The sequence below is a fragment of the Triticum aestivum genome, chromosome 3A (assembly GCF_018294505.1).
Source record: "Triticum aestivum cultivar Chinese Spring chromosome 3A, IWGSC CS RefSeq v2.1, whole genome shotgun sequence".
Lineage (NCBI taxonomy): Eukaryota > Viridiplantae > Streptophyta > Magnoliopsida > Poales > Poaceae > Triticum > Triticum aestivum.
The window spans coordinates 22,505,080-22,577,168 of NC_057800.1; positions in this window are offsets into that span (position 1 = coordinate 22,505,080).

The following is a 72,089-nucleotide window of genomic DNA, read 5'->3' on the forward strand; positions in this document are numbered from 1 at the left end:
CGAGCCAGCAATGAATAGTATCTGTCTACTATCTGGTTCATCTGGGTCTTGTATGTGGTTCATGTTGGGTGGGCAACAAACAATAGATGATCCATTGTCTATCTTTTTAAACTGAAGCTATAATCTACCTGCTATCACTAGTTTTGGATCCACCCACTCGTTTGCTACCATCAGTCTTGATTTTTTCATGCACCCCTTAGGCCTTACAAAATCTAACTATTTTTTTATTATGCATGTCAGATATTGTACACAATCATACTGAACATGTAGAGAAAAAGAGAAGACCGTTGCATGTGAATATAATGTCATGCAGACGCCGCTCCATGGTGGGCGAAGTGGACCGCCCCTCCTGCATTTCGAGATTGTATTCCAGAGGAAGATAACTGTTCAAATGGAGATTCAGAAGGAGCCGACAACGTCTGTTTACCACCTGAGGTGTTTGCTCTAACCTGACATGCTGATGTTGGTCATATCATGCATATGGCGCCTTGCATTGCTTACATTATACATCTTATATGTCATCATCTTAGTTTAGATTTGCTTTGTGTGAATGACACCTATTTGGTTTCTATATCATACTCCCACCATTCCTAAATATTTGTCTTTTTAGAGATTTCAACAAGTGACTACATACGGAACCAAATGAGTGAATCTACACTCTAAAATATGTCTATATACATCCGTATGTGGTAGTCCATTTGAAATCTCTAAAAATACAAATATTTAGGAACAGAGGGAGTATATGGGAATTATGCAATGCCATCTTCTTTAGCCAGGCATCATATATGCGAATCATGCAATGCCATCCTGTTTAGCCAGTCATCGTATATGTGAATTGTATCGTGCCATATTTTTTCCATAATGTATTCCATTTGTCAACAATGTTTATACATTCATCTACTCTTCCTGTGCATCAGCCATTTGAGTCGGTCATGGGAAAATCTGGAGTGAAAACAAGGTCTTCTAAGCAGTCAGTGGTACCTGTCGATGCAGATCTCTTGCTGGTTACATATAGCTCCTCAGAGGAGGATTCAGAGAGAGATGACCAGTCGTATTCCCCCCCCCCCGAGGTGCATGCTCTAACTTGGCTGGGTTGTATTGCTCATATCATGCATATGGTGTTTTGCATTGTAATGCCATCTGCTTAGATTAGACATGCTTTGTGTGAATGCCTCCTGTTTGCTTTCTATATCAGATATGTGAATTATGCAATGCCATGTTTTTCAGCCAGTTATCATATATGTGAATTATGCACCGCCATGGAGCCAGGCATCATATATCTGAATTATCTCATGCCATCTTTTTTTTCATTACGTATTCCATTTGTCGACAATCTGTGTATATTGAACTACTCTTCATGTGTATCAGCCATTTGAGCCGGTTATGGAAAAATCTGGAGTGAAAACAAGGTCTTCAGAGCAGGCAATGGTACCTGTTGAAGCATATATCTCGATGGTTACAGGGAGCTCCTCAGAGGAGGATTCAGAGACAGATGACCAGTCCTATATCCCACCTGAGGTGTATGCCCTAAGTTGCAATGTTTATATTTCTCATATGATGCATATGGTGTCTTGCATTGCTTAGTTTAGACATCATATGCACAATATTGAATTCTATCTGCCTAGTTTAGAGATCATACATGCGAGTGCCAGCTGCTTAGTATATGAATCAATTATGTCAATTATATCATGCCATCATGTATACTTAGACAACATGTATGTGAATTATTTCATCCCAACCTATTTTAGAAAGACATCATATAGTTTTGTCATGTCATCCTGTTTAGGTACTCATCATATGTTGAATTATGCCATTATATCCTGTTAAGTTATCCATCATATATCTGAAACTGTGTCATGCTATCCTGTTTAGTTAGGCATCATATATGTGAAATTGTGTCATGCTATCCTATTTGGTTAGACAACATATATGTGAATTGCCACATCTGTCTATCATACAATGTCTGTATGTTCAATTTCTTTTCTTGTGTATCAGCCATTTGAATTGGAGGGGTTGATGGCAGTATCTAAGGGAGCAAAAACCCGTTCTTCACAAAAGACAGTGCTACCCGTCGATGCAGATAGAACCATGGTTGTACTGGCCCACAAACTAGCCCCACCACACATAATCAAGACTCTTCCAGATTGCACACTTACACCGTTGGGCAGAGAACCAGCTACAACCCATCTAACCACAACCCCAACAGATAGTAACCCACTTATAGTTGACAAAGCACCATGTCCACCACAGAGTACCCCCACACGAGCAGTTTGTAAAGCTACTGCAGTGCCCAAAGCACGAAGACCATCACAGCTAACCCAAACTCCACGTTTAAAGCAGAAGAGCAACTGTTCTTAGGTCAGATTCCGTAGCTATGGTCCATACTCCTTTGTTGTTGCATCACTGTATTTCCTCATACCAACTACTTCCGAATTTGAAGGATCCAATTGAAACTCCAATGGTGCAACAGGTATGTTTTAAACCTATTTCTTTAACTGGATTGCTGTTCTAACTTCCTGCTCTATGTTGATTTCAGTTTAAGTTGTATAAACAGTTATGTTCTCATGCGATGCATATTACAAGTGCTGCCAATGTTGTGTAGTTTCTCTCACTTATATTCTGTCTATGTTGTTGTGTCTTAAAAATATATGAGTTGAACTGTGTCTCTATCTTGATTAGGGAACATAAACTAGAATGATATGGAGAATACAGTGACCATAGTACATAGATATATGTTTGTTTCATGTTGTTATCCTGTCCACCTTACTGTTGGAAATATGCCCTAGAGGCAATAATAAATTGATTATTATTATATTTCCTTGTTCATGATAATGTTTATTATCCATGCTAGAATTGTATTGATAGGAAACTTAGATACATGTGTGGATACATAGACAACACCATGTCCCTAGTAAGCCTCTAGTTGACTAGCTCGTTGATCAATAGATGGTTACAGTTTCCTGACCATGGACATTGGATGTCGTTGATAACGGGATCACATCATTAGGAGAATGATGTGATGGACAAGACCCAATCCTAAGCCTAGCACAAAGATCGTGTAGTTCATATGCTAAAGCTTTTCTAATGTCAAGTATCATTTCCATAGACCATGAGATTGTGAAACTCCCGGATACCGTAGGAATACTTTGGGTGTGCCAAACATCACAACGTAATAGGGTGGCTATAAAGGTACACTACAGGTATCTCCGAAAGTGTCTGTTGGGTTGGCACGAATCGAGACTGGGATTTGTCACTCCGTGTAAACGGAGAGGTATCTCTGGGCCCACTCGGTAGGACATCATCATAATGTGCACAATGTGACCAAGGAGTTGATCACGGGATGATGTGTTACGGAACGAGTAAAGAGACTTGCCGGTAACGAGATTGAACAAGGTATCGGGATACCGACGATCGAATCTCGGGCAAGTATCATACCACTAGACAAAGGGAATTGTATACGGGATTGATTGAATCCTCGACATCGTGGTTCATCCGATGAGATCATCATGGAACATGTGGGAGCCAACATGGGTATCCAGATCCCGCTATTGGTTATTGGCCGGAGAGTTATCTCGGCCATGTCTGCATGACTTCTGAACCCGTAGGGTCTACACACTTAAGGTTCGATGACGCTAGGGTTATAGGGAATATATAGACGTGGTTACCGAATGTTGTTCGGAGTCCCGGATGAGATCCCGGACATCACGAGGAGTTCCGGAATGGTCCGAAGGTAAAGATTAATATATAGGAAGTATGGTTTTGGCCACCGGAAGTGTTCCGGGCATCACCGGCAGTGTACCGGGACCACCGGAGGGGTTCGGGGGTCCACCAGGTGGGGCCACCAGCCCCGGAGGCCTACATGGGCCAATAGTGGGAAGGGACCAGCCCCTAAGTGGGCTGGGGTGCCTCCCCACCAAGGCCCATGCGCCTAAGGGGAAGAGGGGGCAAACCCTAAGGGCAGATGGGCCTTAAGGCCCATGCCTGGTGCGCCTCCCTCTCCCCCTCCACTTGGCCACCACCCTAGATGGGATTGGGGCTGGCCGCCGCCCCTAGGGTGGAACCCTAGGTGGGGCGCACCCCTCCCCCTCCCCTATATATACTTGAGGACTTGGGGCTGCCAAATGATGAGTTCCTCTCCTTCTTGGCGCAGCCCTACCCCTCTCCCTCCTCGTCTCTTGCGGTGCTTGGCGAAGCCCTGCTGGAGTACCACGCTCCTCCACCACCACCACTCCGTCGTGCTGCTGCTGGATGGAGTCTTCCCCAACCTCTCCTTCTCCCCTTGCTGGATCAAGACGTAGGAGACGTTACCGGGCTGTACGTGTGTTGAACACGGAGGTGCCGTCCGTTTGGCACTAGGATCATCGGTGATTTGGATCACAACGAGTACAAATCCATCAACCCCGTTCACTTGAACGCTTCCGCGTAGCGATCTACAAGGGTATGTAGATGCACTCTCCTTCCCTCGTTGGTAGACTTCTCCATAGATTGATCTTGGTGATGCGTAGCAATTATGCAAACAGTAGAAGGCTTATGTCCTTAATGCACCGCTTAGTGTGCCGAACCTCGAACATCGTCTGTGGATGTTGCGAACATCTGACATACACGTTTTGATGACTACATGATAGTTCAGTGCGTAATGCTAAATGGTTTAGAATTGAGGCACCAAAGACGTTTTGAAACATCGCAGAACATATGAGATGTTCCAAGGACTGAAATTGGGATTTCAGGCTCGTGCCCACGTCAAGAGGTATAAGACCTCCGACGATTTTCTTAGCCTGCATAATAAGGGAGAAAAGCTCAATCTTGAGCTTGTGCTCAGATTGTCTGAGTACAACAATCGCTTGAATCGAGTGGGAGTTGATCTTCCAGATGAAATAGTGATGGTTCTCCAAAGTCACTGCCACCAAGCTACTAGAGCTTCGTGATGAACTATAACATATCAGGGATAGATATGATCCTTGAGCTATTCGCGACACCACAAAAGTAGAAATCAAAAGGGAGCATCAATCGTTGATGGTTAGTAAAACCACTAGTTTCAAGAAGGGCAAGGGCAAGAAAGGGATACTTCATGGAACAACAAATCAGTTGCTGTTCTAGTGAAGAAACCCAAAGTTGAACCCAAGCCCGAGACTAAGTGCTTCTGTAATAAGGGGAACAGTCACTGAAGTAGAACCACCCTAGATACTTGGTAGATGAGAAGGCTGGCAAGGTCGACAGAAGTATATTGGATATGCATTATAATGTGTACCTTACTAGTACTCCTAGTAGCACCAGGGTATTAGATACCGGTTCGATTGCTAAGTGTTAGTAACTGGAAACAAAAGGCTACGGAATAAACGAAGACTAGCTAAAAGGTGAGATGACGATATGTGTTGGAAGTATTTCCAAGGTTGATCAAATATCGTACGCTCCCTCTACCATCGAGATTGGTATTAAAACCTAAATAATTGTTATTTGGTGTTTGCGTTGAGCATAGACATGATTGGATTATGTCTATCGCGATACAGTTATTCATTGAAGGAGAATAATGGTTACTCTGTTTATTTGAATAATACCATCCCGATCGTAGTGATACACATTTTCATGCCAAAGGTATAAGATAGTAATGATAGTACCACACAAATGTGGCACTGCAATTTGAGTCATATTGGTATAAAACGCATGAAGAAGCTCCATGTTGATTGATCTTTGGACTCACTCATTTTTGAAAGGATTGGGACATGCGAACCATGTTTGTTGGTAGATATGCATGAAGAAACTCTATACAGATGGATCGTTTGGACTCACTTGATTTTGAATCACTTGAGACATGCAAATCATACCACATGGGCAAGATGACTGAAAAGCCTCGTTTTCAGTAAGATGGAACAAGAAAGCAACTTGTTGGAAGTAATACATGTTGATGTGCGCAGTCCAATGAGTGCTGAGGCATGTAGTGGATATCGTTATGTTCTTACTTCAGAGATGATTTGAGTAGATACTGAGTATATTTGCTTGATGAAACATAAGTCTGAATTATTGAAAGGTTCAAGTAATTTCAGAGTGAAGATGAACATCGTCGTGACAAGAGGATAAAATGTCTATGATATGATCGTAGAGATGAATATCTGAATTACGAGTTTGGCACAGAATTAAGACACTTTGGAAATTGTTTCACAACTAATATAGCCTGGAACACCATAGTGTGATGGTGTGTCCGAACATCATAAACTGCACCCTATTGGATATGATGCATACCATGATGTCTCTTATCGAATTACCACGATAGTTTATGGGTTAGGCATTAGAGACAACCACATTCACTTTAAATAGGGCACCACGTAATTCCGATGAGATGACACCATATGAACTATGGTTTAGAGAAACCTAAGCTGTCATTTCTTAAAAGTTTGGGGCTGCAACGCTTATGTGAAAAAGTTTCACGCTGATAAGCTCGAACCCAAAGCGGATAAATGTATCTTCATAGGACACCCAAAACAGTTGGGTATACCTCCTGTCTCAGATCCGAAAGCAATAGGGATTGTTTCTGAAATCGGGTCCTTTCTCGAGAAAAAGGTTTCTCTCGAAAGAATTGAGTGGGAGGATGGTGGAGACTTGATGAGGTTATTGAACCGTCACTTCAACTAGTGTGTAGCAGGGCACAGGGAGTTGTTCCTATGGCACCTACACCAATTGAAGTGGAAGCTTATGATAGTGATCATGAAACTTCGGATCAAGTCACTACCAAACCTCGTAGGATGACAAGGATGCGTACTACTTCAGAGTGGTACATAGTCCTGTCTTGGAAGTCATGTTGCTAAACAACAATGAACCTATGAGCTATGGAGAAGCGATGGTGGGCCCGGATTCCAAAAAAATGGCTCGAGGCCATAAAATCCGAGAGAGGATCCATGTATGAAAACAAAGTGTAGACTTTGGAAGAACTACTTGATAGTCGTAAGGCTGCTGGGTGCAGATGGATTTTGAAAGGAAGACAGACAATGATGGTAAGTGTCACCATTGAGAAAGCTCGACTTGTTGTTAAGATGTTTCCCGACAAGTTCAAGGAGTTGACTACGATGAGACTTTCTCACACATAGCGATGCTAAAAGTCTGTTGGAATTATGTTAGCAGTTACAGCATTATTTATGAAATCATGCAGATAGGATGTCAAAACATTGTTTCCTCGACGATTTTCTTGAGGAAAGGTTGTATGAGATAAAACTAGAAGGTTTTGTCAATCCTGGAAAAATGCTAACAAGTATGCAAAGCTCCAGCAATCCTTCTAAGGACTGGAGTAAGCATCTCGGAGTTGGAATGTACACTTTGATGAGATGATCAAAGATTTTGGGTTTATACATAGTTTATGAGAAACTTGTATTTCCAAAGAAGTGAGTGGGAGCACTATAAAATTTCGGATGAGTATATGTTGTTGACATATTGTTGATCGGAAATGATGTAGAATTTCTGGAAAGCATATAGGGTTATTTGAAAAGTGTTTTTCAATGGAAAACCTAGATTAAGCCACTTGAACATTGAGCATCAAGATCTATAAGGATAGATCAAAACGCTTAATGGTACTTTCAAATGAGCACATACCTTGACATGATCTTGAAGGTGTTCAAGATGGATCAGTCAAAGAAGGAGTTCTTGCGTGAGTTGTAAGGTATGAAGTTAAGACTTAAAGCTCGACCACGGCAGAATAGAGAGAAAGGACGAAGGTCGTCCCCTATGCTTAGACATAGGTTCCATAGTATGCTATGCTGTGTACCGCACCTGATGTGTGCCTTGCCACATGTCTCGCAAGAGGGTACAAAGGTGATCAAGGAGTGGATCACCAGACAGCGGTCAAAATTGTCCTTGGAGAAAATAAGGACATGTTTCTCGATTATGGAGGTGATAAAGAGTTCGGCGTAAAGGGTTACGTTGATGCAAGCCTTAACACCTATCCGAATTACTCTGAATAGCAAACCGGATATGTATAGTGGAGCAACCATTTGGAATAGCTCCAAGTGGAATGTGTTAGAAGCATCTACGATATGACATAAAGTTTTGCGAAATACATAGGGATCTGAATGTTGCAGAACCGTTGACTACAACAACCTCTCTCACAAGCATAACATGATCAAACCCAGAACTCATTGAATGTTAATCACATAGTGATGTGAACTAGATTATTGACTCTAGTAAACTCTTTGGATGTTAGTCACATGGCGATGTGACCTGTGATCACATGGCAATGTGAACTACATTATTGACTCTAGTCCAAGTGGGAGACTGTTGGAAATATGCCCTAGAGGCAATAATAAATTGATTATTATTATATTTCCTTGTTCATGATAATCGTTTATTATCCATGCTAGAATTGTATTGATAGGAAACTCAGATACATGTGTGGATACATAGACAACACCATGTCCCTAGTAAGCCTCTAGTTGACTAGCTCGTTGATCAATAGATGGTTACGGTTTCCTGACCATGGACATTGGATGTCGTTGATAATGGGATCACATCATTAGGAGAATGATGTGATGGACAAGACCCAATCCTAAGCCTAGCACAAAGATCGTGTAGTTCGTATGCTAAAGCTTTTCTAATGTCAAGTATCATTTCCTTAGACCATGAGATTGTGCAACTCCCGAATACCGTAGGAATACTTTGGGTGTGCCAAACGTCACAACGTAACTGGGTGGCTATAAAGGTACACTACAGGTATCTCCGAAAGTGTCTGTTGGGTTGGCACGAATCGAGACTGGGATTTGTCACTCCGTGTAAACGAAGAGGTATCTCTGGGCCCACTCGGTAGGACATCATCATAATGTGCACAATGTGACCAAGGAGTTGATCACGGGATGACGTGTTACGGAACGAGTAAAGAGACTTGCCGATAACGAGATTGAACAAGGTATCGGGATACCGACGATCGAATCTCGGGCAAGGATCATACCACTAGGCAAAGGGAATTGTATACGGGATTGATTGAATCCTCGACATCGTGGTTCATCCGATGAGATCATCGTGGAACATGTGGGAGACAACATGGGTATCCAGATCCCGCTATTGGTTATTGGCCGGAGAGTTATCTCGGCCATGTCTGCATGACTCCCGAACCCGTAGGGTCTACACACTTAAGGTTCGATGTTGCTAGGGTTATAGGGAATAGATATACGTGGTTACCAAATGTTGTTCGGAGTCTCGGATGAGATCTCGGACATCACGAGGAGTTCCGGAATGGTCCGGAGGTAAAGATTAATATATAGGAAGTATGGTTTTGGCCACCGAAAGTGTTCCGGGCATCACCGGTAGTGTACCGGGACCACCGGAGGGGTCCGGGGGTCCACCAGGTGGGGCCACCAGCCCCGGAGGCCTACATGGGCCAATAGTGGGAAGGGACCAGCCCCTAAGTGGGCTGGGGCGCTCCCCCACCAAGGCCCATGCGCCTAAGGGGAAGAGGGGGCAAACCCTAAGGGCAGATGGGCCTTAAGGCCCATGCCTGGTGCGCCTCCCTCTCCCCCTCCACTTGGCCGCCACCCTAGATGGGATTGGGGCTGGCCGCCACCCCTAGGGTGGAACCCTAGGTGGGGCGCACCCCTCCCTCTCCCCTATATATACTTGAGGACTTGGGGCTGCCAAATGATGAGTTCCTCTCCTTCTTGGCGTAGCCCTACCCCTCTCCCTCCTCGTCTCTTGCGGTGCTTGGCGAAGCCCTGCTGGAGTACCACGCTCCTCCACCACCACCACGCCATTGTGCTGCTGCTAGATGGAGTCTTCCCCAAACTCTCCTTCTCCCCTTGCTGGATCAAGGCGTAGGAGACGTCACCGGGCTATACGTGTGTTGAACACGGAGGTGCCGTCCGTTTGGCACTAGGATCATCGGTGATTTGGATCACGACGAGTATGACTCCATCAACCCCGTTCACTTGAACGCTTTCGCGTAGCGATCTATAAGGGTATGTAGATGCACTCTCGTTCCCTCGTTGGTAGACTTCTCCATAGATTGATCTTGGTGATGCATAGAAAATTTTGAATTTCCGCTACGTTCCCCAACACTTACTACTGAACCGGTTTACCAAAATGAGTTTCGTATACTACAAGCTAAACCTGTGATGTGTCTGCTTGTTTCTCTTGTAGTATGCAAACAGAATATTGGAGAAGAGCAATCAACTATGCAATGGTAGAGAAAGTAATGCAGATAAGGTTCAAGATAGTGAGACAACCCTGTTGGTCTCCAAGAAAGGTGATAAAAACGATCTTGTAGACAGTGAGAAAACCCCACAGTCCTGCATTGATGTAGTGTTCGAGTTACTGGCCAGTACCGCTGGCACAAGCTCTTCGAACTCGCTGCCTGAATCACTTCGGCTTCTTCACTCTCAGCTACAAGTTGAAAGGCATTAATCAGCTGTGCTGCGGCAAGAAGCCGAAGGACTGAGGAAGTCCCTGCAGAATTCAGATGCATACTTTCTTGTGCAATAGCAAGCGCTGGAGGATTTAAGCGCCAAAGAAGAGAAAGTTAATAAGCTTGCTAAGCATCTTGCCAGCATTATGGGTACCCAGGATATTGTTTCTTGAACTCTTCTGAAGTGGTTTCAGTTTTGGACTTGTTTTGCTGCGGCGTTTATATGCTGCTTTGTTCCCTATATTTGCACTGGTGGCGAACTTTGATGCCCAGTGGATGTAATATGTGTAATAGCCGTGATAGCCTAGCATAAGTTGCTTGCTTATTTATTTCCTTGTTGTCTTGTTTATTTGTTTGCTTGTAGTTAGTGCAGTTCTTTTTCCGTGGTTTGCTAGTGGCTGCAATAACCTATTTTTTAAAACTAGGCCACAATAACCATGGGCTAATATTTACTGTAGTGACACTGGGCCTCCTACGGGCCGTAGAAACAGTGGGCCTTCTACTGGCTGTAGAAATAGTAGGCCTTCTACGGGCCGTAGAAACTATGGGCCTTCTACGGGCCGTAGAAACAATGGGCCTTCTATGGGTCGTATCATCAATGGGCCTTATACGGGCCGTATGATTGATTGGCCAAACATGGGCCAATAATAGGCCGCATTATGGCCGTAAACGGGCTATAGTTGGAATCGTCCGTTCATGGACCGACCATAACGGTCCATCATTAATAGGCCGTATTTGATGACGCTATGAAAACGGCCCAACGTATTAACGGACCACAAACAGGCCGACTGTAACCACGGGCTGAATTTGGCCCACAAGCAGAAAATGACAGTAATGGGCCGTAAGTAAATGAATGCTGGAAATGAGCCCAAGAATAAATGGGCTTTGAGAAGGCCGAAAGATAACATGGGCTGGAAACGGCCCAACGGAATAACGGGCCGTTAATGGGTATAAAGTGATACACTGTTCATTACGGGCCAGTTTCACCATGGGCCGTTAATGGGTGTAAAGTGATACACTGTTCATTACTGGCCAGTTTCACCACGGGCCGTTAATAGGCCAAGAGTTACATAGGGCCTCATATGGGCCGAAAGACGTCATGGGCCATACATGGGCCAGAATTGAAAATGAGCTGGAATCATATTGGATGGCCCAGATGGGCCTAATTCGGATAGGGCGTAATAGGCCTTGGGTTAGCGGGCTGTAAATGGGCTATATGCGAACATGCCATTAACAGGATTTCCATGGGCCGGCCCGCCACCTTTTGACCAAGTCAAACTGGCCGGCCTTTTCACAGGAATGGGCCTCTGTTGGACCGTGCCATGTGTCAACGTATCATAGGCGCCTTCTGTCCAATGAGCGGATGACATCTGTCCCAACGATGAGCCGACACGTGTTTCCTCCAGCCAATGATGATTTTACACGTGGAAAATCCCCATTGGTTGGGGCTGTTAACGGGTTATCGGATCCAAAACCCGACCCGATAGCTTAACGGCGTTCCTTTATGGTGGATGCCACGTGTTGGTCACCCTTGACGAAAGCACTTATGTGACGCGCGATTTATCGTCATGGAAGTGCACACTTCCGTGATGATAATTTTGGTAATGTCATGGAACACTTCTACGACAGCACAAGTTTGACTATCTTGATTCTGTCATAAAATCGTCATGGATGTACATGCATGAAAAAAAACGCGACCTACCATGACAAATATGTATCATCACGGAAGTGTATTTTTTGTAGTGATTTCTGTGTGTGCAAAACTGGCTTGCACCCATTGTATGTGAACGTAGAGCTTATCACACCCGATCATCACGTGGTGTCTCGGCACGACGAACTTTGGCAACGGTGCATACTCAGGGAGAACACTTGTACCTTGAAATTTAGTGAGAGATCATCTTATAATGCTACCGTCAATCAAGCAGAATAAGATGCATAAAGGATAAACATCACGTGCAATCAATATAAGTGATATGATATGGCCATCATCATCTTGTGCCCTCGATCTCCATCTCCAAAGCACCGTCATGATCACCATCATCACCGGCTTGACACCTTGATCTCCCTCAAAGCATTGTTGTCGTCACGCCAACTATTGCCTCCACGACCATCGCTATCGCTTAGTGATAAAGTAAAGCAATTACATGGCGATTGAATTTCATACAATAAAGCGACAACCATAGGGCTCCTGCTATTTCCTGATAACTGTGTTACAAAACATGATCATCTCATACAATAAAATTTAGCATCATGTCTTGACCACATCACATCACAACATGCCCTGCAAAAACAAGTTAGACGTCCTCTACTTTGTTGTTGCAAGTTTTACGTGGCTGCTATGGGCTGAGCAAGAACCGTTCTTACATACGCATCAAAGACCACAACACAGTATAGTGATTGCTTTTTGATCTACAGAAAGAACCCTGTTCATTGAATCCAATTCAACTAAAGCTGGAGAAATAGACACCCACTAACCACCTGTGTGCGAAGCACGTCGGTAGAACCAGTCTCGCGTAAGCGTACGCGTAATGTCGGTCTGGGCCGCTTCATCCAACAATGTTGTTGAATCAAAAATCAACTAGTGACGGCAAGCAATATGTATATACCCACGCCCACAACTCCTTTCTGTTCTACTCGTGCATATATATCTAAGCATAAACCTGTCTCGGATGCCACTGTTGGGGAACGTAGTAATTTCAAAAAAATTCCTACGCACACGTAAGATCATGGTGATGCATAGCAACGAGAGGGAAGAGTATCGTCCATGTACCCTCGTAGACCATAAGCGGAAGCATTATGAGAACGCGGTTGATGTAGTCGAACGTCTTCATGATCCGACCGATCCAAGTACCGAACGCACGGCACCTCCGAGTTCAGCACACGTTTAGCTTGATGACGTCCCACCAACTCCGATCCAGTAGAGCTTCACGGGAGAGTTCCGTCAACACGACGGCATGATGACGATAATGATGTTGCTACCGACGCAGGGCTTTGCCTAAGCACAGCAACGATATGATCGAGGTGGATTATGGTGGAGGGGGGCACCGCACACGGCTAACGATCAATAATCAACTTGTGTGTCCTAGGGTGCCCCCTTCCCGTATATAAAGGAGTGGAGGAGGGGAGGGCCGGCCCTCTACTATGGCGCGCCCTGGGGAGTCCTACTCCCACCGGGAGTAGGATTCCCACCTTCCATGTAGTAGGAGTAGGAGAGAAGGAAAGGGAAAAGAGAAGAGAAGGAAGGAGGGGGCGCAGTCCCTCCCCTAGTCCAATTCGGACTAAGCCTTGGGGGGCGCGCAACCTCCCCTCTGTCTTTCCCCTAAAGCCCAATAAGGCCAGCATACTCCCCGGCGAGTTCCCGTAACTCTCCAGTACTCCGAAAAATACCCGAATCACTCGGAACCTTTCCGATGTCCGAATATAGTCGTCCAATATATCGATCTTTACATCTCGACCATTTCGAGACTCCTCATCATGTCCCCGATCTCATTCGGGACTCCGAACTACCTTCGGTACATCAAAACACACAAACTCATATTACCCATCGTCACCGAACGTTAAGCGTGCGGACCCTACGGGTTCGAGAACTATGTAGACATGACCAAGTGACATCTCCGGTCAATAACCAATAGCGGAACCTGGATGCTCATATTGGCTCCTACATATTCTACGAAGATCTTTATCGGTCAAACCGCATAACAACATACGTTGTTCCCTTTGTCATCGGTATGTTACTTGCCCGAGATTGGATCGTCGGTACCTCAATACCTAGCTCAATGTCGTTACCGGCAAGTCTCTTTACTCGTTCCGTAATACATCATCCTGCAACTAACTCATTGCATTGCTTGCAAGGCTTATAGTGATGTGCATTACCGAGAGGGCCCAGAGATACCTCTCCGACAATCGGAGTGACGAATCCTAATCTCGATCTATGCCAACTCAACAAGTACCATCAGAGACACCTGTAGAGCACCTTTATAATCACCCAGTTACGTTGTGACGTTTGGTAGAACACAATGTGTTCCTCCGGTAAGTGGGAGTTGCATAATATCATAGTCATAGGAACATGTATAAGTTATGAAGAAAGCAATAGCAACAAACTAAACGATCATCGTACTAAGCTAATGGATGGGTCAAGTCAATCACATCATTCTCTAATGATGTGATCCCGTTCATAAAATGACAACTCTTGTCCATGGCTAGGAAACTTAACCATCTTTGATTAACGAGCTAGTCAAATAGAGGCATACTAGTGCTCTGTTTGTCTATGTATTCACACATGTACTAAGTTTCGGTTAATACAATTCTAGCATGAATAATAAAAATTTATCATGTTATAAGGAAATAAATAATAACTTTATTATTGCCTCTAGGGCATATTTCCTTCAGTGCCCACCTCTGGTGCCCCCTGGACTGCCTCTTTGCTCTATAAATACCCCAATATTCCAGAAACCCTAGGGGGAGCGACGAGATATTCATCCAACCACCACAGAGTCCAAAGCCACCAGACCCAATCTAGACACCATCTCGGACGGGGTTCACCACCTCCATTGGTCCCTCTTTGATGATGCGTGAGTAGTTCTTTGTAGACATTCGAGCCCGTAGTTAGTAGCTAGATGGCTTCATCTTTCTCTCTTGATTCTCAACACAATGGTCTCATGGAAATTTTTTTGCAGTGTGTTTGTTGGGATCTTATGAACTTTGAGTTTATGATCAGTTATATCTTTTTATATCCATGAAAGTTATTCGAGTTTCTTTGATCTCTTGTATGCATGATTGCTTATAGCCTCGTATTTCTTCTCTGATATTTGGGTTTTGTTTGGCCAACTTGATCTATTTATCTTGCAGTGGGAAGAGGTGCTTTGTAGTGGGTTCAATCTTATGGTGCTTGATCCTAGTGACAGAAAGGGAAACGACACGTATGTATCATTGCTACTAAGGATAAAACGATGGTGTCTATCTCTACATAGATAGATCTTGACTACATCGTGTCATAGTTCTTATTGCATTACTCCATTTCTCCATGAACTTGATGCATGCTGGATAGCGGTCGATGTGTCGAGTAACAATAGTAGATGTAGGCAGGAGTCGGTCTACTAATCTTGGACATGATGCCTATGTAATGATCATTGCCTGGATATCGTCATGATTATTTGAAGTTCTATCAATTGCCCAACAATAATTTGTTTACCCACCGTTTGCTATTTTTCTCGACAGAAGCCACTAGCGAAACCTACAGCCGGCGAGTCTTCTTTCTCATATATTTGCCTTTGCAATCTACTTGTCTCTTGCATTTATTTTCAGATCAACTAAACCAAAAACCCAAGAATTCCTTGCTGCAATTTTTCTTATTTTTTTATTTAGCGTTCGATCTATCAATTTACTACAAATTTATCTCATGTCTGTTTGCCCATCTTGAGGTGCCGTACCCCAGAAGGGATTGGCAACCCCTTTAACACGTCGAGTTGCGAGAAGTTGTTATCTGTGTGCATGTGCTGTTTATGTTGTGTTGCTTGGTTCTCCTACTGGTTCGATAACCTTGGTTTCGTATCTAAGGGAAATACCTACCGCCGTTGTGCTGCATCATCCCTTCCTCTTTGGGGAAATACCGACCTAGCTTCAAGCGACATCAAAAGGAATTTCCGGCGCCGTTGTCGGGGAGGATCTTCAACATATACCGGGTTCCCAATCACAAATATCATCTCTCGTAATTTACATTATTTGCCATTTGCCTCTTGTTTTCCTCTTCCCCACTTCACAAAAAAATTGCTGTTTTATTCGCCTCTCTTATTCGTTCGCTGTTTTCTTGTCGGATCTATTTTTGAGTGCAATCTTGTTGTGCAGTCATCATGACTCAAGAGAACACCAAGTTATGTGATTTCTCAAGTACCAACAACAATGATTTTATTGGCACTCTGATTGCTCCTCCCGTCGCTAGTGCTGAGTCTTGTGATATTAATACTGCTTTGTTGAATCTTGTTATGAAAGATCAATTTTGCGGTACTCCTAATGAGGATGTCGCATCCCATCTTAATACCTTCGTGGAATTATGCGATATTCAAAAGAAAAAATATGTGGACAATGATGTGGTGAAGATGAAATTATTTCCGTTTTCCTTGCGTGATTCTGCAAAAATTTGGTCCTCTTCTTTGCCTCACAATAGTATTGATTCTTGGAATAAGTGCAAAGATGCTTTTATCACTAAGTATTTTCCTCCCGCAAAAATTATTTCCCTTAGAACCCAAATAATGAATTTCAAGCAACTCGAACATCAGCATGTTGCACAATCTTGGGAAAGGATGAAAATGATGCTAAGGAATTGGCCAACTCATGAGTTAAATCTTTGGATGATCATACAATTTTTTTATGCGAGGTTGAATTTTGTTTCTCGTAATCTTTTAGATTCCGTCGTGGGTAGTACTTTTATGGAAATTAGTTTGGGTGAAGCCGCGGATTTGCTTGATAATATTATGGCAAATTATTCACAATGCACTACTGCAGGATGCTGCTAACGCGACACTACGATTAGAGACCCTTCGAGAAACTGTGTGTGATGCCATAATCGCAAACAGTGCTATATGAAAACCATCAAAAAAGGTGAAAACGTTTGCAATGGAGGATGCGTCAAACACGGTTCAGATTTTAGTTGCGTGTGCGATCCAGGGCATACGGTCCAGTCCAAAGAACTGTTTGCGATGAGGCGAAACAAAAGAATCAGGCAGCCTGATGAAAGCGTGTGTGATATAGAGCATATGGTTCACTAGGATGAACTGTTTGTGATTAGGCGACACAAAAGAAACATGCAGCCAGATGAAGGTGTGTGCGATATAAAACATACGGTTCACTCGGATGAACTGTTTGTGATCATGCAACACAAAAGAAACGGTGAGCCAGATCAAGGTGTGTGTGATTGAGGGCATACGCTTCAGAAGGATAACTGTTTGCGATTAGGCAACGGAATAGAAACGGGTAAGCCAGATCAAAGTGTCTGCGATTGATGGCATACACTTCACATGGATGAACTGTTTGCGATTACCCACAACAAACTGAAACAGTTAGATAGATCAACGTGTGTGCGCTAGACGGGCACGCCCATTCTAATTAAAAGATGTGTGCTGACATTGCCTATTGCGGTGCACCCTATGGTGCAAACACCACGTACGCGGCCGAGAAGGCGTACGTGCCCATATTACGCCTTCCGGGAATAGTGCCACACTTATAACCGTCAGTAAATTTTGAGCATGCGTCCCGTCACATTCCAAATTGCAAACCTGTTCACACCGATCAAAACCTAAACGGTTTCCCACTTAGGAGCGTATTACTACGCGGTTATAAATACTACTACTCCAAGATGACTGCAAATTCCTCCTCAACTCCTCATCCACAAAAAGTCAAAAACAAACAAGTCATTCATCATCGTTCCCTTGCGTCCTCCATGGCCAGCGTGAGTTCTGGGTCGAGAGATTGCCACCAGGGAGAGGCGAGCCTGGAAGCGGGAGCACGAGAGATGTCCCGCCTCGCCGCGAAAGTAGCCAACATGTCCCGCCGCACAGCCGTAGCAGCAGAGAGGTCCCACCACGCCGCCGAAGCAGCACAGAGGACCCGCCGCACCATCGATGCAGTAGACTGGTCCGTCCGCGCCGTGGAAGCAGAAGAGATGTCCCGCCGCTCCGCAAATGCAGCAGAGATGTCCTCTCACGCCGCGGCGGCCCGGGAAATTGCCTCGCGGGCAGGCAAGGACTCTTACAGGAGCATGCGTGCCCTCGTCCTCAGGCAGATGGATCAGATCTCTAGGTGGGCCAGGTTGCAGTATGACCTGCAAGCCTCGTTTGAAAAGTCTTCTGACGTCATCCGGCAACTAAATAAAAGCAACGCGAAGCTCCGGGCCGAGCGCGACCTGCTGAGGGTGAAGATCGTTGGAAGTGCGGAGCAGGAAGAGCAGACCACTGCCTTGTTTAAGAGGACCAGCGTCATCGTCGAGAAACTTATGGACGAGAATGCCATGCTACGCATTGAGAACAGAAGGCTGGTGGAGGAATCCGTGGATGCTCTCCACCAGCATCTTGAGGACAAGAAAGAGCTCGTCGCCGCCCGCCGCGGAGATTAGTTCCTGATGTGGCTTCCTTCTTCTTTTGCCCTTGTGTATATCGGGCGTTATCGCATGTCGCTTTTTTAATTATGTTTATAAATATGTAAGACAATTATTATCCAATGTCATCATCCTTATATTTATCATGCTTGCTATAAGTCGCAGTCGATGCTACATAGGTCCGTCGGATCTTACATCAAGATCCGTGCAAAACTTTCTTTTCAGATTTTCATTTTTCTCTCTTAAATCTCAGTCCAGTGAGACATATAGCCACACTGTAGAACAGGTGCTCGGGCACCATTAATGAAGATGTTGGAAGGGAGGTGCGCGGCGGGTAGCGGTCAAAAGGGCTCTCCTCCCAATGAGCACGCGTAGGGGTCTGATCGCACGCCTTCCATACTCAAATAGCTACTCCTAGCCAATAAAAATGGCGACGCATGGACACACGTAATTGGTAGGTCGAACGCCCACAGTTTCAATAATACTTGCGTTTCCGATTTGTAATGTGACAACACTTGTTCCAAAATGACTTTCTTGATTGTTAATGTGTGCGCCTTCGCAAATCAGACAGAAAAATTACCACAACATGTTGGTGCCATGTCATGAGACCATGCCAAGTTTCATGATTTTCAGGCGTGTTTTGGAATTACAGGAATTAAAAAAACCAAGTTTCTCAATCTTCTCGGCCGAGCCACGACGCCCAGATGTTTGAATTTCACATTGCCATCTCTATTCCCTCCTTACGTCAGAATGTTGTGCATGCTTTAGTTCGGCCTTAATACCGGTGTCGGTATTCGGCTCCGCACGTTTTCAAGTCCGAACATCTCTACGGTACTCTTCAGCGTCCCGAATATTGCACTATATGCATCAGCTCTGAATCATGTCTTTGGTCCATAGTTGGGTTGCCCGGCTCCTATGCTTACCACCTTATGCTCCACTCGGTCAGCTAAGGTAGTAAAGGGAGAACTATTGTGATTGTATTTCTGGTTCGTCCGGTCAAATACCTCGGTACAGAAAGCCAAAAACGGATTGTCATGATAAAGCGAGAGTTGGTCGGCGATTCAGTGATTTACTACAAATCGTTAGTGATTTACTTAGTGTTATATGAGGGGATGGTCTTTGTCTAGCCGCGCGGAAAAGGCACCTTAGTTCGGATTGCTGCACACGCACAAGGGGCTAGTACTTAGCCCCACCGTCAAACTCCTATGGCTAAGTGAAAGTAATAAAGCCGCATAGTCTGATTGCCTGGTTCACCAAGCGGACACCCCCTTTACAAGCCAACACATTGGATAAAGTGTGGTCACATGCTACGCCGAACACCCCCGTAGCATCTATGTGGGGGCTGAAGCCGGCGACTGGCAACTTTCAGAATTAAACGGCTGCACAGGAGGAAAATTGCTTAAAGATAAAAGGCATGAATATATTACAAGCAAGGGATCATAACATAGTTTTTACAATACACACATATCTACTCAAATATCACGTCCTTTGAGCACTGACCCTCTACTATTCGGGCTTCTGCTAGGACGTCTTCAAAGTATCTCTCTGGCTTGCGGTTGTCCTTGCCTTCGGGTGGGCCGGCGGTTGCCATGTCGGTAGCCTTCATCTTTGCCCAGTGCATCGTGACGCGAGCAAAGGCCATCCGAGCACCCTCTATATAGGCCGAACACTTTATAGCATCAATCCGGGGTCGCGCATCGACAAGCCGTTTCACCAAACCGAAGTAGCTGTCGGGAATAGGTTCGGCCGGCCAAAGCTGGACTATTCAGTCCTTCATGGCCAAGCCTGCCATCCTATGCAGCTCCATTAGCTGCTTCATCTGGTCGTTTAGAGGCGTCAGGTGCTCCGGTACTAGAAACTGCGACTGGAGTCGAGTTCCCCTCCTGGGCTTGGAAGAACTGTGCTGCATTGGCGACACTACTCGGAAGATCCGCAAACGCGTCTGGAGAACTCCACACTTGAGTGAGCACGACCTTCTTCTTGTATACGTTGTTGATGTCTACTACACAACCTTCTTCTTGTAGACGTTGTTGGGCCTCCAAGTGCAGAGATTTGTAGGACAGTAGCACATTTCCCTCAAGTGGATGACCTAAGGTTTATCAATCCGTGGGAGGCGTAGGATAAAGATGGTCTCTCTCAAGCAACCCTGCAACCAAATAACAAGGAGTCTCTTGTGTCCCCAACACACACAATACAATGGTAAATTGTATAGGTGCACTAGTTAGGCTAAGAGATGGTGATACAAGTGGTATATGGATAGTAGATAATGGTTTTTGTAATCTGAAAATATAAAAACAGCAAGGTAACTAATGATAAAAGTGAGCACAAACGGTATTGCAATGCGAAGAAACAAGGCCTAGGGTTCATACTTTCACAAGTGCAAGTTCTCTCAACAATAATAACATAATTGGATCATATAACTATCCCTCAACATGCAACAAGGAGTCACTCCAAAGTCACTAATAGCGAAGAGCAAACGAAGAGATTATGGTAAGGTACGAAACCACCTCAAAGTTATCCTTTCTGATCTATCTGTTCAAGAGTCCGTAGTAAAATAACACAAAGCTATTCTTTCCGTTCAATCTATCATAGAGTTCGTACTAGAATGACACCTTAAGACACAAATCAACCAAAACCCTAATGTCACCTAGATACTCCAATGTCACCTCAAGTATCCGTGGGTATGATTATACGATATGCATCACACCATCTCAGATTCATCTATTCAAACCAACACAAGGTACTTCAAAGAGTGCCCAAAGTTTCTACCGAAGAGTCAAGACGAAAATGTGTGCCAACCCCTATGCATAGGTTCATGGGCGGAACCCGCAAGTTGATGACCAAAACATACATCAAGTGGATCAATAGAATACCCCATTGTCACCACGGGTATCCCACGCAAGACATACATCAAGTGTTCTCAAATCCTTAAAGACTCAATCCGATAAGATAACTTCAAAGGGAAAACTCAATCCATTACAAGAGAGTAGAGAGGGAAAAACGTCATAAGATCCAACTATAATAGCAAAGCTCGCGATACATCAAGATCGTACCACCTCAAGAACACGAGAGAGAGAGAGAGATCAAACACATAGCTACTGGTACATACCCTCAGCCCCGATGGAGAACTACTCCCTTCTCGTCATGGAGAGCACCGGGATGATGAAGATGGCCACCGGAGAGGGATTTCCCCCTCCGACAGGGTCCCGAAATGGGTCTAGATTGGTTTTCGGTGGCTACGGAAGCTTCTGGCGGCGGAACTCCCGATCTATTGTGCTCTCCGATGGTTTTAGGGTATATTGGTATATATAGGAGGAAGAAGTACGTCGGTGGACCTCTGGGCTGTCCACGAGGCAGGGGGCGCGCCCAGGGGGGGGTGGGTGCGCACCCACCCCCATGGGAAGCCCGGGACTCTCCTGGTCCAACTTCGATACTCCGTGGGCTTCTTCTGGTCCAAAAATAAGTTCCGTGAAGTTTCAGGTCAATTGGACTCCGTTTGATTTTCCTTTTCTGCGATACTCTATAACAAGGAAAAAACAAAAACTGGCACTAGGCTCTATGTTAATAGGTTAGTCCCAAAAATCATATAAAATAGCATATAAATGCATATAAAACATCCAAGGTTGATAATATAATAGCATGGAACAATCAAAAATTATAGATACGTTGGAGACGTATCACATATCTTTGACCTCCAAATATACTCTGCAAAAGAAAGGCCTTACCAGCCGCTATCTCCTTCGCCTGACAAATCTCTCCGCGAGCACTCCGGGACTCGACCCGTGCCTCTTTAGCTTCTTGGAGGGCTTTGGTGAGTTTGGACGATTGGGCCAAAGGCTTATCCTCCAAATCCTTACATTTGAGGATGGCATACTTAAGCTCCTGCTCGACTTCGGCCACCTGAGCTTCGTGTTGGTGGCGGGCGGCCTGCTCGGTTTTCAGTTCTGCAGCCACTTTGTCAGCGGCCGCCTTGATCGCCTTCACGTCTTTCTAGGCTTGGGCAAGGGCGCCGTTGAGGCTTTCGACCTCTGCCGCACCAACTATGCTCATAATCAAAGCATTACATGAGTTAAATCTCTGAATATAACTATCACTTATGACATACAACTAAACTTTTAACACTATACGCATACCTTGCATCTCATCGAACCGCTTGTTAACGCGGTCGATTTCTCCATCGGGCAGCTTAAGCTTCCGATTGAGTTCGGGGACTTCTGTGGCCTGGGCGGTTGCCGCCAATAGGGAAGCGTGTTCCAATAACAAAGAAGTATATTAGCTTTCCCAACTTTTATGTGGATCCTCTGTCCGGTTTCTCTTACACCGGACAGAGCCTTAGGGGCTACTATTTATGTACAGGTATATTCCTCTATATATCGAAAAGCATTGAGATCATTACATCGCATCCCTCGAAGCCTGTCAGTAGGCTGGTAAAAGCTTTGTTCAGTCCACTCTTGGCAGACTGAACCTTCTCTACCACCACACTGATGACCCACAAGTATAGGGGGTCTATCGTAGTCCTTTAGATAAGTAAGAGTGTCGAACTCAACGAGGAGCAGAAGAATGATAAGCAGTTTCTAGCAAGGTATTCTCTGCAAGTACTGAAACAAGTGGTAACGGATAGTTTTGTGATAGGATGATTTGTAACGAGCAACAAGTAACAAAAGTAAATAAAGTGCAGCAAGGTGGCCCAATCCTTTTTGTAGCAAAGGACAAGCCTGGACAAATTCTTATATAGAGAAAAGCACTCCCGAGGACACATGGGAATATCATCAAGCTAGTTTTCATCACGCTCATATGATTCGCGTTCGGTGCTTTGATAATTTGGTATGTGGGTGGACCGGTGCTTGGGTACTGTCCTTACTTGGACAAGCATCCCACTTATGATTAACCTCTATTGCAAGCATCCGCAACTACAACAAAAGTATTAAGGTAAACCTAACCATAGCATGAAACATATGGATCCAAATCACCCCCTTACGAAGCAACGCATAAACTAGGGTTTAAGCTTCTGTCACTCTAGCAACCCATCATCTACATATTACTTCCCAATGCCTTCCTCTAGGCCCAAATAATGGTGAAGTGTCATGTAGTCGACGTTCACATAACACCAATAGAGGAGAGACAACATACATCTCATCAAAATATCGAACGAATACCAAATTCACATGACTACTAATAGCAAGACTTCTCCCATGTCCTCAGGAACAAACATAACTACTCACAAAGCATAAACATGTTCATAATCAGATTGGTATTAATATGCATATAGGATCTGAACATATGATCTTACAGCAAATAAACCAACTAGCATCAACTACAAGGAGTAATTAACACTACTAGCAACCCACAGGTACCAATCCCGGACTTGGAGACAAGAATTGGATACAAGAGATGAACTAGGGTTTTGAGAGGAGATGGTGCCGATGAACATGTTGATGAAGATTGCCCTCTCCCGATGAGAGGAGAGTTGGTGATGACGATGGCGATGATTTCCCCCTCCGGGAGGGAAGTTTCCCTGGCAGAATAGCTCCGCCAGAGCCCTAGATTGGTTCCGCCAAGGTTCTGCCTCGTGGCGGCGGAGTTTCGTCCGAGAAGATGGCTTGTTATTTTTTTCCCATCGAAAGACTTCATATAGCAGAAGATGGCCACCGGAGATCCACCAGGGGGCCCACGAGGCAGGGGGCGCGCCCAGGGGGTAGGGCGCGCCCCCACCCTCGTGGGAAGGGTGTGGCCCCCCTGGTGAATCTCTTCCGCTGAGTATTTTTTATATATTCTGAAAACGTCTTCCGTGAAGTTTCAGGACTTTTGGAGCTATGCAGAATAAGTCCCTAATATTTGCTCCTTTTCCAGCCCAGAATCCCAGCTGTCGGCATTCTCCCTCTTTATGTAAACCTTGTAAAATAAGAGAGAATAGGCATAAGTATTGTGACGTAATGTGTAATAATGATACGTCTCCAACGTATCTATAATTTTTGATTGCTCCATGTTATATTATCTACTGTTTTGGACATTATTGGGCTTTATTATCCACTTATATATTATTTTTGGGACTAACCTATTAACCGGAGGCCCAGCCCAGAATTGCTGTTTTTTTGCATGTTTTAGGGTTTCGAAGAAAAGGAATATCAAACGGAGTCCAAACGGAATGAAACCTTCGGGAACGTGATTTTCTCAACGAACAAGACCTAGGAGACTTGAACCCTACGTCAAGACACAAAAGAGGAGGCCACGAGGTAGGGGGCGCGCCTACCCCCCAGGCGCGCCCTCCACCCTCGTGGGCCCCCTGTTGCTCCACCAACGTACTCCTTCCTCCTATATATACCTACGTACCCCCAAACGATCAGATACGGAGCCAAAACCCTAATTCCACCACCGCAACTTTCTGTATCCACAAGATCCCATCTTGGGGCCTGTTCCGGAGCTCCGCTGGAGGGGGCATCGATCACGGAGGGCTTCTACATCAACACCATAGCCCCTCCGATGAAGTGTGAGTATTTCACCTCAGACCTACGGGTCCATAGTTAGTAGCTAGATGGCTTCTTCTCTCTTTTTGGATCTCAATACAATGTTCTCCCCCTCTCTTGTGGAGAACTATTCGATGTAATCTTCTTTTTGCGGTGTGTTTGTTGAGACCGATGAATTGTGGGTTTATGATCAAGTCTATCTATGAACAATATTTGAATCTTCTCTGAATTCTTTTATGTATGATTGGTTATCTTTTCAAGTCTCTTCGAATTATCAGTTTGGTTTGGTCTACTAGATTGATCTTTCTTGCAATGGGAGAAGTGCTTAGCTTTGGGTTCAATCTTGCGGTGTCCTTTCCCAGTGACAGTAGGGGCAGCAAGGCACGTATTGTATTGTTGCCATCGAGGATAACAAGATGGGGTTTTCATCATATTGCATGAGTTTATCCCTCTACATCATGTCATCTTGCTTAAGGTGTTACTCTGTTTTCATTAACTTAATACTCTAGATGCATGCTGGATAGCGGTCGATGAGTGGAGTAATAGTAGTAGATGCAGGCAGGAGTCGGTCTACTTGTCTCGGACGTGATGCCTATATACATGATCATGCCTAGATATTCTCATAACTATGCTCAATTCTATCAATTGCTCAACAGTAATTTGTTACCCACCGTAGAATACTTATGCTCTCGGGAGAAGCCACTAGTGAAACTTATGGCCCCCGGGTCTATCTTCATCATATTAATCTCCTACTACTTAGTTATTTCCTTTGCTTTTTACTTTGCTTTTATTTTACTTTGCATCTTTATCACAAAAATACCAAAAATATTATCTTATCATATCTATCAGATCTCACTCTCGTAAGTGGCCGTGTAGGGATTGACAACCCCTTATCGCATTGGTTGCGAGGATTTATTTGTTTTGTGCAGGTGCGAGGGACTCGCGCGTAGCCTCCTACTGGATTGATACCTTGGTTCTCGAAAACTGAGGGAAATACTTACGCTACTTTGCTGCATCATCCCTTCCTCTTCGGGGAAAACCAACACAGTGCTCAAGAGGTAGCAAATAACAGCCCATAATGCAATAAATATCGATATAAAAGCATGATGCAAATCGGACGTATCAACTCCCCCAAGCTTAGACCTCGCTTGTCCTCAACCGAAAAGCCGAAATCAAAAAAATATGTCCACATGTTTAGAGATAGAGGTGTCGATAAAATCTTTTCAGCAAGTCCACATACTCAACTATCATATAGGCTTTCACTATTGCTTACACTCACACAATACTTATGGGTATGGAGTTTTAATCGGACACAGAGAAAGATAGGGGCTTATAGTTTTGCCTCCCAACGTTTTACCTTAAGGGGTAATGTCAACAATAATAGTTCATGAAAACTCACATCCAATTAGCCATATATACCAGGATCTTTCCAACATACTGTGCTTGCCAAAGGATAAAATGTAAAAAGGAAGGGTGAAGATCACCATGACTCTTATGCAAGGTTGGAGATAAAAGTAGAAGATATGCCCTTCACAGAGGGAAGCGGAGGTTGTCATGCACTTTAATGGTTGGATGCACAAAATCTTAATGCGAAAGAACGTCACTTTATATTGCCACTTTTGATATGGACCTTTATTATGCAGTCTGTCGCTTTTATTTCTTCCATATCACACGATCATATAAAGCTTATTTTCTCCCACGCTAATAAGTCATACATATTTAGAGAGCAATTTTTATTTCTTGCACCGATGACAACTTACGTAGAGGATCTTACTCAATCCATAGGTAGGTATAGTGGAATCTCATGATAAAACTGGTTTAAGGGTATTTGGAAGCACAAGTAGTATCTCTACTTGGTGTGATGAATTTGTCTAGCACGAGGGGGAAAGGCAAGCTCAACCATGTTGGATGATCCATGATAATATAATTTATCTCAGATGTAAGAAAACATAACCCATTACGTTGTCTTCCTTGTCCAACGTCAACTCCTTAGCATGTCATATTTTAATGAGTGCTCACAATCATAAAAGATGTCCAAGATAGTATATTTATATGTGAAGACCTCTCTTTCTTTATTACTTCCTATTAATTGCAACGATGACCAAAACAATGTTTGTCAACCCTCAACAACTTCTATTCATCATACTTTTTCTATGTGAGCTCATTACTCTCCATAAGACTCACATGATCTCTTTTTTTCTTTTTATTTCTTTCTCTTTTCTTTTATTCCCTTAGGATCATGGCAAAATAATCAAACCCTTGACTCAACACTAATCTTTATTATATATGTAGCTCACGGACTCGATTACATAGAAGAATTATAAAGAAAAAGTCAATATACCAAGTACCCATCACATACCCTTATCTCCCGCATTACATTATTTGCCATTTGCCTCTCGTTTTCCTCTCCCCCACTTCACCCTTGCCGTTTTATTCGCCCTCTCTCTCTATCCTCCCTCTCTTTTTCTATTTGCCTCTTTTTGTCCGCTTGCTTTTTGTTTGCTTGTGTGTTAGTTTGCTTGTTTGTCACGATGGCTCAAGATAACACTAAATCGTGTGACTTCACCAATACCAACAACAATGATTTTATTAGCACTCCGATTGCTCCTCTTACCGATGCTGAATCTTGTGAAATTAATACTGCTTTGCTAAATCTTGTCATGAAAGATCCATTTTCCGGCCTTCCTAGTGAAGATGCCGCTACCCATCTAAATAGCTTCGCTGATTTGTATGATATGCAAAAGAAGAAAGATGTGGATAATGATATTGTTAAATTGAAGCTATTTCCTTTTTCGCTTAGAGATCGTGCTAAAGCTTGGTTTCGTCTTTGCCTAAAAATAGTATTGATTCATGGAACAAGTGCAAAGATGCTTTTATCTCTAAGTATTTTCCTCTCGCTAAGATCATCTCTCTTAGAAACGATATTATGAATTTTAAGCAACTTGATCATGAACATGTTGCACAAGCTTCGGAGAGAATGAAACTAATGATACGTAATTGCCCTACTCATTGTTTAAATTTGTGGATGATTATACAAAAAATTTATGCCAGATTGAATTTTGCTTCTAGAAATCTTTTAGATTTGGCAGCGGGAGGCACTTTTATGGAAATCACTTTAGGAGAAGCTACTAAACTCCTAGATAATATTATGGTTAATTATTCTCAATGGCATACTAAAAGATCTACTAATAAAAAGGTGCATGCGATAGAAGAAATTAATGTTTTGAGTGGAAAGATGGATGAACTTATGAAATTATTTGGTAGTTAGAGTGTTTCTTCTGATCCTAATTATATGCCCTTGTCTACTTTGATTGAGAATAATAATGAATCTATGGATGTGAATTTTGTTGGTAGGAACAATTTTGGTAACAACACATATATAGGAAATTTCAATCCTAGGCCTTATCCTAATAATCCCTCTAATAATTATGGTAATTCCTACAACAATTCTTATGGAAATTATAATAAGATGCCCTCTGATTTTGAATCTAATATTAAAGAATTCATTACTGCACAAAAGAATTTTAATGCTTTGATAGAAGAAAAATTGCTTAAGATTGATGAGTTGGCTAGGAACGTTGATAGAATTTCTCTTGGTGTTGATTATTTGAAACTTATATCTATTCCACCTAAGCATGGTATCAATGAGTCTCTCAAAGCCATGAGAATTTCCATTGATGAGTGCAAAGAAGAACCGCTAGGATGCATGCTAAGAAAGATGCCTTTATAAGAGCGTGTTCTTCTAGTTCCTATGAAAATAAAGATGAAGATCTAAAATTTATTGATGTGTCCCCTATTAAATCTTTGTTTTGCAATATGAATCTTGATAATGATGGGACTGAATATGATCCACCTTTACCTATAAGACGTTCCAAGAATTTGGAATTTTTTGATCTTGATGCTAAAATTGATAAAAGTGGTATTGAAGAAATTAAAACCCTAGATGTTGCTAAACCCACTATTATGGATTTCAAGGAATTTAACTATTAATATTGCTCTTTGATTTATTTTATTTCCTTGTTGCAATCCATGCTAAATTCTCCCCACGCTTATAGTCAAAATAAAGCGTTTACTAAACATACCGTTGATGCCTTGATGCAATCTTATGAAGAAAAACTTGAATTGGAAGTTTCTATCCCTAGAAAACTTTATGATGAGTGGGAACCAACTATTAAAATTAAAATTAAAGATCATGAATGCTATGCTTTATGTGATTTGGGTGCTAGTGTTTCCACGATTCCAAAGACTTTGTGTGATTTCTTAGGTTTCCGTGATTTTGATGATTGCTCTCTAAACTTGCACCTTGCGGATTCCACTATTAAGAAACCTATGGGAAGAATTAATGATGTTCTTATTGTTGCAAATAGTTATTATGTGCCTGTAGATTTTATTGTTCTTGACATATATTGCAATCCTTCATGTCCTATTATTCTTGGTAGACCTTTCCTTAGAACGATTGGTGCAATTATTGATATGAAGGAAGGAAATATTATATTCCAATTTACATTAAGGAAAGGCATGGAACACTTTCCTAGAAATAAAATTAAATTACCTTATGAATCTATTATGAGAGCCACTTATGGATTGACTACCAAACATGGCAATACCTAGATCTATCCTTGCTTCTTATGCCTAGCTAGGGGCGTTAAACAATAGCGCTTGTTGGGAGGCAACCCAATTTTATTTTTATTCCTTGATTTTTGCTCCTGTTTAGTAATAAATAAATTATCTAGCCTCTGTTTTGGTTGTGTTTTTTGTGTTTAATTAGTGTTTGTGCCAAGTAGAACCGTTGGGAAGACTTGGGGAAAGTCTTGTTACACTTGCTATAAAAACAGAAACTTTAGCACTCACGAGAACTGCTGCCATTTTTATTTGGAAAGTGATATTTAGTTAATTATTTTTTCATATGATTAATATATAAATTCCTCAAGTCCAGAAATTTATTTTAGAATTTTTGGGGTTCCAGATCTTGTGCTAACTACAGATTACTACAGACTGTTCTGTTTTTGACAGATTCTGTTTTTCGTGAGTTGTTTGCTTATTTTGATGAATCTATGGCTAGTAAAATAGTTTATAAACCATAGAGAAGTTGGAATACAGTAGGTTTAACACCAATATAAATAAATAATGAGTTCATTACAGTACCTTGAAGTGGTCTTTTGTTTTCTTTCGCTAACGGAGCTCACGAGATTTTCTACTTTGACTTTTGTGTTGTGAAGTTTTCAAGTTTTGGGTAAAGATTTGATGGATTATGGAACAAGGAGTGGCAAGAGCCTAAGTTTGGGGATGCCCATGGCACCCCCAAGATAATCTAAGGACACCGAAAAGCCAAAGCTTGGGGATGCCCTGGAAGGCATCCCCTCTTTCGTCTACTTCTATCGGTAACTTTACTTGGAGCTATATTTTTATTCGCCACATGATATGTGTTTTGCTTGGAGCGTCTTGTATGATTTGAGTATTTACTTTTTAGTTTACCACAATCATCCTTGCTGTACACACCTTTTGAGAGAGCCATACATGATTTGGAATTTGTTAGAATATTCTATGTGCTTCGCTTATATCTTTTGAGTTATATAGTTTTGCTCTAGTACTTCACTTATATCTTTTAGAGCACAGTGGTGGATTTGTTTTATAGAAACTATTGATCTCTCATGCTTCACTTAGATTATTTTGAGACTCTTAAATAGCATGGTAATTTGCTTAAAATCCTAATATGCTAGGTATTCAAGATTAGTAAAATTTTCTTATGAGTGTTTTGAATACTAAGAGAAGTTTGCTGCTTGATCATTGTTTTGAGATATGGAGGTAATAATATCAAAGTCATGCTAGTTGAGTAGTTGTGAAATTGAGAAATGCTTGTGTTGAAGTTTGCAAGTCCCGTAGCATGCACGTATGGTAAACGTTATGTAACAAATTTGAAACATGAGGTGTTATTTGATTGTCCTCCTTATGAGTGGCGGTCGGGGACGAGCGATGGTCTTTTCCTACCAATCTATCCCCCTAGGAGCATGCACGTAGTGCCGAGGATTTTGATGACTTGTAGATTTTTTCGATAAGTATGTGAGTTCTTTATGACTAATGTTGAGTCCATGGATTATACGCACTCTCACCCTTCCATCCTTGCTAGCCTCTTCGGTACCGTGCATTGCCCTTTCTCACATTGAGAGTTGGCGCAAACTTCGCTGGTGCATCCAAAACCCCGTGATATGATACGCTCTTTCACACATAAACCTCCTTATATCTTCCTCAAAAAAGCCACCATACCTACCTATTATGGCATTTCCATAGCCATTCCGAGATATATTACCATGCAACTTTCCACCATTCCGTTTATCATGACATATTCATCATTGTCATATTGCTTAGCATGATCATGTAGATGACATAGTATTTGTGGCAAAGCCACCGTTCATAATTCTTTCATACATGTCACTCTGGGTTCATTGCATATCCTGGTACACCGCCGGAGGCATTCATATAGAGTCATCTTTTGTTCTAGTATCGAGTTGTAATCATTGAGTTGTAAATAAATAGAAGTGTGATGATCATCATTTTCTAGAGCATTGTCCCAAGTGAGGAATTATAAAAAAAGAAAAAAAGAAAGAAAGAGAAAGGCCATAAAAAAGAGAAGGCCCAAAAAATGAGAGAAAAAGAGAGAAGGGACAATGTTACTATCCTTTGCCACACATGTGCTTCAAAGTAGCATCGTAATCTTCTTGATAGAGAGTCTCTTGTTTTGTCACTTTCATATACTAGTGGGAATTTTCATTATAGAACTTGGCTTGTATATTCCAACAATGGGCCTCCTCAAGTGCCCTAGGTCTTCGTGATCAAGCACGTTGGATGCTTACCCACTTAGTTTCTTTTGTTGAGCTTTCATACATTTATAGCTCTAGTGCATCAGTTGCATGGCAATCCCTACTCCTTGCATTAACATCAATCGGTGGGCATCACCATAGCCCATTGATTAGCCTCGTTGATGTGAGCCTTTCTTCTTTTTGTCTTCTCCACATAACCCCCTCATTATATTATATTCCACCCATAGTGCTATGTCCATGGCTCGCGCTCATATATTGCGTGAAAGTTTATAGGTTTGAAATTACTAAACACTACAAAAAATACACTTCCGTGATGATACATGTTTGCCATAGTAGGTCGCTTTTTTGTCATGCATGTACATCCATGACAAATTTATGACGATGGAGAGGGGAGTGCATCTACATACCCTTGTAGATCGCAAGCGGAAGCGTTCAAGAGAACGGGGTTGATGGAGTCGTACTCGTCGTGATCCAAATCACCGATGACCTAGCGCCGAACGGACGGCACCTCCGCGTTCAACACACATATGGTTGGGAAGACGTCTCCTCCTTCTTGATCCAGCAAGGGGAAAGGAGAGGTTGATGGAGATCCAGCAGCACGATGGCGTGGTGGTGGAAGCAACGGTGATCTCGGCAGGGCTTCGCCAAGCTTAGCGAGAGGGAGAGGTGTCACGGGAGGGAGAGGGAGGCGCCAGGGGCTAGGGTGCGGCTGCCCTCCCTCCCCCCCCACTATATATAGGACCCCTAGGGGGGCGCCGGCCCTAGGATATGGGATCTCCAAGGGGGGCGGCGGCCAAGGGGGGTGGCTTGCCCCCCAAGCCAAGTGGGGCGCCCCCCACCCTAGGGTTTCCAACCCTAGGCGCTGGGGGAGGCCCATGGGGGGTGCACCAGCCCACCAGGGGCTGGTTCCCCTCACACTTCAGCCCATGGGGCCCTCCGGGATAGGTGGCCCCACCTGGTGGACCCCCGGGACCCTTCCGGTGGTCCCGATACAATACCGATTACCCCCGAAACTTTCCCGATGGCCGAAACTTGACTTCCTATATATAAATCTTCACCTCCGGACCATTCCGGAACTCCTCTTGATGTCCAGGATCTCATCCGGGACTCTGAACAACTTTCGGGTTACCGTATACTAATATCTCAACAACCCTAGCGTCACCGAACTTAAGTGTGTAGACCCTACGGGTTCGGAAGACACGCAGACATGACCAAGACGACTCTCCGGTCAATAACCAATAGCGGTATCTGGATACCCATGTTGGCTCCCACATGCTCCTTGATGATCTCATCGGATTAACCATGATGTCGAGGATTCAATCAATCCCGTATACAATTCCCTTTGTCAATCGGTATGTTACTTGCCCGAGAGTCGATCATCGGTATCCCAATACCTTGTTCAATCTCGTTACCGGTAAGTCACTTTACTCGTACCGTAATGCATGATCCCGTGATCAACCACTTGGTCACATTGAGCTCATTATGATGATGCATTACCGAGTGGGCCCAGAGATACCTCTCAGTCATACGGAGTGACAAATCCCAGTCTCGATTCATGCCAACCCAACAGACAATTTCGGAGATACCCGTAGTGTACCTTTATAGTCACCCAGTTACGTTGTGACGTTTGGCACACCCAAAGCACTCCTACCGTATCCGGGAGTTGCACAATCTCATGGTCTAAAGAAATGATACTTGACATTCGAAAAAGCTCTAGCAAACGAACTACACGATCTTTGAGCTATGCTTAGGATTGGGTCTTGTCCATCACATCATTCTCCTAATGATGTGATCCCGTTATCAATGACATCTAATGTCCATAGTCAGGAAACCATGACTATCTTTTGATCAACGAGCTAGTCAACTAGAGGCTCACTAGGGACGTGTTGTGGTCTATGTATTCACACATGTATTACGATTTCCGGATAACACAATTATAGCATGAATAATAGACAATTATCATGAACAAGGAAATATAATAATAACCATTTTATTATTACCTCTAGGGCATATTTCCAATAGTCTCCCACTTGCACTAGAGTCAATAATCTAGTTACATTGTGATGAATCAAACACCCATAGAGTTCTGGTGTTGATCATGTTTTGCTCTTGGGAGAGGTTTAGTCAACGGATCTGCCACATTCAGGTCCGTATGTACTTTACAAATATCTATGTCTCCATTTTGAACACTTTCACGAATGGAGTTGAAGCGACGCTTGATATGCCTGGTCTTCCTGTGAAATCTGGGCTCCTTGGCAAGGGCAATAGCTCCAGTATTTGTCATAGAATAGAATCATCGGGCCCGACGCATTGGGAATGACTCCTAGGTCGGTAATGAACTCCTTCACCCAGATTGCTTATTGTGCTGCCTCCGAGGCTGCCATGTAATCCGCTTCACATGTAGATCCCGCCACAACGCTTTGCTTGCAACTGCACCAGCTTACTGCCCCACCATTCAAAATATACACGTATCCGTTTTGTGACTTAGAGTCATCCAGATCTGTGTCGAAGCTAGCATCGATGTAACCCTTTACGACGAGCTCTTCGTCACCTCCATAAATGAGAAACATATCCTTAGTCCTCTTCAGGTACTTCAGGATATTCTTGACCGTTGTCCAGTGTTCCATGCCGGGATTACTTTGGTACCTTCCAACCAAACTTACGGCAAGGTTTACATTAGGTCTGGTACACAGCATAGCATACATGATAGACCCTATGGCCGATGCATAGGGGACGACACTCATCTTTTCTCTATCGTCTGCCGTGGTCGGGCATTGAGCCATGCTCAATCTCGTACCTTGCAACACAAGCAAGAACCCCTTCTTTGACTGATCCATATTGAACTTCTTCAATATCTTGTCAAGGTACGTACTCTGTGAAAGACCAATGAGGCGTCTCGATCTATCTCTATAGATCTTGATGTCTAATATGTAAGCAGCTTCTCCAAGATCCTTCATTAAAAAACACTTGTTCAAGTAGGCCTTTATGCTTTCCAAGAATTCTATATCATTTCCCATCAACAGTATGTCATCCACATACAATATGAGAAATGCTACAGAGCTCCCACTCACTTTCTTGTAAATGCAGGCTTCTCCATAAGTCTGCATAAACCCAAACGCTTTGATCATCTCATCAAAACGAATGTTCCAACTTCGAGATGCTTGCACCAGCCCATAGATCGAGCATTGGAGCTTGCACACTTTGTCAGCATTCTTAGGATCGACAAAACCTTCCGGCTGCATCATATACAATTCTTCCTTAAGGAAACCATTAAGGAATGCCGTTTTGACATCCATTTGCCATATCTCATAATCATAGAATGCGGCAATTGCTAACATGATTCGGACGGACTTCAGCTTCGCTACGGGTGAGAAAGTCTCATCGTAGTCAACCCCTTGAACTTGTCGATAACCCTTAGCGACAAGTCGAGCTTTATAGATGGTTACACTACCATCCGCATCTGTCTTCTTATTAAAGATCCATTTATTTTCTATGGCTCACCGATCATCGGCAAGTCAGTCAAACTCCATACTTCGTTTTCATACATGGATCCTATCTCGGATTTCATGGCTTCCAGCCATTTGTCGGAATCTGGGCCCGCCATCGCTTCTTCATAGTTCGAAGGTTCACCATTGTCTAAAACATGATTTCCAGGACAGGGTTGCTGTACCACTCTGGTGCGGAACGTGTCCTTGTGGACCTACGAAGTTCAGTAGCAACTTGATCTGAAGTTTCATGATCATCATCATTAACTCCTCTCTAGTCGGTGCAGGCACCTCAGGAACATTTTCTTGAGCTGCGCCACTCTCCGGTTCAAGAGGCAATACTTCATCAAGTTCTACTTTCCTCCCACTTACTTCTTTCGAGAGAAACTCTTTCTCTAGAAAGGATCCATTCTTGGCAACAAAGATCTTGCCTTCGGATCTGAGGTAGAAGGTATACCCAATAGTTTCTTTAGGGTATCCTATGAAGACACATTTTTCCGATTTGGGTTCGAGCTTTTCAGGTAGAAGTTTCTTGACATAAGCATCGCATCCCCAAACTTTTAGAAACGACAGCTTAGGTTTCTTCCCAAACCATAATTCATACGGTGTCGTCTCAACGGATTTCGACGGAGCCCTATTTAAAGTGAATGCGGTAGTCTCTAAAGCATAGCCCCAAAATGACATCGGTAGATCGGTAAGAGACATCATAGATCGCACCATATCCAATATAGTGTGATTATGACGTTCGGACACACCATTACGCTGAGGTGTTCCAGGCGGCGTGAGTTGTGAAACTATTCCACATTTCCTTAAGTGCGTGCCAAATTCGTGACTCAAGTATTCTCCCCCACGATCTGATCACAAGCACTTGATTTTTCTGTAACGTTGATTCTCAACCTCACTATGAAATTCCTTGAATTTTTCAAAGGTCTCAGACTTGTGTTTCATTAAGTACACATACCCATATCTACTCAAGTCATCAGTGAGGGTGAGAACATAACGATAGCCATCGCGAGCCTCAACACTCATTGGACCGCGCACATCAGTATGTATGATTTCCAATAAGTTGGTTGCTCGCTCCATTGTTCCCGAGAACGGAGTCTTGGTCATTTTACCCATGAGGCATGGTTCGCACGTGTCAAATGATTCGTAATCAAGAGACTCCAAAAGTCCATCTGCATGGAGCTTCTTCATGCGTTTGACACCTATGTGACCAAGGCGGCAGTGCCACAAGTATGTGGGACTATCATTATCAACCTTACATCTTTTGGTATTAACACTATGAATATGTGTAACATTACGCTCGAGATTCATTAAGAATAAACCATTCACCAGCGGAGCACGACCATAAAACATATCTCTCATATAAATAGAACAACCATTATTCTCGGATTTAAATGAGTAGCCATCTCGAATTAAACGAGATCCTGATACAATGTTCATGCTCCTGGCACTAAATAACAATTATTGAGGTTTAAAACTAATCCCGTAGGTAAATGTAGAGGTAGCGTGCCGACGGCTATCACATCGACCTTGGAACCATTCCCGACGCGCATCGTCACCTCGTCCTTCACCAGTCTCCGCTTATTCCGCGGCTCCTGCTTTGAGTTACAAATGTGAGAAACCGCACCGGTATCAAATACCTAGGAGCTACTACGAGTACTGGTAAGGTACACATCAATTACATGTATATGACATATACCTTTAGTGTTGCCGGCCTTCTTGTCCGCTAAGTATTTGGGGCAGTTCTGCTTCCAGTGACCACTTCCCTTGCAATAAAAACACCCAGTCTCGGGCTTGGGTCCATTCTTCGGCTTCTTCCCGGTAGCTTGCTTACCGGGCACGGCAACCCCCTTGTCGTCCTTCTTGAAGTTCTTCTTACCCTTTCCTTTCTTAAACTTAGTGGTTTTATTCACCATCACTGATTTCAGCATTGAATATACCTCAGGAATGGTCTTTTCCATCCCTTGCATATTGAAGTTCATCACAAAGCTCTTGTAGCTCGATGGAAGCGACTGAAGGATTCTGTCAATGACCGCGTCATCCGGGAGATTAACTCCTAGCTGAGTCAAGTGGTTATGCAACCCAGACATTTTGAGTATGTGCTCACTGACAGAACTATTTTCCTCCATCTTACAACTGAAGAACTTGTCGGGGACTTCATATCTCTCGACCCGGGCATGAGCTTGGAAAACCATTTTCAGCTCTTCGAACATCTTATATGCTCTGTGTTGCTCAAAACGCTTTTGGAGCCCCAGTTCTAAGCTATAAAGCATGCCACACTGAACGAGGGAGTAATCATCAGCACATGACTGCCAAGCGTTCATAACGTCTTGGTTTTCTGGGATGGGTGCGTCACCTACAGTGCTTCTAGGACATAATCTTTCTTGGCAGCTATGAGGATGATCCTCAGGTTCCGGACCCAGTCCGTATAGTTGCTGCCATCATCTTTCAGCTTGGTTTTCTCTAGGAATGCGTTGAAGTTGAGGGCAACATTAGCGTGGTCCATTTGATCTACAAGACATAATGTAAAGATTTTAGACTAAGTTCATGATAATTAAGTTCATCTAACCAAATTATTCAATGAACTCCCACTCAGATAGACATCCCTCTAGTCATCTAAGTGAAATATGATCCGAGTCAACTAGGCCGTGTCCGATCATCACGTGAGACGGACTAGTCAACATCGGTGAACATCTTCATGTTGATCGTATCTTCTATACGACTCATGCTCGACCTTTTGGTCTTCCGTGTTCCGAGGCCATGTTTGTACATGCTAGGTTCGTAAAGTCAACCTAAGTGTATTGCATGTGTAAATCTGGCTTACACCCGTTGTATTCGAACGTTAGAATCTATCACGCCCGATCATCACGTGGTGCTTCGAAACAATGAACCTTCGCAACGGTGCATAGTTAGGGGGAACACTTTCTTGAAATTTTGCGAGGGATCATCTTATTTAAGCTACCGTCGTTCTAAGCAAATAAGATGTAAAACATGATAAACATCACATGCAATCAAATAGTGACATGATATGGCCAATATCATTTGCTCCTTTTGATCTCCATCTTCGGGGCTCCATGATCATCGTTGTCACCGGCATGACACCATGATCTCCATCATCATGATCTCCATCATCGTGTCTTCTTAAAGTTGTCTTGTCATCTATTACTTCTACTACTATGGCCAACGCTTTAGCAATAAAGTAAAGTAATTACATGACGTTTATGTTGACACGCAGGTTATAAATAAATTAAGACAACTCCTATGGCTCCTGCCGGTTGTCATACTCATCGACATGCAAGTCGTGATTCCTATTACAAGAACATGATCAATCTCATACATCACATATATCATTCATCACATCCTTTTTGCCATATCACATCACACGGCACATGCTGCAAAAACAAGTTAGACGTCCTCTAATTGTTGTTGCAAGTTTTTACGTGGCTGCTATAGGTTTCTAGCAAGAACGTTTCTTACCTACGCCAAAACCACAACGTGATATGCCAATTTCTATTTACCCTTCATAAGGACCCTTTTCATCGAATCCGATCCGACTAAAGTGGGAGAGACAGACACCCGCTAGCCACCTTATGCAACTAGTGCATGTCAGTCGGTGGAACCAGTCTCACGTAAGCGTACGTGTAAGGTCGGTCCGGGCCGCTTCGTCCCACGATACCGCCGAATCAAGATAAGACTAGTAACGGCAAGTAAATTGACAATATCGACGCCCACAACTGCTTTGTGTTCTACTCGTGCATAGAAACTACGCATAGACCTAGCTCATGATGCCACTGTTGGGGAACGTACCAGAATTTAAAATTTTCTACGCATAACCAAGATCAATCTATGGAGTCATGTTGCATCTACATACCCTTGTAGATCGCAAGCGGAAGCGTTCAAGAGAACGGGGTTGATGGAGTCGTACTCGTCGTGATCCAAATCACCGATGACCTAGCGCCGAACGGACGGCACCTCCGCGTTCAACACACGTACGGTTGGGAAGACGTCTCCTCCTTCTTGATCCAGCAAGGGGAAAGGAGAGGTTGATGGAGATCCAGCAGCACGATGGCGTGGTGGTAGAAGCAACGGTGAGCTCGGCAGGGCTTCACCAAGCTCAGCGAGAGGGAGAGGTGTCACGGGAGGGAGAGGGAGGCCCAGGGGCTAGGGTGCGGCTGCCCTCCCTCCCCCCACTATATATTGGACCCCTAGGGGGCGCCGGCCCTAGGAGATGGGATCTCCAAGGGGGCGGCGGCCAAGGGGGGTGGCTTGCCCCCCAAGCCAAGTGGGGCGCCCCCATCCTAGGGTTTCCAACCCTAGGCGCAGGGGGGCGGCCCATGGGGGGCGCACCAGCCCACCAGGGGCTGGTTCCCCTCCCACTTCAGCCCATGGGGCCCTCCCGGGTAGGTGGCCCCACCCGGTGGACCCCCGGGAACCTTCCGGTGGTCCCGGTACAATACCGATTACCCCCGAAACTTTCCCGGTGGCGAAACTTGACTTCCTATATATAAATCTTCACCTCCGAACCATTCCGGAACTCCTCGTGATGTCCGGGATCTCCTCCGGGACCCCGAACAACTTTCGGGTTACCATATACTAATATCTCAACAACCCTAGCATCACCGAACCTTAAGTGTGTAGACCCTACGGGTTCGGGAGACACGCAGACATGACCGAGACGACTCTCCGGTCAATAACCAATAGCGGGATCTGGATACCCATGTTGGCTCCCACATGCTCCTCGATGATCTCATCGGATGAACCACGATGTCGAGGATTCAATCAATCCTGTATAAAATTCCCTTTGTCAATCGGTACGTTACTTGCCCGAGACTCGATCGTCGGTATCCCAATACCTCGTTCAATCTCGTTACCGACAAGTCACTTTACTCATATCGTAATGCATGATCCCTTGATCAACCACTTGGTCACATTGAGCTCATTATGATGATGCATTATCGAGTGGGCCCAGAGATACCTCTCCGTCATACGGAGTGACAAATCCCAGTCTCGATTCGTGCCAACCCAACAGACACTTTCGGAGATACCCGTAGTGCACCTTTATAGTCACCCAGTTACGTTGTGACGTTTGGCACACCCAAAGCACTCCTACGGTATCTGGGAGTTGCACAATCTCATGGTCTAAGGAAATGATACTTGACATTCGGAAAAGCTCTAGCAAACGAACTACACGATCTTTGAGCTATGCTTAGGATTGGGTCTTGTCCATCACATCATTCTCCTAGTGATGTGATCCCGTTATCAATGACATCTAATGTCCATAGTCAGGAAACCATGACTATATTTTGATCAATGAGCTAGTCAACTAGAGGCTCACTAGGGACGTGTTGTGGTCTATGTATCCACACATGTATTATGATTTCCGGATAACACAATTATAGCATGAATAATAGACAATTATCATGAACAAGGAAATATAATAATAACCATTTTATTATTGCCTCTAGGGCATATTTCCAACAAGAATCAAGATTGTCATACATGTGCTGTCGTAGAAGTGTTCCATGACATTACCAAAATTATCATCACGGAAGTGTCCACTTCCATGACGATAAATCGTGCATCACAGAAGTGCTTTCGTCAAGGGTGACCGACACGTGGTATCCACCGTAGCGGAACACCGTTAAGCTATCGGGTCGGGTTTTGGATCCGATAACCCGTTAACAGCCCCAACCAATGCGAAATTTCCACGTGTAAAATTCTTATTGGCCGGACGAAACATGTGTCACCTCGTCAGTGGGTCAGATAGGCGCCTATGATATGTCAACATGTGGCACGGCCCAACAAGTTTAAAGGGCCGGCCCAACTAAAGGCCCACAAGATTTTGCGGACCATAATGGGTCGGCCAAGCTAAAGGCCCACGAGATTTTGCGGACCGTAATGGGCTGGCCCAGCTAAAGGCCCGCAAGATTTTGTGGGCCATAATGGGCCGGCCCAGGTAAAGGCCCACAAGATTTTTGTGTGCCATAATGGGCCGGCCCAGGTAAAGCCCACAAGATTCTTGTGGGTCCTAATGGCCCGGCCTAGCTAAAGGCCCACGAGATTTCGCCGACATTAATGGGCCAGCCCAACTGTAGGCCCACAAGATTTTGAGGACCCTAGTAGGCCGGCCCATTAACTGGCTGCCATGTTTTGGTCGAAATGTCGGCCCATATTTGATCCAGTCCATTAATGTCCTCCCATGCTCCGGGCCTAATAGTGGCCCATATGAGATCCGGCCCGTACCATGTTCTGGGCCAAATTATGGCCCAGATCAGGTCCGGCCCTTTAAGAAGCTTTGGGCTCAATTATGGCCCATATCAGATTCGGCCTGTCAACTGGACACTATGCTTTTGGGCCCACTTGCTAAAGGCCCACTTAGTAATTCGGCCTGATATTAGTTTTGGCCTGTTAAGGGCCCGTTTAACATTTCGGCCCTATATTAATTTCGGCCTGTTAAAAGCCAGTCATATAGTTGGGCCTAACTATAGCCCTGTTTGCATCCGGCCTGCTCGCAGCTGATATCTGATTGGGCCAAACAAGGACCGATACAATTTTGGCCTGTTAAAAGCCCGTGATTTGATTCGCACAATCATGGGTCGGGGTTCATTTCATGCTGTTGCGTAACTAGTATGAATTAAGAACAAAGCTACTCTATACAATAAAGAAATTACGGCATAGTAACTTAGAATAAACCTACAGTGTACAATAAAGGGTTTAAGGTATATTACATCCACTGGGCATCGAAGTTCGCCACCAGTGATCATAGAGCGCAACGTAGAAGCAGATTACAAAAACTGGGCACCATTGCAGCGTAACAAAATAATACTGAATCGAGACCACTTCCAAGACAGTTCAAGAAAGGTTAGCCTTGCGGGGGAACTGCTGCGCAAGCTGCTGAGCAAGGCTGTGAGACCGGCCTAGCATGTCGGTCATAGCTTCCAGGTGTAGCTGTTTAGCGATGAGGTTCTCATTGCTGTTCTCCACAATCTTTCTTAGAGATAGGACTTCAAGTCGAAGTTGAGTTGTAGAATGCCTTTCTGCTAGAACTTGGGATTGAAGAAGTCGAACTGATTCAGACAACGAATTCTGTGAGCTTGTCTGACTGTTAGTGTCAAGTAACTTGAACACTGCACCAAGACAAGACTTTGGGGTTGTCTCGCTATCTTCAAGATGTTTTGCCTTCTTTGCTGCAATATATGTTGGGTTTGTCTCATAGACTTCAGCAGACTTGTGCATGCCATCAGGCATATCACCCTGAAACAAAGCAGAGAGATGACATGTTTTCCACGTGTATAAAGAAAGATGATAACTGTTCTGTCAATTCTATCCAATTTCAAATTAGAAAATAAAGAGTATGTTCAAAATATCAATAGCATAATTTGGCATTGTTCATAATGCGGGGAGCTTCACCACACTACTGGATTACCATGTCAACATAACAAGCATAGATGAAGGGCAAAGAAAATCATTGTATATATTTTGGATAATGTGCATGGCATGTTGTTCATATCATCAGCCACATAAGTAAGATAAAACAGGAGATGACAAGGTGCAAACGTGGGCTGCTTCACCACACACTGGATTATAGATCCACAAAAACAAGCATACATATAAGGAGTATTAAGTAATGTGCATGGTATGAATAAAGAATTTGGTTTTACAAGTAAAACTTAGAACTTACGGTTCTTACGAACATGCATTTTGGTAGAAACAGCAAACTAAACAGCAGTAAACGATAGGGAGTATGAGCAAATTAAACAGCAGTTGAGGATAAAGGCTTTAGAAGGACTGACTTACATTAACAGTTAACACCGGCTTTATAATGCCCTTCTCTATGTCAAGGGAAGGATAACTCAAGAATTTCAGCACAAAATCTTCTTCATAAGCATTGCCTGTACTCTACATTTTGTAGAGAGTCATTATAGATATGATAATACTGGAAGGGGTAGAGGATAATGAAGATAAGATGCAGATTGATGCTACATAATCAACTACCAATCCCTGGAAGTACAAGCGTTACAGGACAAAATGTACTGACAAGAGCAATGGGATACACTTGTGCACTGGCATTGTCTGTGTATTCTACTTGTTGGTAAGATTCAATATAGATCTGATCTTTTTAGTAAATGGTGGGCGAGGGAGATAAGATGCAGAATGCTACAAAATGAACCAATCCCTCTTCCCATAATACAAGAGTGTTTTGAACACTAGTGTACTATACAAAACGTTCTTATATTATGGGACGGAGGGAGTAGCTATAAATGTAAGTACAGTGATGGACCATGTTCAGTCCTTACAAGAGGGCTGCAGAGCTAAACCTCTTCAAAAGCATTGGGTTGATTCTAAATTTATGTAAGAGTCCATACGGATCTTATAATGTCCACCAAATGGACGATTACGAGGCTAACATGTGCAGTGATGCTACATAATCAAACAACTATGAAAGTAAATATGGTCATACAGGGCAAGAGGTACTCACAAGAGCAATGCAGTGTGTACTATAGTTGCGAGATTCTGTGGTCCCTTGAGAATGAATGTTCTTCTGCTAACAGTTTTCGTACAAGTGAGACATTAAGGCAAATGCAGAAATGTAGTTCAAATTGTGATGTGATATCATAGACAGTACCTGACCCTGCAGCCGAGACCAATGTGTAACAAGATTATTCCAGTCACCGTCGGATAAATGTAGCACCGGAGACTTTACAGAAATTTCGTTCAGAGGCTTGCCATCGAAGTGCGCTTGCCTCAGGTAGGAACGATACTTCATCAACGAGTGCTTGAAAAGCGCAACCAACCTTGCTCGCCGTCACAATCCAGTTTGCGCCTCGCCTATTTAAAAGAATGAAATCTTGTGTCTTCTGTCAGCAGAAACATATGCAGTAATGACCATGAATAACATTAGTACATTACTTACGCGTAAGTTGCGGAGGAAGACTGGAAATTATTCTGTGTCTGTGGTATAATATTTCCATGAACGAAAGACGCGCACAAAGTTCCTGACAAAAACATAAGCTTCGTCTTCTAAACTGGGAAGAAATGGAACAGGGGTCCTATTTGCTGCAATTGGAGCTCTCTCTAGTTCAAAAAGGGATTTGGCAACTGGATTTGGTGTACTCTTTGCTGGAATGGGGGTTTTGCGTCGTACAGCTGGTGCTATGTCAACTGGCATAATCATACTGTTTGCTGTAGTTGGGGTCTGCTGAGTTGCGGCATCAGAAATGACCAGTGTAGTAGGGCTAGAGTCTGCTAGAGTTGGGGTATTTTGTAGATCAGGTGATATTGTAACTACACCTAATGAGCTATTTGATTTATCAGGTGCCACTACCTTTTCCAAATACTTTACTTGTGCTCCTCCATGATCAGCAATCGCCCTCTTCCTTTTGAACGTCTGATACACAAGAACATCATTTGAATGGATAAATATGGTATGATGACTGATGGAATATGTACTGAAAATGGATAGGCAGGGCGTATTCACATACACGATGCGTAAACTAAGCTAATGGCAGTTCAACAAAGTAGAGGCAATGCAAAGAATAAGTTGCAAGATATGTGCGAGCAATGTAACCTTGGAAAGTTAGAGCAAGTACCTTGATGGGTGAATAAGATAGGGCATCTTCCTCTGACTCCTCCACTAGGGAGCTACATTGACTTAGGTCTCCCTCTAGCTCAGAATCACTGTTAGGATCATATTCTGAGCATGAATCTGTAGGTGGAGAGTGTTTGCATTGCATTGCATCCAGACTTGATTTCAGTCCCTTAATGCCAAGATTGACAGCCATGGCATTGTTCTGCTTTATTCTTTTCATGCGCGCAAGCTCATAATCATTATGATGCTGTTCAGAATCTGAGATTCATGAAAACATAATAAGTAGTTAGATTATCTATGGAATGCATTGCGGTTTCAACTCAGAGAGTGTCTCCCTATAAACCCCTGCATATGCAAAGTTCACCTCCCCAACCGTGCTGACCAGACCACACACAGAGATACACACCCGAGCGGCAAACATGCATTTTCGAAACAAATTTAGGAACATTTAGCTGACCAATTAAACAACTCTGTTTTAATAATATCATATTCGTATTTGAACAACTAAGCTTGTTTAGCTTGATGGGTGGGCAGTGTTATTATGAAACGAAGCACGTATTCTGATCGTATAGTGATCATAAAAGGGGGAAACTCTAAGCATATATTTTTTAGCAAAAGAGGGTTTCCCCTCTGATTTCTATTAAAGAAACCACCACGGAACCAACATGATCAATTAAACCCTAAGCATGATCAATTAAACCGTATTATGGTTGTGCCATGGCAGATTTGAAGCTGCAAAACGAAGAAATGATATTTAGCATCCATTGTTTGCTTCGAACTAAGAACTAAATTCTAAGAGCTGAAAAGAAAGCATAGTAACCAAGTTAAGATCTATTTTCTGGTTGAGATCAAAAAGTTGAGGAGATATGAAGTACCACCTCTCTTGCGGTGCCCTGTAGGCATCGTAGGTGCGATGGCTGTCGGTGGCGTTGAAGAAGATCTGCGACGGTAGACGGGTGCATTGGAGGATAAGTCCCGTTGCGGTGGAAGAGAAGGTCGTGTGAGCGGCCCCGACAAAGAGGACAACGGCGCCGATGAAGCAAGAGGACGCGATGTAAGGCTATTGGTCCGTCCCCGTGGATGAGAAACGTCCATCTCTAGCAGTGGACGACGCGGTCTTGGTAGGCGCTCTGGCATGGTGGAGGACGGTGGCGATGGATGTGGTGGAGGACGGCGTTGATGGATGGGGTGGCGGACGGAGGCTGGTGTGGGAATGGGGTGTTCTAGCGCGGACGGTGTATGAATGGGAAAATGGAGGGAGAGGTACGGGGAACCATGTTTTTGTGACGCGCCTGTTTGAAATATGGGAAAGTTATGAACTTATCCCCCGTTTCAAATTTGGACGTCTGTCGGTTGCGGATAGGACGGTAATCTCGCATCTCCCAAATATTTTCCGGTAACTATTTCAGGCAAGGATAGGGTGTTTTGCCGCCCATGGTTGGCGCCCATGGTGTATGAACGGGGCTGACAGGTAGGGCGGTTGTGTCACGTCTGATGGAAGTTACACACCTGCCCCTATTTAAAATATTAGCATACATCTATTTCGGACAAGGAGAGTTTGTTTTGCCGCCGACCGTGTATGAATGGGGAATGGAGGGAGAAACAGAGGTCTTTCAGACGAGCTTGAATCAAATGAGTTTTGCCGTCCATGTTTTACGCCCACCGTGTCAGAATGCGCTCAGAGGCGGTCGTGTCACGTCTAATTGAAGTTACTAACCTGCCCCTATTTAGAGCAGTGGAAATCGGGCCGATGAATTGTCCGTGTAATGGGTAGAGAGTAATTTCCATCTCCCAAACACTTGGCTTCGGGCAGCCGATGTGGGAGTGGACATTTTGCTGTTTCTTTTGAATTTTGGGACAATAAGCATCCACGTTTACCCTGGCAACTAAATTCGAATCCATTTTGTATTCCTATATGAATCTTTATAAATCATTCTATGTGTTTTTATATATCTTCAAAAGGACGACAAAGATGTATTCCACTGTCATATATGAATATGGTTTACAAATGCCGATACTCAAATTCAGAAACTAGAATCCAGTTTAAGGTGAGTTCGAATATTTGGAACACTTCATGTCCAACTCAAATACCGAGTCAATCAACCAAGAATGTATGGAACTAACAGACATATTAACACTTATGGAGTATATGGATCAATAATATCAACTAACATACATAAGCCAGGCCACTGTACTTTTTTGGCTACAACAGCATCCTTTTTTTAGCCAGCATCTTGGCCCTTTCCGATGCGTGCCACTTATGGTCCATCTATACTAGTATTGCTAAATGCACATTCAGCCCGATTGGCATATTTGTAGGTCTGGCACAGCAATCCAAATGAAATGTCTCCGAGTCTTATCAATTAATACAGTCTTGTCCTCAAATAAAACTACAAACAAAAAACAAAAAAAAACAATTATTACATGATCTCTAAAACAAATGGTTTGATTGATTACATGAACAGACAACACAAAGGTTATTCAACTATGGAAAGAACATTTCACCTATGATTTACCAAGTAGGAATTTAATTTCTTTTTTTCCTTCAGGACCTTAACAATCTGGTCAGTCTTAGCTTGCTTCGTTTTGAAATCCACCAAATATTTAATGGTTGTCTTGAGTATTGCTTGTGATTGTGCTGTTTGCTTCCTCAACATGTCAACTTCATCTCTAAGTGCAGAAGCAGAATCTCTTTCTACCACTAGTTTAGCCTCTAGAGCATCACCAGTTGGCAATTCATAATGCACGATTGGGCCGGTGCTACTGCTGTGGGATGATGCAACGTCCATGGGGACATCGCTCTTTGATCTTGGGCTAACCTGTTTCGCCATTAAAGTTCCAATTGGATTCAGAAAAGTTGAAGTTAGCAAAACATCTCAACTGGGAGTTATAACAGCAAACCAGTTAAACAAACAAGGAATTAAAGAGTTTCAGTTGGATGCTGAAAAGTAGTTATTAACATCATTGTAACCCGTTGTTGCAATAACAAAGCAGTTAAACAAACAAGTAGATATTTAAGTTAAGGCAAACAGGTAATTCTTAACAGTAAGTATTAAACACATAGATAGGCGCAATCTACAACATGATTAACAGGCCATGCCATTATGTAATCGGTAGCAAACTAAATTAAGCCAAGCAACGTAATTGAACAATTTTGCAATAAGTGCCTAACTAAAATTCCGTGAAGCAGGTAACTGAACTTACGCTAGTTCTTTGTACAGGCACACTGCAACTTCTTTTTTGCTTACATGGTTGTACGAAGGAGTCCATGACATCAATTGCTTGGATACGCAGTCCCAATACTTCTTTCTTCCCACACTGCATGGGTAAGTCGAATGGTTAATCTGGTAAGATGGTGCGTCATTGATATGTTATATGAGGACGTGTAGTCAGACTAGTTGTAGCCAAACACATCACACTGGCTTTTACTGTATATTTCATGCGATTACTTTTGGCATATCGAAATCTAAGCAATCTACAATAGGATGAAAAGACTGGCATCCTTCACATTATTGCCGAACTCAGTTCATAGAAACAAGCAATTCACCCATTCTGTGGGTAAATCAAAAGCGCCACTGGAATATTTTTCACTATCCAATCATACACGCAAAAAGGGGGCGACGCCACCATAGGGGCTGGTATGGGCGGCCGCCTCAGGTGGCTGGAAAGTGTGCACCTAGTTTGAGTCATCCAGGTTGGCCCATGTTAGTTTTGTTCGTCCCAACGCACGAGCAGGCAATGTAAAAAATGAAGAAAAATGTTTTAATTTGGATGGGCCAATAACATAAGTGCAAGGCAGGCCCTATAGCAGGCTCGCTGCCCAAACGAGTGCCTCCCATATCGATCGACAGCAGGAAAAATCCCAATTCATTCGCTTCAGCCTCCAGTCTGGTTCGCTCCTAACCTAGCCGCCGCTGGACAGACCGACACAGCACGTCCTCGCGCCCTCGTTGGAGGGCGGTCGCCGGGCTTCAAGCGAACGGAAGGACAAGAAGATGAAGATCCAACCCTGGGTGTAGCCTGCGTGGGAGGCAGCGGCGGCAGCACGGGCATGGAATCGACCTTGCGTAAACGGATAGTCGCTAATTGCAAGAGTAGCATGCGCAACGAGAAGGTACATCACATCCCTGATTATATCTAATTCAACTCTTCAATTTCTGGCCAATAGTTAAACCTGACGGTGTTGTAAAACTGCTTGTATGTAGGGAATCTATGAGAAAATGAAACCAATTTCTACTTATTTTATAACTCCCCCAATCAATATTGAACTGACTGAATCTGATGTATCTAATCAAGTTTCCGGTGCAAACATACAAGCTCATGTTGTTCTTGAGCCTGAAGTGTCTAATGAATAGTCTGCTAATGAAGGATTTGATGCAAACATTTTACATGCTCCTGGTGATGAACATATAGTGTCTAATGAGGGATCTAATGCAAGCATTTTGCAAGCTCATTGAAGGATTTAGTGTCTAATGATGATCTACTATGTTGAGAGAGACAGAGATTTGCAGGCATTGATGACAAGCATATTATAGTGCATTTTCATAGCTTGAGGAAACGTCGAGGCCATCTACCAGAAAGTCCTTGTATCATGACAACATAGCATAAATACTTTTCTAATCTGTTGTTTGAAACTATTGCCATACTTGTGTAGGATAGATATATTGATATGCAGTTTGCGCACTGGTTATACGTGCAATTACACTTCGATATTTTCAGCCAGAGAACGAATAATTCAAGCAGGTACAGACCATGTTTGTAGTCCTTGTACACCATGTTGCATTTTTTGTTATTTGGTGCTTGCATCATTCAGTGTTTATAATTTGAACTACTTTGGATCATTAGCTGGTGTTCAAAGTGCATGTAGCTTCACATTTCTCAAGTTATGTTGATTTCCGGAGTGCAAGTGCCTTCGTATTTTTTAAGCTAAATGTTCGCCCCTGGTAACTTGAATTCGTGGATCAGCCACTTCACACAAATCATACACGAATGCTAGTACGAATTAAATTAAACGCAGGGACTTACACTAGCTCGTTGTACATGCTCACTGCAGCTCTGCTTGCGCTTGGGATGTTCCATGTACAAGTCCATGTTACCACTTGCTTGGATGTGCAGGCCTTGTGCTCCTTGCATCCCCCTCTGCATATTTGACACGGCGAATGGTTGATCAAATAAGAGGAATCGACCTTGATGTTGTACCGGAGGACAGATACTTACAAGGTTATACGGGTGTGCAAGATGTGTACCAGATCCAGTAGCGCCGTCATGCTTCGCTAAAATATGGATTTGCTTGTTTGAGATGATATCTCCAGAAGAAATAAGAGTTAAGGTCAGAGTTGCATAGGCGTGTAGCTAAGAGAGCAGTGAAAGGATATCCAAACATCGTCGGAACGGTGCACAAGGGAGTGATGTGTGGATACCTAGTTCGGGCCGGCGTTTGGGCATGCTCGCCTAGCTAGAGTGCGGGTTACTTCAGAGTCGTTGAGGGTGATGCGCTGGCATTGGCTGGCCGCGCACGGATGCAGATCTTGAGTGGCAGCAGAGCGCTACGATGCGGTGGACGAGACCGTTGGTGAAGCCCCAACGGCCTCGTGGGGCGGAGGTGCGACGATGTGCTCGGTGAAGTAGTCCCGGTGAGCTGGGAGACGGCGTCGGTGAAGCACACCTGATGTGGTGGAACTCGGTGTCTGTGAGGCACGTCGGTTGCGGCGGCCGACGTTGTCGGTTGACCACCCGGTGAGGTGGATAAGGGCGTAGATGAGGTAGCTCCGGTGCGGTGGTGAAGCGTGACCGTCATCTTCGTCGTCATCGTCCGGCATAGAGGTGGGGAATGGTGGGGAAAGAGACGAGACGAGGGGCGATTCGAGGGTTGGCGGCGAATTAGGGATTTGAGCAATCTGGGCGGAGAAGAGAGATTTTGCAGGGCTGGAATTGGGGCCGCCAGATATTTCAATCCGAAACGTGGAAGCGCAAACTTATATTGTCGTCGTCCTTTTTTTGGGGGTGAGGGGGGTGGGTGGCTGGGTGCTATGCGTCCGTCCGGCACATGCGACCACCCCGACAGGACTATGCTTCGGTGCCTTAAGGCACCTGCCTTTGTGTCCATGACATATGGGCCCAATAGGTGGCTGGCCCACACGTCAGTGACGCAAAGGCAGTTGCCTTTAAGGCACCGAAGCAGCGTCCACAACGACACGACCCTGGTTTGCCTGGTGCGCCTACATTTGAGAATGCAAACGAATCTTCTTTCATTTGCAAATGAATCTGTATGTATTACCATGCCCGTGTTTTCCTTGCAATAATTAGTCATTCGAAACGAGATACTCCATCTGTTCACTTTTGTAAGTCGTTTCAAACAACTTAAAATGAACTATTTTGCACATTGTCTGAAATGTCTTCAAGGTCTTATAAAAGTGAACAGAGGGAGTACTATAAATTAATTAATGAGGAGTTATTTGAAAAAAAATCAAAATGGTACCCACGCTAATGTGGATTAGAGTGTGTCTCACATAATTAGTTATTTGAATTAGAGTGTGTGTCACGTAGTTAGTTATTTGAATTAGAGTGTGTGTCACGTAGCGATCTCCAATTCTAACGTGGATTTCGCATTTCACTGTATCCATGCTACTTTTTTAGTACAAATGCATATGTATATGATGAACACCATGGTAGTGAGAAAACTTTTGGATGGATTCAAACATATGGCCTACAAAATAGCACAACAAACGAAGTCAATGTCAACTTTTCGAAACTTATTATGGCACGAATTCGAAATAATTACCTGTATGCCTGCTCCTCGGTTCAAATCTTACAATGTACACCAAATTGAAACATCGATATGAAGTCATGTACTGTATACATTCAGATGTTGTTTTTAGCCCCCCCCCCCCGCCCCCCGCACAAACGCTACATACTTCATGTATCGGTCAATCTTCCTCTCCTAACCACCTTAGGAAGCTATCGGTTTCCAACACACGTTCATTCTTTCTCTCCATGTTTCGATCTCTAAGTCTCTCAACTACACAACCCCTTTTTCCACTCTGTTACCAAATGTATTTACCTCACACACCCGCCATTGCACCCCATGCCGAGCTCTCTCTCCCCCCTCTCTCCCTCTCACCCTCTCGCGCTAAATACATGCATTGCCTATCTAGCCCCCCAACCTCTCGTGCATGCGCACGCACGCACGTTGTATATCTAGGTCACTCCCTCGAGACTGTCTCACTCTTTCTTCCGCATGGCGGGCCACACTCGCTCAATCTCGCTCTCTTTACCCGAGTCTTGTTTAACCTCGTTTACTTTCACACACAAATGATATATCTCCCTGTTCGGGCCTTGATCGACACACTCTATACTCTCTCACGCAGATTGTCTATCTAGGTCAGTCCATCCAAGCCGCCACCACTCTTTCGACCTCATGGTGGGCCACGCTCACTCAATCTCTCTCTCTCTCTCTCTCTCTCTCTCTCTGTATGTCTCGATTGACCTCACTCTTTCTCGGACAAAAACGATATATCACCATGTTTGAGCCCAATTCGACCTATTCACATTATATACTCTCTCACGCACATCGTCTATCTAGGTCACTCTCTCCAACCCGTCTCACTCTTTCAATTGCACGGTGACCCTATGTGATCGGTTGACCTTGCTTCCTCCCACGCACAAAATATATCTACACGTCTTCACTTACTGGTGGGTTCCATGTGTGCTCTCTCTCTCTCCTCCCCTTCTTCGTTTAGACGCACGGGCAAACAGGAAGAACTCGGAGGCGATGTTGCCGTTGACCATATCTAGACGCGTTCACAAGTCACCGCACCAGTTTCACGTACTAGCAGCACTAGTGAGTGTGTACGTGCAATGCACGTTAATTTGGATGTATATTAAGTGCATGCGGATATTAACTACTAGGATATTATTTGCATGTTGTCATGTGATTAGCACTATTTTTGGCATGAAATTAACTGCACACTAAATGTGTTGAGCGCTCGACATTGAAGCAGTCTAGGTCATTGGATGACAAGGAATACATGTGGCTTGATGACGTTTTATATTTAATTTGATACGGCTCTAGCAGAACATTCAATCGATCAAACCATACATTTCGTTCAGTCTGACTCCGACTTTAAATTATACGACGATCGATATAAAATAAACAGAAATGATGAACGTTCGGATTTTAAGCATGGCAATCCGAACATTTTTCATGGCAAATTTAGATTACACGGTGGCGGCAGGGGCGTCTCGCGGTGGGAAGCGGCTCCTCTGTCGTGCTCTGTGTGTTGTCGGGCCACTGACCGACGGCGACGGCGGCGTCTTGCACCGTTGTTGGCGTACTCCTGGACGTTGGCCTAGCTTCAAGGAAGGCCAAAATGTTCTGGACTTCGGAGCGAGTCTACTGGCGGGAGGAGGCGACTGGCGTTGGTGCAAGAAAGCGGTCAATGCCGGCCATCCATGCCGCTGAGGGGGACACTGGCACTCGCACGGGGACAGGTGCTGTCAACGGCGCGGCGAAGACATTCGTGTGCACGGGCACCAGTGCGGGCGCGCACGTCAGTGCACGCGCAGGCGCAGGCGCTGGCAGGTGCACGGGCACCGGCACGGGCGTGCGCGTCAATGCACGCGCAGGCGCATGCGCTGGCAGGTGCACGGGAGCGTGAAAGTCGGCGGGCACCGCGTGGAACCCCGTGGGATCAAGCTCGGCGATAATGTGCGGCTCCCAGCCCATCAATGCCACGGGGATGGGCGCTGGCGCAGTCGAGGCGACGGGAGCCAGAACGGGAGCAGGGACAGGCGCGGCATCTTCCCGCAAGGCCAGTTCAAGCTCGTCCCAAAGCGCCTTATGTTCTTGAGACTCCGGCTGGGTGTCTTCCTTAGGAAACTGGAACACTAAGGGCAGACCATCGTGATGCGGCATGGCGTACGTTTAGGTCAGGCTAGTTGGAGGTAGACGACAGGAGAATCGGAGAGGAAGAGAGAGGATTGTAGCGATAATCCCTCCTTTCCGGTTTATGAGGCTCAATTCAAAAATCTCACCAACCAAGGTAGATGGTGAGTGGTGGAATACTTTTTGTAGTTTGCAAAAGCACCCAATTAATGCTCTTGTTTTTCTCAAAAAATATGTTTACCAATGCATTAATTGCAATGCATGCATGCATAAATTACATGCATTGGTCAATTTTCTCTTAATACTTGCATGCAATGATTTAATTTACCTTGAAATCTAAACATGTGATGGGAAACAACAAAATTGAGCCTGATACATTTTGAGAAAAGCCCTATAAACCGGAAATGAGGGAGTACCGGGTAGTGCGGGGTTGATTTTAAACTGCGGCGCCGGCAACATTAAAAGTGGGAGCAGTTGGGACGACGGTGGGCGGCGGAGCCTCGTCAAAGGGCTCGCCTCCCGGTGAGCCTGCACAGCGGTCTGCTCGCACGCCTCCCGTCGACTCACACGCTTGCTCGAACGGCACCTACCGATTGCCGATGAGAAGCGGGGACTCGTGGCGGCACGTAAACACCCACGGTTTCAATAGTGAAAGGGTTCGCCTTAACGTGACAGGTATTTCTTCCAAAATACCTTGGCTCTTCATTTGTGCAACTTGTCATAAGAAGCTTGTCTCAAATTGAAGAAAAAACTTACGAAGTAATATTTGTGCCATATCACGTGACCATGCTTAGTTTCAAGAATTTATGCTCACTTTTGGATTTTCAGAAATTTAAGATCCAGGATTCGAAACAATATCATAACCTCCATCATGCAATAAATTTTCAAGCCGTACATCTGTCCTGTTGTATTTCTTAAGAAAGGATTTGGTCAAACATTTTGCTTAGTTAGACTTCAGACAAGTTATATATGCAGAGTAAAAGGATAATCCCTCCGTAGCAGTGCATTGCCTGATATATTAACTCAAGTACTAGGCACGAACCAACGGGCTCAATTCTGTGCTCATCCTGTAGTAGTAGTAGTAGTAGTAGTAGTAGTAGTAGTAGTAGTAGTAGTAGTAGTAGTAGTAGTAGTAGTAGTAGTAGTAGTAGTAGTAGTAGTAGTAGTAGTAGTAGTAGTAGTAGGCAATGCAGTTGACGGGTGACCTTGACGAGCGGCGACCGAGGGAATTGAACCGTGCTCGGCACGGTAGGTAATGTTGTCTAGTTACTAAAGCATCCCTCCGTTGTTCATCGGTAGTCATCATGGACCGGGGACATGAGGGGAATTTCCTAGGGCTAGAATTCTGGCACCAAATATTTCAACTTGAAATGCTGAGGCTCGACTGGTTGGGGTAATGGGGTTGCCTAATGTGCATACCATGCACGCCACCGAAGGACACGAGCCCGCTTTTTTTAGGATCAACATGAACCAAGGTCTGGCTGGTACGCCGTTGGGTCCTACCATTCGAGAATATGAAAGGAACCTTTTAAATTGCCGAACGAATCTATGTGTATTACAATACCCGTATTTTCCTTGCAAATGATAATCTCAACGTGGTAATTGATTTATGACGAGTTGTTGAATTAGAGTGAGTTTGTGATATAGTGATCTCAACGTGGATTTCACATTTCATGGTATCCCTAGTAAGTTTTCCAATGCAAATTCAAATTTAGAAGAGGAACAACATGGAGGTGAGAAAACTTTGTATGTATCAAGCATATGACCACACACACACACAGAGAGAGAGAGAGAGACACACGCACGAACACAACAACAATCCAATAAGTATAGTGCATCTATTTTTCCAAACCATGCATGTATGACATGAATTCAAAAATACTCCTTCTATTCCTAAATATTAGTCTTTTAGAGAGTTCAAAAAGTGATTACATACAGAGCAAAATGAGTGAATCTAGACTCTAAAATATGTCTATATACATCCGTATGTGCCAGTCTATTTGAAGCCTCTAAAAAGACTAATATTTGGGAACGAAGGGAGTAAAATGTAAGACATCCATGGTCCTCAGTTCAATATTTAAAATGAACATGAAACTAAAACATGAATATTAAGTCTATTACTACACTACATGCAAATGTTCTGTTTAGGCGGAGCTATGATTGTCGGGGGTCAACCCCTCGACCTTAGATAAAATTGTGGAGCTCTGTTTAGGGTTGTTTAGATTATATTTGTCCCCACCCTCCCAGCCACCGATTGGTTGTGCACCCCCACCCCTCCTCCCCGGGAGAATATCATGTGCCCCCACACCTTAGATGCTATATGCCGATACGAGTTGCTTGGAGCTTGTAGATCTGAGATATAGCAGCTCACATGATGTGTCTTAATATTTCTACAGGAAACCTTGATGAGTTTGAGAATTGCACACAATTTGTACAAAAACTACTTAGATGCCCTTTGATCCCATATCCAACAACCTCGAAGCTCGTATCATCGTAGCATCTAAGATGAAGGAGGACATCATATTCTCCTGTATGTAAGAATATCATGTGCTACCACACCTTAGATGCTTTGGTGATACAAGCTCTTCGGAGGCGTTGGATTTGTGACCCAACACCTCCTCGGTGGTTCGAATGGTTTTTTGTAGAAAAGCCCCAAAAGAGTTCGGCCACTGCTTACAAGCACAAAGACTGCTCAGATGCCATTGGATCTCAGATCAAACGACCTCCAAGCTCGTATCACCGTAGCATCCAAGCTGCGATAGCACCTTATGTTTTCTCGCACGGGAGAGTATGAGGTGCTCCCGCATCGTAGATTCTATGGTGATATGAGTTCACTGAGATCTAACGGCCCACAATAGGAGGTTTGAATGTTTTTGCAATATACGGCTGATAGAGTTTGGGAAATGTGCAGAAAGTACAAGTACTATGCACATGCCATCTGATCACTGATCATACAACCTAGATGCTCATATCACCGTAGCGGGTAATTAAGCTACGAGGAGCACCTAATATGAGCACCAGGGAGCCGTTGGATCAAAGATGCAGCGGCACACACGAGGCATGAATGTCTTATTTGCAAAAAAACCTTTGGAGAGTTTGGAAATTGCGCATAATTACAAAGACTTCTCCCAAGCATTGGATCTCACTTCCAACGGTGTAAAAACTCGTATCACCATACTATCTAAGCTGCGGGGTGGATGTGATATTCTATGCTGCTGTCATTTTTGTTCGTAAACTTGCAAAATACGTGTAACTCGTGCCATTACTTGTCTAACCGCGCGAAGTGTTTGTTCAAAAAAACCATCCTACACTGAAATATCGGAACAACACACGGGGGTCCCACTTGTCATTAATCAAATTTGGACCTAAAACTAACAAATCTGAAAGACGAGATTCGAACTGGCAACCTGGACTACAAAGCGTAAGTCGATAGCCTGAAAAAACAAACGGTTGTTGGCTTTGTCCCATAACTTGATTTTATCTATACAGTACTTTCATTGAGTAGAGTAGAGGGAGTGCCTCGTCAACACGTGCATGACCGTTGTCTCACTTACTGGTGGGTCCCAGGTCTGCGATCTCAATCTCTCTTCTCTCCATCGTCTAACCTTTGCACGGGCACACACGAAGAGCGGCGCTAGCTTGCCGTGGTGTTATTACAACTAAAAAAAGCTTGGAAAATAAAAGAATCGCCTAGAACAAGAGACGTTGTGGCTGGTCGAGACGGAGCTAACCACATCTATCCTCCGTGCCACATTTGCATGATGAAGCTGTGTGGCTAGTGGGGTGTTTTCGACCGACTGGCTGGGTCCCGAGGTCAAACCATAGGTACTACGTCTGATACAGTATATTTTTACACGCACATTTTTCCTCCGTGCCGAGACGTGGCACACCCTACCGCGCGGTTTCGGGGTCCTCCCGGGTGGTGCACGCATATATTCTTCCTGACGTGGGACGCCCTACCGCGCGTTTTCTGGGTCCTCCTCGGTCGTAGCGCCGAAGCAAGTAAATGAGTCATCAAATCACGAAAGACCACCTTTCCCTCCGAGTACATCAGTGAAGCACGGTGGCTAGCTAGTTGGGCTAGTTCGACCGATTAGCTAGGCCGCCGCCACATTTGTTTTTTCACCCCTTTTTTTATCTACTTTCTGGCAGGTAAATATAAATATCCACCGTGGCGTTGCTATGGTGTTTGGGTGCGGCAGGATTTTTATTTTTTTGATTGACGGGAGCAGGCGCGGCAGGATTTTTAATTTTTTGATTGGTGGGAGCAGGCGCGGCAGCAATTAGTCACGATCACTCCACCTGTAAAAAACCACCGCTCCCTGATGTGAGAAGTCGTCGACTGGTGTTTTACCGTGGTGAAAACCAAAAGATTCCCCGCTCCCTCTGCCTTCCCGTAGATTGCATTGCCTTTCAGCCGTTTCGCCCCCTTTGCTTCCTCTCCCCATTGCTTCTACCTGGTGCCATGGCGGCGCAGCAGATCACGGAGTCCGAGGTGAGGCTCCCGACACAGGAGCTCCATGCCAAGGATGCGGAGCTCAGGGCCAAGGACGTGGAGCTCCATGAGCTCAAGGAGGAGAGGAGTGCCATGCTCCTCCGTTATGTGCGGGAGTTCACGGAGCTTCAAAAGCGGCAGGCGTCCACCACAAAGATGCTCGAGGCGTCGGTGGTGTTGCTGCAGAAAGCGGGTGGTACGATAGGCCGTCAGGGGAGCTGGCCGGAGAGCGAGCGGGCCAATCGTGACGAGGTCCAGGATCGCCTCAGCCTCTTGGTGAACCAAGTTGCCACGCACGTGTTGCGGCTGCGCGATGCCTACCGTCGTGCCAGCGCGACGATGCCGGACGTTGGGATAAACCCGTTCGACCACCCGGTCGACTTCAACGAGTTGCGGCTTCCTGACCTGGTCTCCTTCTTCACCTATATCTCCGAGGAGCTGAGCCGTCTCCGCGTGATGGTGGGGGCAGAGCTGGACAAGGAGGGGTTGCGGGCTGCCGTCGCCGTTGCCGGGCGAATCCTTTCAGGGCTCCGTCTCCGGAATCCATTTGTGCCATTGGACGCCGTCTTTGACGAGCTGGCTCCCGTCGACCGGGAGCAGGCTCTGGGGGCGGTTGCACCCTACATCACCAACGTCATGCGCCTCAAGAAGCACAGGGACTTCGGTGGTGTTTAAGCGCCCTCTGCATGGGCATGTCGATGTCTCGGCGCATTTGTTATCGTCATATCTTACTACACTAGCAACAAGATTGTGTAGTACTGACGTATGAACCACTGCACATGCCTAGTAGTAGGAGCACTGTGTATGTTCAAGTGGCTGCCGTGTTTCGCACTCCTCCGTCGTAAGAGTGGAAACGCTTGCTGTAATCATTTTTTCTTTTGAAAAACAATGGACACGCTCTACCGTGCGGATCCTCCTCTAGCCATGCACTAAATTACTCACTTTCGCCGACGTGTGGGACAGCCAGCATCGGGGTCCACCAGCCATGCACAAAATTACTTCGTAGTAGAGTGACGGTAGACTACCCCGATCGAAGCTCCGCAGTAATGCCCAATGAGCTGTCAAATCACAAAACCCCCTCCTTTCCAGCAGTAAGTTGGACGGACGAAGCAACCATCATTTCACTCTTCTCTCTCAGCTTCCTCTCTACCCAACCCTCGCTTCTGCCTCATCTTGTTCCTCATTTCTTCAAGAAAACCCCGACCTGCTTCTGCCATTGTTCTTCTCTCCCAAAGAAGGAAAGGTGAGCGCATCAATGGTGTTGATTCTGGCCAAGGCCCGGTCTTGCAACCCTGAGACTGATCATATAACTCCCTCTCTTTTCTTCTTTTGGGTTTGTGATTATGGTTTCTTTTCTTTTATTTCTATTTGACAGTTCCTTGATGGACGCTAGAGCACCAGCCGAAGTGATGTCTATGGCTCCGGCCAAAACCGTCGAGGCTCATGGTACAAAGAAGCGCAAGCACCCCACCGAGACTACCGCAGACAAGCTCAAAGCCATCGCCCTGTCCAAGCCCCCCTCTCTGGGATCCCTCATTAAGCAAGTCCAGGTAATATCTCTTCTTGACGATCTTTTTCTCGATCTTGATCGTGTTTTTTCATCTAACACACAGTACTAGTACTAGTAGTACAACTTTCTGGGTGATCTTGCATGTGATTTTTGTGAGCCAAATGACGGTTCTAAATTCCTCTTTTGACCAAAACATGCGAGAGGTTGACATTGATTTCTTATAGATTACTTTCAACTACTCCCTCTGTCCCAAATTTCTTGTCTTAGATTTGTCTAGATACGGATGTATCTAATACTAAAATGTGACTTGATACATCTGTATCTAGACAAATCTAAGACAAGAATTTTGGGACGGAGGGAGTACTTTATGAACATCAATGCTACCTTTTAAGAGGGTATATTTGCCTCAGTAACTTGTGTTATGGATTTTGCATGTAATACCTCCGCTCTCATGCATTTGAAGACATGTTCTAGTGTCTTTGTTCACTCATTTCTATGCGTATATGTAGTCATATATGGAGTATAATATCGAAAATCATCTTATATTTCTGAACGGAGGTAGTAATAAAATATGGTTTCTGTTTGAATTAGAACCAGGTCCGCGGTGGAGATGAAGTTCTCAAAGTCATGCCGTGTGAACTGGAAGACCTGATGATGAGTTCTACTACTGAACTATCCAGCTACTGTGTCCTTATCGCCACGTGTCCTGAACTAGTGTTTTCCTGTAGCATTGTTGTCAGGCGTGTTCTCGAGGCTGTACTTAACCACAACAATTTCCTGGTTGTGCCTTCGATTACGAAGGGTGTGGTTCTTGTAAAGCTTCCCAACAAATCTAATGCGGCTTGTCTTCATCATCATGTTTATGAGTGGAAAGACCACTCTGTTAGGTTCTCCAAGGTTGACAAGATGGTGATGGTGCGTGTAGACATCTCACATGAAGTCCATGGCCTAGTCAGTTATGCGGGGTTCATCCCATAGGTCGGTGGCAAGAAATAGTCTGCATAACTTAGTTAGTGCAACTTTGCTTGTCTGTAGTAAGTACTATTGTTCAGTACTTGATTTGTGTTTGTGAACCCTGTATTGTTTATTAGTACTGCCGCTTTTGGTGTGTGGTCAGTCCTGAGAACGGTCTATGTTAATGTCTGTCCACTCAATTCAGTCTGTATATTTTGAAGTATCCAGATCATATTTTATGTGAGGACGGTTTATCAATCATGGTTACACTCTAATATCTATATGCATTGCAGGGTTTATCGCACCCACCAGGATTTCCAGTCCCATGGATGTTCGGTCCATACGATTTGTCACGACCTTTGGACTGTCCTGCTTGTGGGAGTAGGCAGGGCCCCTGCATGCCACGCGTAGTTGGATGATCAATCTTCTCTTTAGTACTTCAACATAGTGATTTCCTGGTAAGGATTCACTCTTGTCACATCAAGTAAATCTTATTGATTTGCTGTCTAAATCTTATTGATTTAATGTAATGTTTTCTTTCTTTTCCTGCAATTTTATGATGTACGTTTTGCCATGTGACATTCATCATAGAATAAACCGTTTGGTTTGCTCTACGATGGCTATTTTTGCAGGTTTCACTTCTTATGTCGTGTTAGTTACGAAGGCACTGTCCATCACTTATATTACTGGAAAAAATTGGATCAGTCTGTTGTCTGAGTACAAGCTGAATCCCTATGATGAACTGCAGTTTGGTTTAACAAAAACGCCACAATTAGTCCTTCTTGCATTTAAAAGAAATGAATAAAAAATTGGATCACGGTCACGGATCCTAGTCAAGTTAGAAAGCTGATCATAGCAGACCAGACACGATCGCCGCTGTCTCGCACAGATCGAGCACCGGCAGTTGCTCTAGCACTAACAGCGGCAGCAGCTCAGTCTGATCCAGCTGAGGATTGGGCACCGACCGCGTCAGCGGATCAGTCTGATCTGCCGGAGGATCGGGCATCGACACCGGCACCAGCTCTACAAGGAGCACTATCTCCGGCAGCAGCAGTGGCTTCGGCACCTGCACCAACACTTGCACTTGCATCTGCTCCGGCCCGTGCAGTTGCACCGGCAATAGACTGGGCTGCAGTTCGCACTTCATATACCAAAGTCCTTACAAAAACCGACATGTCCACCTTCTTGGTAAGCATTGGCCGCCCAAGTGCTTCGTTCTTTGTTCTTTCCATGTTGTTTCACATGATTCACTGTGTTGATCTAACTGTTTGGGTATGTCTTCTTGTTTGCAAACAGAGAATTCCTAGAGCAACAAGGGAGTCGTTCAACAATCCGGGCGACCGCGGCCAAGTTTCTCTTACCATGCGCAGCCTTGGTGTGAATGAACCTGCTCAATATACCGTAAGTATAAAGGATGGTCGCATGATGATTGATGCTAAAGGATGGCAAGGTTCAAATCTAAATCATATCTTGCGGTAGGGGATGATGTCAAAATCGAACTTTCTCGGCAAGGAGAGCTGGTCCAAATCAACTTTGAAATTAGCAGCACGCAACTGCCGAACTGATCTATCCTCCGAGAGATTTTGATGTAATAATCTAGCATGGTGAAACAAGTGTCCTGTGTGTATAAGTAGTACGACAGTATTATTTATCACATGGTATATCGTTGATTGAATTGCAACTCTGATTGCTGGTTAAAAACTATCGTTTGATTTCATTCCAACAGCTGTCGTGCTTTATTCAATTTTGTGTATTTGCCTTGTGATAGCATCTAAAACCAGTGCCATACCGATCGCTTGCAATATGAAAAGCACTGAGGTAGAACACATGGGCCCCCAAACATGCAGGGTCGGCCTGCGGCCCAAAGTACAGAACCGTGAGCCTATCTGAGTATTATATTCTCAGTTGAACCCCCATAAAAAAAGCTGAACCCCCATAATGCCCGTGCATTGCAGAGGGAGTATATTTCTCGGCAAGGTGAGCCTGTGATATAAAAGATTTGTATATTTCTTTACAGAGGGAGTATCTGTCGGGGGAAACTAACCCACGAACACCTATGGGGCCGGCGTACCGGGCCCCTTTCGGTTTGGTGGGGGGCGGAGGTTGCACGAAGAGCAGATCAAGGCGAAGCACACGAGCGGTTTACCCAGCTTCGGAGCTCTCCGGAGAGATAATACTCCTACTGCTGCTTGTCTGGCTATGTTATCTTGTGTTCTTGCTCTAGAGAGAGCGTGGTGTCTTTCTGGTTTACAAATGAGTCGAAGTGATCGAACCTCCGAACCTCCGAACCCCCTCTATGTTGCGCATGGGCCTCCTTTTATATGCTAAAGGGGTCACCGACAGGTGGCAACGCAGAGAAGGGCACAAACGTAAAAAGCGAGGTAGGTGATACAGTTGCTTGTACAGTGCGCCCTACCTAACCCTAACTATAGGGGACAAGGGCATTAAATGCCCGTCTGAGTCGCCCGAACAGTGCAGAAAAGGACCGTTAGGGGGGCCACCGTTCGCCACGATGGCGATCTTGTCGGCTTCGCATGCCACTGCGCACCGCTGGCTGCACAGCCTCCCGCTACGTGCGCCTGGAGAGGCCCCCAGAGCGACACGTTGGTGGATGCACTGGAGCGTGGCGCAGAGTGGCCGCCTGCCACGGCAAGCGCCTTGCCGCTGCTGCTATCTTGTCGGGCCCGGAGGCTTGTCGCTCGTCGGGCTTCGAGGTACCTTGTTTAGTCTTCCCGGCAAGCTCCTCTTGCCGGGGCCTTGTCGCCTTGCCGGAGCGCGTGGCGCGTCGCGGCAAGTTCCTTAGAGTGCCTCGGTTGGCCTTCCCGGCAAGCTCCTCTTGCCGGGGCCTTGTATCCTGAGCTTAAATACTTTGTTCTTGAATGGCTCCAAGGGAACCTTGGAGGGTCTTTGGCGTTCGCCCGGCAAGCCTTTGCCGCGGGGTGCTGCAACTGCCCGTGCACAAGTTCGGGGTACTAGGGTACCCCTATTCTAGTACACCGACAGGAGCCCCCGGGCCTGGGCCAGACACGGTGCCGAGCGTTGTTGGGCCAGGCCCAAGACAGGGCAGGGCACACGCGGGCTGGGCTACACCAAATCTCGCTCCGTATCCACCGCGCTCCCCCATAACGGCACGCGTTGAATGCGGCATCGTGGGGGAGATCGTGGGTGGTTGTTTATTAGGAAGGGCGGAACGTCCGCCCCGTCCCTCTTTATAAGCAGAGGAAACAGGGGTAGTTCGTTTCCCCTCGCTGGTTGCTACTACTCCTTCTTCACAAACTCCGCCGCTCCCCCCTTCTCCTCGAAGCCGAGAGAGCAGCGCTCCGCCCCTCCCATTGTCACCAGCATCTCCACGCCGTCGACCTCCCTCACCACCTCCGCCATGGGCCCGAAAGCCGACAAGGGAAAGGGTGTGAAGTCGGGCGAGGTGCAGCGGCTCGCGGCGCTGCGGAAGGAGTGGGCGATCTTCACCCCCCAGCTCGGCGTGCAGGAGCTGAGGGAGTACTTCTACCTCTTTTGGGCGACGGAGACGCGTGCGCATCCGCGCACGAGGGTACTCCCGGCCGCTGCTTCGGAGTTGGCTCCAAACGGGTACCCGTTCTTCCCGCTATTCTTCTATTGCGGGCTCTGTCCGCCCTTCTCGGAGTTCTTCTGTGACATTATGAACACATATGGCTTCCGCCTCCTTGACTTCACCCCCAATGTTGTCCTGACCATGGCAGTTTTCGCACACTTGTGCGAAAACTTTGTCGGAGTCCACCCTAGTGTTGCCCTTTTCCGCCACTTCTTCATACCTCGGGTAGAGAGAGGAGAGCCGCTTGCCGGAGGGATTGCCTGGGTCTCGAGAGTCGGCAAGAAAGAGGCGTACTTGGAGGGTGAGCTTCGCAGCAAGTGGGAGGAGTGGAGAGCGGAGTGGTGTTGGATCGTCGAGGAGGATCCGCAGCCCTTCACCGTCGTGCGCCAAAGTCCAATAGTGCGCGGCAATGACTGGAGCAACGTGGCCCCGAAAGACGAGAGGCTGAAGATCGCCATCACCAGGATTCTTCGCCTCAGGCTTGCCGGGCTCACCGTAGGTGCTGTCAGTCCAGATTTCCTCCGCCGCCGCATTGCCCCCCTGCAGGAGAGGGGGAGGCCCGCCTGGGAATTCAAGAATTCGGCGAACATCATGAGGCTGCGGCCGGGCCTCAACTACAACTTCACCGTCTTGGAGTTGGACGCAATGCTCTTGGAATTATTCAAACGCGACCCCCAGCACCCATTCACATTGCCGAGGGGCGTAGTTCCTTTGTGCAATAACTCTTCGCTTGACCGGATCCGCGCCATGATGCCGTTGTGCGATTCACACGGCATCGTCCCAACTTGGCAAGAGCCTGCGGATGACGTTGTGCGAGCGTTCTTTGACACCTTGGAGGAAGTTCCGGTCCGCGCCGACGAGCAGAAGAGCCTCACCCATGACACCACCGACGAGGAGCTGCAGCTCATCGCTACTAGGGCGGAAGAGGCTGCGGCCGCAGCTGCTGCGGGTGTGTTTGGGTTTACTGTGGAGGAGGCGGAGGCTGCAGAGGCGGCAAACCTTGCCGAACGTGCGGAGTTCATGGGCGAGGAGGAGCCTGCCGGTTCCGAAGCCGCGTCGAGCGAGGCCGGCGAGGAGGAGGCTGAGCCTTCAGAGAGCTTGCCGTAGGCGGAGCCCCCGGCTCCGCCACGGAGGCGCCTTCGCAGGGCCGGGGACGCAGCGGGGCGGCAGCCGGCTCCACAGCCACCGAGCCGCGCGACGCGCTCTACCACGGCAAGCAATGTTGCCGCGGGAGCGCCTCACGCAACAGCGGCAACTGGAGCGGGATCTTCCCGGGCCACCGCCACTGCCCCCGCCAAGCGGGCAAGGGATCCTACTCCTCCACCTCGCCGCACCGGAGGAGGGCCGGACTTCGATCTTTCCGGGCTCAGCTCCGACGAGGAGGAAGAAGAGTGAGTTTCTTTGGTGCTCTTATAATCCTTCAATCTTGCTGTTTATATCTTGTATCTGACTTGCTCCAATCTGGGCTCCTTTCTTTTCAGGACGCTGGCCCAAAGAGCGGCGAAGAGGGCCAAGGCCGCGGTGATCGTCATCGAAGATGACCCCACCTTGTCGATAGGGGGTGGGTCCGAGATCACCTTGACGGACCCGGCAATCACTCCTCAAAGCAGCCCCCAGCGCAGCCCCCAGCGTAAGTTCATAGTTTAACCTTCTGCTGCCGGGCGCGCTTGAGTGCTTTTTCCTTTGTTGATATCTTGCTTGTTGACTTGTGCAGGAGCAGAGCAGCCTCATCAGGAGCGCCCGGAGGCCGGTCCCGAAGTGCCACCTGCTTCGACTGCGCCGCCAAGGGAGGAGTCCCTGGCAAGGGAGCACTCTTCGGCAAGGGGGGACTCTCCGGCAAGGGACGGCACTGCTGATCCTGCGGCGACCGAGGCCGCAACTGAAGATCTTGGCGCAGGTAATCCACTTGCCCAAAAACTTTCCCTTGGGTTCTGCTTCTTCCGTTTTTCCTTTCTTGGATTTTCCATTGATTTTCCTCCCTTCTTCGTTCTTCAGACCCATCTACGGCTGAGCCAATGGAGATAGAGGGCGCCCGCGAGGAAGGTGCCGGTGCTGATGTGACCGCCGGCGAGGAGGCCGCCGGGGCTGCTCCTGCGGAAGCCGGCGAGGGGTCGGGCGATCGCACTGACGACCCTGAGGCCGCAGGAGCGCCAGGCGCTGCGCCGACCGCCGATCCCTCTGCCGCTTCTGCGGAGCCGGGTTCCGAGGAGCCCTAGTCCGGCGCCTATTTGAAGGCCGGCGACGACATCTTCATCAAGCTACCATGGGCGTCGAGCTCCAGGGCGCCGGTCGAGGGGGAGACTTTTGACGGGGAGGTGCTCGCCTCTGCTGGACTATCATTGGTTGACGCGCCCGGCAGCAGCGGCGGCGAGCCTGAGGAGGAGCAGCTGCTGCGGAAACTGCTGTCACTCTACCGCACCCGGCAAGCCAAGCTAGCTTCCCGGGAAGCGCTTGTCGCGAAGGCGGGAGTGGACATGGAGAAGCGCGCGGAGGAGCTCCGGGGCCAAAATCAAGAAGCTCTTCGGTCTCTGGCGCAGGAGCTGGAGCGAGTCGACGAGGAGCGCACGGCCTTTCTTCTCGAGAAGGCCGAGGCTGAGGAGGAGCAAAGGCTGGCTGCCGAGAAGCAGTCCGCGCGGGAAGGTGAACTAGTGCAGCGGAAGGCCCACCTCGACAGCTACGAGGAAGAGCTCGCCGAGCGTGAGCGAGCACTTGGCGGGGCGCTCAAGGAGGCAAAGGACGCCGCGGCGACTGCAGAGGCCGCCAAGAAAGAGCTAGAGGAGAAGGTGGCGCAGCTGGAGGCCGATATTGGGAAGAGCGGCGAGGAGCTTGCCGCGCTCAAGCGTGAGCGTGAGAAGGATGCTGCCGCCCACGGTGAGCTGCAAGGCCTTCTCGCTGAGAGGGGCAAGGAGCTCAGCGCCGCCAAGGATTCCAAAGCAGACCTGGAGCTGAAGCTGGCCACTCTGACGCAGACTCTGGAGGCCGCCAAGGAGCGGGAGAAGACCTTGTCGGAGAAGGTCAAGGCTGACGCGGCGCTGCTGGAGAGCATTGCAGTTACCCAGAACTCGTTCAGAGACACAGTGGAGCACTGGACCGAGGGTCTGGTGAACATTGCCGCAGTCATCAACGAGGAGCTGGCGCAGCTGGGGATGGAGGACTTTGGGTATCCTTCCGACGAGAGTCTTCAACCCAGCGCCAAGCTCAGCCTGTTCTTCAAGGGCGTGGCGACGGCACTCCAGCGGCTTCGGGACAGGATCCCGAAGCAGCTGGCCGACGAGTCGCGCAAAATCTGCGCCGGGGTTCTCCAGAAAGTGCTGATGAAGGTAGCCTTCCGCAATCCAGGCCTCAGCTTCACCAACGTCCTCAGGTCCTTGCCGCCTGACGCCGATCTGGACTCACTCAAGGTCCTTGTCGCACCCATTGTGGACAAGGTGAGTGAGATCAAGAGAGTCGAGGGCGGACGCGTAGATTAGGCCGCCCATTTCTTCTTTTCCCTTGTCGCTGCTAATGATGTTATGAAAACAGTCTGTTAGAGCTGCGACAAGTTATCTTGTAATATAACTTTATTTCTGTTATCAACTACTATGTTATTTCCTCTACTAGATTCCTTCCTTTGTATGTTTTTACCCTACGCTTCTAGGGAACTTGTCGGCGCAGGCGCCCGAGCCGCGAGCGCTGAGTGCGGAACTTCAGCAGCCTGCTGGCGGCGCTGCTTCCGACAAGAAACCTTGTCACGACTAGATGCAGCATGCTTAAGCTGTTGAGCGGACTCGAAACAAAGTAAGGGCGCAAATAGCCACGAGTTGGTTCCTCCGCGCACAGGTTTTCCATACAAAGCAGGGTCGTTCGAGGAAGATAACTCTAAAAATTTAAAAACTGATTGCTCAAACTTTGGCAACTTAGCTTTTCTGTCGTTTGCTTCCCAGCAAGGCAAAACTTTGCTTGAACGACGCCTGGTCCACACCACAATCTTCTCCTTCCCCCCGGCAAACTTATGTGCGAGAGAACTTTCTTTTCCTTTAAAAGAAAAGGAAAGGAGAGAAAATAATAATATGGAGCTCTTCGGCTCGTTACTGCTTACCGGATGTAGGTGCTGCACAAAGTGTCAGATAATCGCATGCAAGAAAGGAACTAACGCATGAAAAGGACAAGCTGTGCGGAGCACATGGGGTTTTACTTATGCACGGGATCTGCGCCCGGCTTTGTACAAAGGATTACATGCAACAGCGGCAAGACTTGTACAAAAGGTGGTTGCCGGAACGGGTTCCAGCAACTGCGCCTTATGGGAAAAACTTACGAAGATGTTCTATGTTCCAGGAGTTGCTCACCGGAATGCCATCTTCGGTCTCAAGGCGGACAGCGCCAGGCCTTGTGACTCGTCTCACCCGATAAGGGCCATCCCACTTCGGCGTCAACTTGTTGAAATTCTTGGCGGACTGAACGCGCCGAAGAACAAGGTCGCCTTCCTCGAAGCTTCTGGCTTTAACTTTGCGGCTATGATAGCGGCGCAAAGCTTGCTGGTATCGAGCAGCTCGTACAGCAGCCTGAAGACGATCTTCCTCAAGGAGCAGCGCGTCGTCTTGCCGCAGCTGTTCTTGCTCAAGCTCATCATAAGCGAGCACTCGAGGTGATCCGTATACGAGTTCCGTGGGGAGAACTGCCTCTGCTCCATAGACTAGAGCGAAAGGTGTCTGGCCAGTGGCTCAATTTGGCGTCGTTCTGATCGACCAAAGAACCACCGGCAGCTCCTCGATCCAGTTGCTTCCGCACCTGTGCAGCCTGTCGAAAGTTCTGGTCTTGAGCCCGCGCAGCACTTCAGCATTTGCCCTCTCTGCTTGACCGTTGCTTCTCGGATGAGCAACAGAAGCGAAGCAGACCTTGGCGCCAAGGTCTTGGACGTACTGCATGAAGGTGCGGCTCGTAAATTGTGTGCCGTTGTCGGTTATGATCCTGTTAGGGATCCCGAATCAGCAAACAATTGACCTGAAGAACTTGACTGCTGACTGTGCTGTCACCTTCCTCACTGGCTGCACTTCCGGCCACTTTGTGAACTTGTCGATTGCAACGTACAAGTACTCAAAGCCCCCGACAGCTCGGGGGAAGGGGCCGAGGATATCGAGCCCCCAGACCGAAAATGGCCAGGATAAAGGGATCGTCTGGAGAGCTTGAGCTGGCTGGTGTATCTGTTTGGAGTGGAACTGGCACGCTTCACACTTGGTTACTTGTGCAGTTGCATCCTGGAGGGCTGTCGGCCAAAAGAAAACTTCCCGGAAAGCTTTGCCGGCAAGTGCTCTTGCGCCAATGTGGTGACCACATATGCCTCCATGTATCTCTGCCAACAGCTTTTGTCCATCTTCCCGGCGAATACACTTCAATTTCACACCGTCGAGTCTTCTTCTGTACAGTATGCTATCGACAAACTGGTACATACTTGACTGCCGAGCTACTCTTTCCACTTCTTCTTGTTCTTCGGGAAGTTCTCCTTTCTGAAGGAAATGGACAATCTGCTGTGCCCATGCTGGAGCTTGCGGCTCGACAACAAGGACTAAAGGCACATCTGCTGCTGCGGGAACATCCGCTTCTACGGCAAGGACTTGCGGCCCTGCCGGAGCTTGATATTCCCCGGCAAGCTTCCCGGAGCAAAACTTGTCAGGAGCGTCTGCTTCAACGGAACAAACCATAAGGCTTGCCGGAGCAGACTGCCCCTCAGCATCCTTGGTGTTGATTTTGGGGACTTTCTTGGCGGCGGCTTCGGGGAGCTCTGCCGGAAAGTAGTCACCAGAAACCAACTTCCTCTTTTTGCTTTGTCCGGTTGATGGTGTTACGGATGGTTGAGTCAACTGGAGCACAAAGATTCCTGGTTCCACAGGTAACTTTAGTGCGGCGCACTTTGACAAGCCATCAGCAATGTCATTCTGAGCTCTTGGGATATGCTCCATCTGTAGGCCGTCAAAGTGCTCTTCTAGCTTCCTCACTTCATCAACATATGCTTCCATCAACGGACTCTGGTAGTTCTTGTTACTTGGCAGACGACAAGCTGTGAGTCACCCCTGACAATAAGCTTCTTGATCCCAAGGTCTGTTGCAATTCTGAGACCGGCAAGCAATCCTTCATACTCTGCAGTATTGTTGGTTGCTTGTTCCTTGGGAAAGTGCATCTGGACTACATACTTGAGGTGCTCTCCGGTGGGTGCGACAAGCAGCACGCCCGCACCGGCGCCTTGCAGCGAGAAGGCACCATCAAAGTACATTAGCCACTCTTTACTTGCCTCTTTGATGGGGATGCTCGTCTCTGCAATTTCTTCATCTGGGGTTGGCGTCCACTCTGCTATGAACTCTGCCAATGCTCTGCTTTGGATAGTTGAAGTGCTCTCAAACTTGAGGCCAAAGCTTGACAGTTCCAGCGCCCACTCGACAATCCTGCCTGTTGCTTCTGGATTTTGCAGTATCCTCTTCAGTGGAAAGCGAGTGACGACTGTGATCTCATGTGCTTGAAAGTAATGGCGCAGCTTTCTCGAGGCCATGAGAAGGCCGAAAAGCAGTTTCTGCACGCCGGATTACCTTGACCTAGCCCCCTGCAGAAGGGAACTGACAAAGTAAAATGGACGCTGCACCATTCTCTTCCGTATCTTGTCGTGCTCCTGCGCAGATCCATCCTTGTCGAGACCAGAGCTTGTCGGCGAAGCCCCCTGCTTGTCGCTGGATGCATCTGCCATGGTTGCCGGCTCATCATCTGCCTCTCTCTTCGCCACTAACGCAGCACTAACCACTTGATTGGTTGATGCTATATACAGCAGCAACTTCTCTTGCGGCTTAGGTGCGACAAGCGTCGGAGTGGAGGACAGGTATCTCTTCAAGTCCTGCAGCGCAGCCTCCGCTTCCGGAGTCCATTTCATTGGACCTGCCTTTTTCAAAATTTTGAAAAATGGCAGGGCGCGCTCAGCAGATCTAGAGATAAACCTGCTGAGAGCAGCCACGCAACCGGCAAGCCTTCGTACATCCTTGACGCGCTTTGGTGCTTCGATCTGCTCGATGGCTTTGATCTTGTCGGGATTGGCTTCAATTCCCCGCTGAGACACGAAGAACCCGAGAAGCTTGCCGGAAGGGACTCCAAACACGCACTTCTCGGGGTTAAGCTTGAGGTTGATCTTGCGCAGGTTTGCAAATGTTTCGTCTAAATCTTGAATCAAGGTCGCTTTATTCTTGCTCTTGACCACTATGTCATCCATGTAAGCTTCCACATTTCTGTGCATTTGCGGCTCAAAAGCATGGTGGACTACCCTTGCGAATGTTGAACCAGCATTCTTCAAACCGAAAGGCATCCGTACGAAACAGTACGTGCCACACAGGGTGATAAATGTGGTTTTCTCTTCATCTTCTTCTGCCATGAAGATCTGATGGTATCCTGAGTATGCATCAAGAAATGAAAGCAAATCACATCCGGCTGTGGAGTCAACAATCTGGTCAATACGCGGCAAGGGAAATGGGTCTTTGGGACAAGCTTTATTAACATCAGTGAAGTCAATACAAAGTCTCCATTTCTCGTTAGCCTTGCGCACCACAACAGGATTGGCCAACCACGTGGGATGGAGCACTCCTCTTACAAGGCATGCTGCTTCCAACTTCTTGATTTCTTCTGCTATGAATTCTTGGTGCTCCACTGCCTGCTTCCTGATTCTCTGCCTGACGGGCCGCGCATGGGGACAGACGGCAAGGTGGTGCTCAATTACTTTCCTGGGAACACTGGGGATATCAGACGGTTGCCATGCAAACACATCGACATTCGCCCGCAGGAAAGCAACGAGCGCGCTTTCCTATTTGGGGTCAAGAGTGGCGCTGATGGTGAAGGTACCACC